Source organism: Centruroides sculpturatus, unplaced genomic scaffold (assembly GCF_000671375.1).
Source record: "Centruroides sculpturatus isolate CEXI.00-Female unplaced genomic scaffold, Cexi_2.0 scaffold195, whole genome shotgun sequence".
Lineage (NCBI taxonomy): Eukaryota > Metazoa > Arthropoda > Arachnida > Scorpiones > Buthidae > Centruroides > Centruroides sculpturatus.
The window spans coordinates 557381-629469 of record NW_019384511.1 but is presented as its reverse complement, the minus strand read 5'-3'; the positions used below and the strand labels follow the sequence as shown (position 1 = coordinate 629469).

At 36.5% G+C, this 72089-nt stretch overlaps 5 protein-coding genes, 2 non-coding genes and 2 pseudogenes across 7 annotated transcripts; 5 read left to right on the top strand and 4 right to left on the bottom strand.

The window, feature by feature from the left end:
- Positions 1-7073: 7073 nt before the first annotated feature.
- LOC111622445 lies at positions 7074-7263 on the top strand. Its single transcript, XR_002756271.1, has one exon. It is a non-coding gene; the product is annotated as a U2 spliceosomal RNA (small nuclear RNA).
- Positions 7264-21771: 14508 nt separating this feature from the next.
- On the top strand, positions 21772-22704 carry LOC111622442. The gene has a single exon (XM_023364817.1). It carries the CDS (start codon positions 21772-21774, stop codon positions 22702-22704), a length of 933 nt encoding a protein of 310 aa, XP_023220585.1.
- A 267-nt stretch (positions 22705-22971) lies between these two features.
- LOC111622446 lies at positions 22972-23161 on the top strand. The gene has a single exon (XR_002756272.1). It is a non-coding gene; the product is annotated as a U2 spliceosomal RNA (small nuclear RNA).
- Positions 23162-32396: 9235 nt separating this feature from the next.
- On the bottom strand, positions 32397-33146 carry LOC111622441. The gene has a single exon (XM_023364816.1). The coding sequence runs from the start codon at positions 33144-33146 to the stop codon at positions 32397-32399; it is 750 nt and encodes a 249-aa protein (XP_023220584.1).
- A 13319-nt stretch (positions 33147-46465) lies between these two features.
- LOC111622440 lies at positions 46466-48381 on the bottom strand. The gene has a single exon (XM_023364815.1). It carries the CDS (start codon positions 47414-47416, stop codon positions 46466-46468), a length of 951 nt encoding a protein of 316 aa, XP_023220583.1. The 5' UTR covers positions 47417-48381.
- Positions 48382-59126: 10745 nt separating this feature from the next.
- LOC111622438 lies at positions 59127-60441 on the top strand. Its single transcript, XM_023364814.1, has 3 exons — positions 59127-59655; positions 59801-59911; positions 60165-60441. Exons 1-3 carry the CDS (start codon positions 59606-59608, stop codon positions 60439-60441), a joined length of 438 nt encoding a protein of 145 aa, XP_023220582.1. The 5' UTR covers positions 59127-59605.
- A 148-nt stretch (positions 60442-60589) lies between these two features.
- On the bottom strand, positions 60590-61551 carry LOC111622426 (annotated as a pseudogene).
- A 261-nt stretch (positions 61552-61812) lies between these two features.
- On the bottom strand, positions 61813-62595 carry LOC111622437 (protein ANTAGONIST OF LIKE HETEROCHROMATIN PROTEIN 1-like). The gene has a single exon (XM_023364813.1). The coding sequence runs from the start codon at positions 62593-62595 to the stop codon at positions 61813-61815; it is 783 nt and encodes a 260-aa protein (XP_023220581.1).
- Positions 62596-65073: 2478 nt separating this feature from the next.
- Positions 65074-66801, top strand: LOC111622425 (annotated as a pseudogene).
- Positions 66802-72089: the final 5288 nt, after the last annotated feature.

Here is a 72089-nt window from a genome sequence, read left to right as displayed (position 1 = left end):
GTAAAATGGAAAATGTTAAATACTATATGGAATGTAATAGTAGTGTGATAACGATAATTCCGATTAAAGGAAAATTTAAACAATTGACGTTGATGCATGTGCCATATGGGATAGGAATGATGAAAGTAAAAGATGCACTTCAGGAGTATGGAAGTGTTAAGAAAGTTGATAGGCGGAAATTTTCACAAAAATTAGATGTGTTTACTGGGACAGTGAAAGTAAATATGGAGATGATTAAAGAAGTACCGAATTATATTACGATTTTGAATAGAAAAATAAGAGTAGAATATCCCGGAGTAAAATGGCTATGTGCAGTTTGTATGCCAGATGCCCATAGGGCAAAAGATTGTCCTCAAGTGACCTGTCATAGATGCGGAAGTAAAGGTCATAGAAAACGGGAATGTGGAAAGAAAAATGTTATAGATGAGGATGAAGAAGAAGAGAGAGAAATTGTAGATAGTGAAGAGAGATTAATACAGTTAGATGAAAAAAAAAGGGAAGATAGGATAGATAGTCTAGAACAAAAAGTGGAAAAAGCAAAGAAAGATTTGGAGGAGATTTGTTCAGAATTGGAGAAAAGTATAGATAAAGAAAAGGAAGAAGATAGAAAAAGGGATAGAGAAAGTAATTCAAGTGATGAATTTGTTAGAAAATCAAAGAGAGTTATGGAAAAGGAAAAAATAAAATCAAGTGGTGTTAATAAGATAAGTGTACAGAAATGGAAAGAGTGGAGGGAGTCGGGTCCGGAGCAGTGGCTGAGGTCTTTTGATCTACGCTGTTCAGGAGTTGTGTACAGAAAGACTGTACAGGAGCTGGTGGATGAGGGCTGGTGCCCTGAGGAATTTTGTTTGTGGAATGCATTTGTACAAGAAAGTAATAAGGAAAAAAAAAATGTATAGGCAGGAATTGGAAAAAAGATTTACAAGATTTAAAAAGGGGACATTTGCTAGTAAAATGTATGCAGGAACAATTGTCAAACCGACTTGAAATTGTTGTAATTATGGCTGAGAAGTGATGTATTGGTTTTATAGTTTTAAGATTTTTGATTGATGTTATTTTGATGTTTCAATTTTATTGATCTGATGTACGCGAATTTTGAGTTATTGTGAACTGTTGTTTAGGTGATTTTGTGATATTAATAAGAAATTAACCTGTGTGTGTTGTTTGTTCTTTACTGATAGCATTTACACGTTTTTTTTGCACGTTGCTTTTGTTTCGTTTTGGTTTTAATGTGATTTTAACGTAGAATTTTGCAAACATTTTGGAAACAATTTGGTTTAATGTTAACTAATAGTTTTAAGATTTGCTTTTTGGTGATTGTTTGTACTAACAATACTGTGGTTATAGTGGGCTTTCAAGATGTAGTTAAGTTTCCCGTTAAGTTTTATGACGATTGCTGCGTCTCTTGAGTCCCCGTGTGCCCATATGTCTGCCACTGTGGGCGGCTTGTTGGGTTGGGGTAAAAGGGCATTAGTGCGAATGTGGGGCCGGGTCAGCTGTGTTTAAGCTGCCCCGGGCTTGCATTCATAAACTTTAAAACCACAGTATCTGCGCCATTTTGGGTAAGTATTTTTCACCTTACATCTATTTAAATGTTCCTATCTACTTCTAACTTCCGTCAAGTGATCTGCCTGCACGGTTGAAATACATCGTGTATTCGCGGATCAACTGACAACACTGTCTCTATCGAGGGGTGAGCAGCCTGCTGCGACCCCCCAACTATTTTTCTCTCCCCCCAAACCCCCCCTAGCCTTTTCTTGGGATCTTCCCCAGAAGGCTTTGTCTTGCTTTCACTTCAACTACCTTTTCCTGCTTCCCTTTCCGATCTTAGCCAGCCGAGACTGTTCGATAATTCATCAAGTGTTAAGCATTAATCTTTAACTTGTGCACTTTCCTGTTATCTCGTGGATTACCAGTGTTAGTGCAGTGTGTGTGCATTCATTCCAGTGATTAGTGGCTAACCGACCATTGGTGTTTTGTCATGGAGAAGGCACAAAACCCCCAGTCTGGTCACCCCGTGGAAGATGGGCTTATGGATATTCCACCGTCTACTTCCCGATCCGATCCGATCCTATCGTGCCTCCTATGGACAATGGCAACAAAACGGCAACAGAAGCTTCATCGTACTATCTGCCGACAGGTGATGAGGAAAATCCCACACAGCAAGAAACTACTGATATGGATCCCTCAACCAAGGACACCAACCAACTAGCCCTAAGTGATGAAGACCTCAGACTAAGATATGCTAGAATGAGAACGATCCGCTTTACGGCTAATGAACCAATGACTATCCCAAATGTAATAGATGCGTGTGAGAAGATCATCGGATCATCAGGAAAAGTCTCACAAGTGTGCTTCAAACCGAAAGGCATAGTGGAGGTTGGCTTTCACACCATCGAAGATAATAAAAAGATGGTAGGACACACTATCCAGGTAGGAGAGTTTTTATACATTTGTGATAGCCTAGACGAGGATACGATCACTGTGACCATAAGAGATGTCCCTCCAGAGGCAGATAAGCTATTAATAGAGAAAATATTAGCCCTATACGGGAAAGTTATTAAAGTTCTAGTTAATACGATCACTCATAATAATTTCAAAGTTAAAACGGGAACTTACCGTGCTATCATTAGAACAAGAAAATTGATACCCAATTTCCTCGAACTATTAGGCAGTGAAATTGAGCTATTTTACGCAGGTATGAAAAAACAATGTAGGAGATGTAGATGTCTGAATCATCTAATTAAGGATTGCGACATTAAACTTTGCCATAGGTGCAAAAGTAATCAACATTTAGTAAAAGACTGCCCACACTGCTACAATTGTATGCAGATCCATAGCAAATCTGAAAGCTGCCCAGAGCCAACTTTTGCGAAATCCTAAAGAGAGGAGTAAGGAAAAGAAATAACGAAAAACGAAGGGAAAAAAGCATAGAAAGAGTTACTAACACAATTGAAGTAAATGAGGAAAGGGTAAAAAGAGGCCAAACAAATAACAACGAAAAAGAAAAGGAGACAGAAACAATACCAGAAGTAATAGAAATTGCCCATAGCGATAATGGTGATAGTGAAAACACTAAAGAAATTAAAAGAGTAAGAACAGAAAAGGCAAGAGAAAACAAGTTAGAGTAGAGAAAGACACCTTAGAGATTCAGGAAAATGTAGATAATAATGACAAGTAACCAGAGAGCTCAGACAGAAATGATAACGAAATGAGAGAAGAGGAGGATAAGGATATATTAAATTTCAGAGACAAAATTCTATCGATAAGTATAGACGCGAGCCTATCTCAAAATGATATCATAGAAGAGGTAGGAAAAGTAATGGAAAAAGTGGAAAAAAAGAAACAGAGAAAAAGTATGAGAGTAATGTCGCAGTCAAAACAATAACATTCGATACGTATACTCTCAATATTAAATCAATTAATATCTCCGGCTTCATAAGTGAAACAAAACAGATATACATCTTGAACCATCTAATTGCAGAGAGAACCGATATTTTAATGATTCAGGATACAAACATGGTAGATTTTCAAGACCTAAGGAAACTCAGAAAACTGTTTTCAGGCTATAACATATATCTCTCCTTTGCGGTAAGGAGAAGCACGGGAACCATCACAAGGGTCAATAAAAAGATAAATGTGAACAACTTTAGGACAGACTCTAAAGGCAGGTTGGTAGCGATAGACATTCAAATTAAAAACAGACTGATAAGAGTAATAAACCTATACGCCCCACCACATGTAGCGAGAAGAAAGGAAATCTTCGAGGAACTACCTCAGTATCTAACGGGCAGGAGAGAAGTTATCATCGCTGGTGATTTCAATTGTGTCACCAGCAGTATGGATAAAAATGGTCCACTAATGTCGGATGGATCCAGACAAAATTTAGAAAAAGTTATACAAAATTATGACTTAAGTGACACTTACCGGTTGCACACCCGCATCACCGTGACTACACCTGGGAAGGGAGAGATGTGAAAGAGCGCCTGGATAGAATCTATTATAACAAATCAATAGGCAAAATAAGCAGTATAACGACCTCACTAATAATGGTGTAAAAATAACCGATCACAAATTAATTAATCTAAGCATAAAAGTAAAGACCAATCTAAAAAGGAAAGACTGCTTCAAATTTTCTAATGAAATTATAAACGCTCCTCAATTCAATAGCAAGGTCAAATCTATCATTGATAAAAACAAACACAATATTACCTGGGACAAATGGATTGAAATAAAGAAAGATATATATAAACATGCCAAAGAAACATGGAAAAAGATGAAAGGTGACAGATTTAACAAGTTAAAGAAGCTACAGAGAAAACTAAGCAACATGATCATAGAAAATAAACAAGAAGAAATCCACAAGATTGAAAAAGAGATCAGCCAAGAAATAGAAAAGAGCATAAAATACAGTTATAATAGTTATAGGATGAGTAAACTGGGCATTCACAGTCAAGCCGACAAAATAATTTTCAAAAGAAAAATCAAACAGGACGGAACCAAAAATGACATAGAAAGCATCACTGTTAATAATAAAATAATAAAAGATAATAATGCAATTTTGAAAGAATTTACCAAGTTCTACAACAATCTCTATAAAGCACCAAAAACTGACTTATATTACTGGAACCAAAAAACAGATGTACTCAAACCAATTAAGAAAAGAGAAGACAACTTTATAAATAAAGAAATCACTAAAGATGAAATAAAAGAAGCAATACAAGCATTACACTTAAAAAAAGCACCAGGAATAGACAACATCCCAGCTGAGTTTTATTTGTTCTTTCGAGAGGACTTTGCCGATCTCTTTCACGTATTATATAACAAACCCTGTTTCCACAAAACGTACTGCGATGGGAAAATGAAACTAATTAACAAAAAAGGCAAGGAGAAGGGAGGGATGGGTGACTACAGACCAATCACCCTTCTCAATATAGACTATAAAATATACAGTATTGTCATAGCAAACAGATTAGACGAACTATTCAGGAAACATATAGGGAGCATGCAGAGTGCTGGGATAAAAGGGAGATCTATTCAGAACAACACAATGTTCCTGAGTCTGCTACAAGAACTATACTTAAAAAGGAAATCTCCACTAGCCATACTATCGATAGACGTCGAAAAGGCCTTCGACACGGTTAATAGGTCTATCCTTTGGAAGGTCTTGGATCAATTTGGACTAAACAAAGAAGAGATCAAGAATATAAACAAACTATACCAAGCTCCAAAAACAAAGATAAGCATTAACAATGAAGACTCAGATTTTATAGAATGCAATGCAGGGGTACGACAGGGATGCCCCTCATCCATGATCCTTTTTACCGTCTACATCGAAGCACTCCTAAAAATGATAGCAAATGACAACCTAATCCCACCGATATATATTCCTGGCATGGAAAAAAAAGTAAAATATATAGCTCATGCGGACGATGTGAACATTATCATCACAGACAATGTAGCCTTTAACAGATCTATACAAAAATTACAAATTTTCAGTGAGATAACAGGAATGAAAATAAACAAAGACAAAAGCAAACTACTAAATATATATAGATCAAGAAGATGTGATAACTACAATATAGAGCCTGTACATTCTGCAAAAATCTTAAAAGTCTGGTATGGCAGAGACAATAAAAAGAACAACATGAAAGACATGAAGAATAAAATTAATAAGGCAATCCAGGGTTGGAAAACTACCTGGTTATATTTACCTGAGAGGGTAATTGTAGCAAATAAATGTATCATTGCTAAGATAATGTACAACCTTTACACAACAAACCTCTCAAAAAAAGATGTAATAGAACTGGAAAAACCAATATTTAAATATATATGGAACAGTATATATGAGCCTATGGGTAGAAATCTGATGAAAAATAATTGCATGAATGGGGGCTGGGGTATATGGGACATTAAGGACCTAGAACAGTCACTACAAATTGCCAACCTGGTCAACGGCCTATCTACCGACTATCATCCCATTTCTGATATTGCCCATTACATCATTGGACCATCAGCCAAGTCACACTCTGCCAATATCAGCAATAGGCCTTTCTCTATCGAGTTCAACAAGGTTCACAAAACCTGGAGGGACATCATTATCAAACTGGTCACTGATGGTCTTACCTCAAACAAAGTAAGGCCATCCACTGTCTACAACGTCATCCATAAACAGATCAACAACGTCAACACAGCGGATACATCCATCAACTGGTCAAAAGTTTGGACGAATGTAGTCCGTATCCCCGCTGAATGGAGAGAAACCACATGGCAGATTCTTAACAACATCATCATGTCCAAGGTATTTCTCCACGTATACCACAGCTACCGGCTCACGAGCAACAAAAACTGCCATAGATGTGGTGCAGAAGAGGACACATACCACATCTTTATAGGATGTGCTATTGCAAATATCACCTGGAACTGGATCAATAAAATATTCAAAATCACGATAAACTGGAAAACCATCTGGTATAACTACAACTTTCCCGTCAGAAATCAGAATGACTACATGATAAACTGGTTTACTGCCCTTACTAAAAGGGTCATTTGGAAAGCCAGATGTGCCTCGCTATTCGATAATATAAAATGGAACATTTCCCTAATCGTAGAAAAAATAAGAGAGGAAGCAATCAGGAAGATTCAATTCGACATAGAAAACTTCACCCATAAAGACTTTGATAAACTATCATGGAACAAAAGATGTTATCTGGAAAACTGTCAATGAGAAAATTGTACTAAATGACCAATGGCAAGAATGATGTAACTGTTATGTTGTTATCAGTAACAAGTATGAATTGTCGGTAATACAGTATGTCACGTGCATCAGTTGTAGCCTATGTCCGAATGATATTTTTGTCTGTAACCACTCACGCGTACAAACTTAATGTTGTAAATGTATATGTTGTAGTCTGTTTACCATTCTGCCTACCATGTACATATTATATTTATTCCCTAGGCACAATGGCTAGTATTACTTGTAATATGCTTTAGAATGATAATGCCTATGTTACTATAAGTGAACAATGTATTCCGTTCCAATTGTCATAATGGATCTGCATATAGCAGCATGTATAATTTTTAGTGAATTAATAAACTTTATTTAAAAGTATCTGTTCTTATCAGCTTGATATCTGATACGGTTTCCATCGGAAACCTTCGATATTAACCTGATTTTTGGAACTGGGCGGGAAAGGGGGCTTGCTCCCTTCCCGCCACAGGTTGCTCTGGCCTGGCACTTATTGCCAGAGAAGCCCACCCCCTTTGGGGGAGAAATATTAATATAAAAGATAGAGAAATTAATTATTGAAGAAAAAAATTTTTTTTCTTTTTCCAGTTGGTTGTCATTCACGGAAGATGCCAGAGGAGCGATTACAGTAATTGCAAGACATTCTCCAAGCAAGGATTAGCAGGAAAAAGAAATGTGGCGAATTGCAGAAGAAAAGGTAAGAGAAAATGCGGATGGCGATAAACCGCCATCGCCGCATACTTCCGGNTGAGTAGAGTATTTTGTAACAGGAAAAAATTTTTTTTTATATTCCCAGTTGGATCTCCTTCACGGAGGATGTCAGAGGAGCGAATATACATATAGGAAGACAATCTGCAAGCATGACAGAGCAGGAAAAAGAGATCGGGCGAATTTCAGAAGATAAAGGTAAGAAACAATGTGGAAACCAAAAAAACCGCCATCGCCGCTTACTTCCGGCTCGCTACGATGAAGACGAGCAGTGCGAAAAATAGCGTCACGTGCATTTGGTAGAAATCGCTATTCGCCGATTCGAACAGAATGAAGGAAAATTATATTTGCAATTTTTTCATAGTGTGACTACTGTGGACTACATGCAAGGCCTGCACGTTCGAACACCAGGAGGAACAGGAAAGGTAAGCCTCACTCTTTATATTGAAGTAATGAATGTGCGCGAAAATTTTTTAAAATAACGGATCAAATCGAATTTTTTGCAAATGTTTGCATGGAAAATAATTTAATATCGAATCGGCAATTATTCTACGTTAATCACATAAATTTCCAACTTACGAAGCAATCGAAAAACTGTTTAGCATCTGAATGCTATCAGTATCTGCACCATGCAACGCTGTTACGGACTACGGCATATTTTCCTCCTGTGATGAATGGTGATGAACTGGAGTTTTATGACGTTGTAAGGCCTTCCTCATGCAATACTCGATAATTCCTTTAGCTTTTTGCATCGTCACCTATCGTTTCCTGAGTTTCTTTCGTGTGTATTAATGGTTGTTCGCCGAATGATGAAACCTGGACACACCACAATTGTTTTGTATGTCTCCACACTTGTCCCGTCGGCACCTTTGATGTGTTTTTTATCGCCTCTCGGCCTTATGGCCAAGACCAAGACTTTTTAAGTCGGTATAGGTATGTGGTCTTGTTAGCCCATTAAGGTCGAGAAAAGGAACTGCTCCGAGAAGCAAGTGAAGATGATGTTCCTGGAAGGTGGTTTTGCCTAATGGGCGATTGTCCTATTGATATGTAGGACGACGTACCTGACAACGTTCCTGGTCCTGGTGTTGTTCCTGTTCGGATCCTGTTCCTGCTGCTGTTCGAGTTCCAGCTTCAGTTCTGTTCCTGTTCCTGGTTCGGCTGAGGATAGTTCCTGGTGGTTGGCTTCCCGCAACGTTTCCCGTGCTCTGGAGACTTTACCGAAGTTTCCCGCTTTTTTGTGGTTCCTGCTCAACAGTTTGGACATAGAAAATTTTTCCTTGGTTCCTTGGATTGGACTTTGAAATCTTCAGATGGTTACTGGAAAGGAAGAAAAAACTTTAATTTCGTGAGATAAAAATTGAATTTTTGTATTTTGCAGTGATACTTCTGGTGTTTTGGCCGCTTTTTTACGACTCCTGAAATTCGTTTTGGACTTGGAAATTCTCCTTAAAAAGACTATTGGACTGGACTTGGTGTTCTTCAGAGATTTCTTTAAAGTGAAAAATAATTTTGATGAATGAAGAAAGTTATAAATGAAATTAAGTGTTTTTTGAGTTACTTTTTGTGTTTTCACTGAAGTTTGGTGAGTTTGAACTTGTTTTTTGATTTTGATGAATATTTTGTTTATTGGAAGTTATAGAGAAATTTAAGATGGAGCGAGATGTTACACCTGGAGTTCGTTCTGTTAGAATTTTAAACAAGGGAGAAAATACATCCGATATAATAAAAGAAATATGGGAGATATTGGATAAGGAAGCGGTAAGACAAGTGAATAATTCTAAAGTAGATTTAAGTGTTAGAGATCGACCCATTAGGATTATTAGTGTATATGCACCGACTCGAATTTACGAAAGAAAAGAATTTTTTAAGGTTTTAAGTGATTTTATAAGGGTGGGAAGAGATGTGATTGTTATGGGGGATTTTAATTGCATTTTAAATGTTTTAGATAAAAATGGTCCTTTGATGTACGACGGATCAAGAAATGTTTTACGTTGTATCATTAATGATTTTAATCTTTATGACGTTTTTAGGAAATTTTATCCATGTTATCCGGGGTATACGTGGGAGGGACGCAAAATAAAGGAGAGACTGGATTGCATTTATGTGTCAGAAAGTATAGACAAAATAAAAAATATAAAATGTTATAGAGTAGAGACAGAGAACAAAAAGTTATCAGATCATAAGATGGTTCAGGTCGAGATAGAAATGAGTAAAAGAGAAGGAAGAGAAAAGAGAATTAAAATAACTAAAGAGATATTAGACGATGAAACTTTTAGGCAAAAAGTAAAAGAGATGTTAGATAAAAATGTAGGAGTAATAAATTGGGAAAGTTGGAATAGTTTAAAGAAAGGTATATTAAAAGAGGTAGAGAAGGCTTGGAAGAGACGTAAAAAGGTGAATTTTATAGGAATAAAAGTTTTACAGAGAGAGTTAACATTAGCTATTTTGCAAAATAAAGAGGAAGAGGTGGAAAAAATTGAAAGGAAAATAATAAGGGAAATTGATGAAAAGAATAAAAATAGTTATATTAGATATAAATTGGATAGATGCAGTATAAAAAGAGAGGCAGAGAGAGCGGTGTTTGAGAAGAAGGTAAAGATGAAGGAAAGTTTAGAGATAGATAGGTTAATTGATGAGTTTGGAAATGAGATAAGAAGTTCTGATCGGATAATACAAAAGTTTCATTCTTATTATACTTATTTATTTCGAGATTTACAAAATGATGAAACCGGAAGTGAGGATATTTTTAATGGAATTCGACCTGTAAAAGAAAAACAAGATAACGTGATAAATAAAGAAATAACGAAGGATGAGATAAGAGAGGCGATCCAGTCTCTCCATTTGCATAAAGCACCGGGAAGGGACAATATTAACGCGGAGTTTTATAGGTTTTTTGCCGATGATTTTATTAATATTTTTTATACTTTATACAAATTTACAGATTTTAATAGCACTTTTTGCTATGGGAAGATGATTTTAATAAATAAAAATGATAACATGGATACGGGGGTTTTAGACTTTAGACCTATTACTCTTTTAAATATTGATTTTAAAATTTATAGTATGATTATAGCAAAAAGAATCGAGTCGGTGTTTAAAAATTTTATAGGTAATACACAGAGTGCAGGTGTAAAAGATAGACGAATACAAAATAATATAGTGTTTTTACGACTTATACAGGATTATTATAAAGAAAGAGATGTACCGTTATCTTTGCTTTCTATTGATGTAAAGCGCGCTTTCGATATGGTAAATAGAGATGTGTTGTGGAAATTTTTGGAATGTTATGGACTGAATAGTGAAGAAATTTGGTATATAAAGCGTTTATATCAGGCCCCCAGAACTTTTATTTATTTAAATAATAAGACTTCAGATGAGATAGATTGTAATATTGGAGTGAGACAAGGTTGTCCAAGTTCAATGACACTATTTGCAATCTACATTGAGACTTTACTACAGAGTATAAATAATGATAAATTAATTGAATCGATATACATCCCCGGAATGATTGAGAGAGTTTTATATGTCACCCATGCTGATGATATTACCTTTTTAGTGGTAAATGGGTACAGTTTAAATAGGATACTGTTGAGACTACAGAATTTTTGTGAATTAACGGGGATGATGATAAATAGAAATAAATGTAAAATATTAGATGTAGTAGGAAATATAGGAATTGTACAGAGTGAAATAGAACGAGTGGACACAATAAGGGTACTGGGGGTCTGGTACGGAAAAAATGCACAGGTAAATAATATGAATGAAATAAAAGACAAGATAAAGACAGAAATAGATGATTGGTCGCAAAATTGGCTTTATATGCCGGAACGGGCACAAGTTATAAATAGAATTGTTATACCTAAAATGATTTATAAAATGTATATAACAAATTTAAGCCAAAATGACATAAAAGAAATAGAAAGATATATCTATAACTATCTTTGGAACAATACATTTGAACCCACAAATAGAAAAATTATGCGCAATGATTTAGAGAATGGGGGATGGGGAATGATTGAATTAAAGGACTTTGAAAACTCCTTACAGTTAAGTCTAATGATAAACATTTTAAGAGAGAAAAATCATCCATGTTTTTATCTTGTACGTTATATAATAGGGCCGATCTCTAAGTATTTTACTCAACTGGAGGCGAATTTCCCTTTCATGATTACAAATAAACGAAAATTTAAAAAATGGAGAGAGTTGTTAAGAAAAATAATTAATGATTTTGCTAATGTAATTAATTTAGACAGAAAAATAAGACCGATGCAGATTTATAGACTAATTCATAGTCAATATCCAAATATAAATATGATTAATAGTGGTCTTGATTGGCCTAAAATATGGAAGAAAATTTATAGCCTACCAGTTGAGTATATTGAAATTTCATGGAGAATACTGTCAAATGTTGTAATGAGTAAAGAATATTTACGTATATACCATAAAGTTAGAGATGAAAAATGTAGGAGATGTGGTGATGTGAAATCTATTGTGCACATTTTCTACGAGAGTCAAATCGCAAAATCAGCATGGTCCTGGGTCTCGAGGATATGGAAAATTAATATTGATTAATGTAAAATTAAGTATCAAACAGATTTAATATTAAGGAATCAGAGTGTATATTTATTAAATTGTTGTATAGCTCTAGTTAAACGTATGTTGTGGAAATGTCGGTATCTTTTGATAATTTGAAAGGAGGGTATGGAATGCTACCCTGTTGATTGTAAAAATTAAACAAGAATTGGGTTATAAAATCCGAAGTGATTTTGAAAAAATGTTGGAAAGAAAAAAAAATAGTTATCATCGAGGCACGGAAGTGATTTTTAAAATTCAGAATGAACAGATTACTTTTAATGATGATTGGTGAATTATTTTAATATACTTACCTTGTTTGTTATATTAACTTCTTTATTGTATGATGTATTTTTTCATGTCTTTGTGGTTGATACCTAAAGGAAAATTTAGGTTGTAAATTCTGCCATTTTGGTATTTTTATAATGTAAAATTTTATATTTACCTGTTATATTCTTACCTGTGTATTTAATGCAGGTTTTTTGTAAACTTCTAGTTATGGTTTTTTTGGCATGTTTTGTTAAATGCTTTATTTAAATGTATTCTTGGTGTTACTAACAAATTGATTTATATTGTCGGGTTGTAAGAATTGTATGTATATTTAACATTTTGTAAGTTTTATGTGGTTTAAAAATAAATGCACATTTCGCGCTTGCCTCTTCTTCTGGACAGCCTGCGGGACTATATCAGGTTGTTTTTCTGCTGCTGCATGCTTGGAGATGTCTTGAAGGAAATCCATTTGGAAATGAAATGTTTTGGAGTATAGTTAGGCAAAATTACAAACTTTAAAACCACAGTATCTGTTCTCTGATCTGGCTGTATTCGTAAGTATCTAGATTTTTGTTTTTTCACTGTTCTATAGCCTTTTCTCTTCGCTGAAAGGTTGGCCTGCACGCTTGAAACACAGCGTGTATTCGCTGACCGGACAGCAAATCTTTCCCCCTTTTGTGGCGGGTTCGCCCCCACACTATCCCCTTACCCTGATGTGGAGCTCACACCAGGTTTTCTTTCCTTCCCCTACCACCTGCCTATGGGTCAGTCGTATTCCCCTTCATACTTCCAGTGCTTCCTTTTGGTCTTAGCGAGTCTGCAGTTTGTATAGTGCAGTGATCGTGTGCTATTTGGATACCATTGGAATACAGTGTGCCCATTGGATTATTGTGCGTTCATTGGATAACAGTGCACCTATTGGATTACAGTGCCTATAGGAATATAGTGTATTGTGTATGTGTGCCCAATTGGATAAAATAAGATACCAAAATGGATAAACCATCTACAAGTAGTGCTTCATGGGGAGAAAGTGAAATCCCCAACGACCACGAAATGTTGAATCAAGATGATTCAATCAGTGTGTGTGAAAAAGACCCAATATTGGATACTCCGATAAGTGAAGAAGAAAAGGACAAAATTAAAAAATACACAACAATTAAATCAGTGAGAATAACAGCCCAACAGAGAATGGACACCATAGAACTCATTAAAGTGTGTGAAAGTCGTCTGCAAAAAGAAGGAGCTGTGAAACAAGTATGCTATCATCCGAAAGGAATAGTAGAAATTAAACTTGATTCAGTTGAAGATAAAGAGCATCTCATAGGAAGGGATATACAGGTAGGAGGAGTTAATTATACAATAGAGAGTTTAGAGACAGAATTAATCTCAATAACGGTAAGATTAGTACCCTACGAGATAGATGAAACATTATTAAAAGAGATATTAGGGAAATACGGCAAAGTCATAAATATATACCCTTTATACTATCCGGGAACCAAAGTAAAGACAGGTAGTTATCGAGTCCCCATAGTTACTAGAAAAAAGATACCTAGCTATTTAGAAATATTTGGAAAAAGAATACAAATTTTATACGTAGGAGTTAGAAAGGAATGTTTGCGTTGCGGCGATCCTGATCACGAAATCAAGGATTGTCCGGTAAAAAAAATGTTATAGATGCAAAAGTATTCAGCATTTAATTAAAAATTGCCCCGCCTGTTATAATTGTGGAAAAGTCCATAATAAGGAACAACAATGTCCTAAACAGACATTTGCGGATATCTGTAAAAAAGGTCCACGTAAACAAAGCCTAGAAAGAAGAGAAAGAAGTTTAGATAAATGGAAAAAGGAGAAACAAACAAAAAATAAGGTAGTAGAGATAGAGGAATTAGAAACTGAGGAAATAGATATAGATCAAAGTAATACAAACACAAAACAAGAAAACAACATAAATGAAAATTCAGAAAATAGTCAAATAGAAAGTATAGAAAACAGTCAAATAGAAAACTTAGAAAACAGTCAAATAGAAAGCGTAGAAAATAGCCAAACAACAAGCATAGAAAGAGGGCAGAAACCCACCAAAGAAATAATCAAACAACCTATAATAGAAATAAGTAGATGCGAGGAAATAACACCAGAAAGAAAGGGAAAAAGAAAAGTTAGTAGAAAAAGAACAATCAAAGAAAGGAATGTGAAAAGACATATACAAATATACAACTTAGAAAAGAGAACAGATTTAACAGAAGCACAGAAAATAGCTGAATTAAATAAACTAGTAGGAAAAATGGCAGAACAATCAGGAATGAGAAAAACTTTATCAGCCACTGACCTGTATAGGCTAGCGAAAGAAACAGATAGCAAAACCAATAATGGGTAGTAAAAATAATATAAATATAAGAACCATAAATATTTCTGGTTTTAGGAGTAAAGAAAAACAAATATATATGTTAAATTTAGTATTAACTCATGATATTGACATCTTGCTATTGCAAGACACAAATATTTATGATTTCAATGACCTCAGAATGTTAAGAAAAATTTTTGTAGAATATAATATATATGCATCATTTGCCACGAGAAGAAGCACTGGGGTCCTAACTTTAATTCATAAAAGGTTAAAAGTTAGTGATTTTAGAACTGATTCAGAAGGTAGGATTATTGTTGTAGACTTTCAGATAAAAAACAGATTAATGAAAATAGTTAATCTATATGCCCCTCCATGTGTGTCCTTGAGAAGAGATTTCTTTCATGAACTGCCCAAATATATCAGCGGAGGGAGAGATATAATAATAGCTGGTGATTTTAATTGCATGTTAAGTGGAAATGACAAGAATGGACCTCTTATGCCAGATGGTACTAGGAAAATTTTAACAAAAATAATAGAAGACTACCACCTTATAGATAGTTATCGTCATAAATATCCAAATTCTCCAGGATACACATGGGAAAGTAGAGGCATAAAAGAAAGGTTAGACCGCATATATATAAATGGTATAATAGGTAACATAAATGATATAAATTTATATAGATTAACTGTTGACGATAGAAACCTATCAGACCACAAATGATAGAAATAAAATTAGATATTGATAATAACAACAAACAAAGGAACAAAATCAAATTAACAAAAGAAATTCTTGATGATATTGAATTTCAAAACAAAATTAAAAATCTATTAGAGAATAATAAAAAAGATATAAATTGGAAAAATTGGAACAATATAAAAAAAGAAATAGAGAATATCACTGAACATACTTGGAGAAAAATAAAAAGAAAAAGATTTGATAAAATAAAATACCTACAAAGGATTCTTAGTATGAAAATAATTGAAAATAAAATTGAGGATATTAAAAGCATTGAAGAAGAGATCAGTATAGAACTAGACAATAGAGTAAAAGACAACTACGTAAGGTATAGGATGAATAAAATTGGAATTAGCAGACAGGCGGAAAAGATAGTTTTCGAAAAAAAGAACAAACATAGAGAAACGCTTGAAATTAATAGCTTGATTATTGATAACAAAATAACAACTAATGAAAACAATATAAAAAATGAATTTGAAAAATTTTACACTCACCTTTATAGCAGACCCACAACTAACTGGAGTTACTGGGATGAAGTAAGCAAATACATTAAACCTATAAAAGATTACAATGATAATATCATTAACAAAGAAATCACCAAAGATGAGATTAGTGAAGCTATTAATGATTTACATATAAGAAAAGCAGCTGGAACTGATAGGATCCCAGCGGAAATATATAAGTTTTTCAATAATGATTTTGAAGAATTATTCTTCAACTTATTTAAAAATGAGACAAGGGAGAAAACTTTTAACCAAGGGAAGATGGTATTAATAAACAAAAAAGACAACATAGGTAAAAAAGTAGGGGACTTTAGACCAATCACCCTTCTAAATTTAGATTACAAAATTTATAGCAACATATTATGTAAAAGACTTGAAAACCTTTTTAGAAACCATATAGGGGCTACACAAAGCGCTGGAATTAAAGACAGATCGATTCAAAACAATATCATGTTTATAAACCTTTTACAAGAATTATACACAAAACGTGGCATACCCCTAGCAATCCTTTCCATAGACGTAGAAAAAGCGTTTGACTCAATAAACAGAGAAGTACTATGGAAAATCTTATACAGTTTTGGTCTAAATGAGAAAGAAATAAACGCAATAAAAACACTCTATCAAGATCCCTTCACTAAAATCCTAATTAATAATAATGAATCCAATGACATTGATTGTAAAGCTGGGGTACGCCAGGGGTGCCCCAGTTCCATGATATTATTTACTATATATTTAGAAGTTTTATTGAAAATGGTCAGTAATGATAACATTGTTACTCCGGTACACATCCCAGGCATGAACAAAAACATTAAATACATAGCGCACGCAGACGATGTCAACTTCTTTATTTTAGACAAACCATCTCTTAATAGAACAATTAGACACATAGAGAACTTCAGAGCACTTACCGGTATGAAAATTAATGAGAAAAAAAGTAAACTTTTCTGTATCAACAGCCAGTTAACTTGTGACATAATGGATATAGAGATAGTTGATGACATAAAAATTTTTGGTGTTTGGTTCGGCAAAAACAATAGACAAAAAAATCTGGAAAATATGATACAAAAGATTGACGAGGGGATTAAAGACTGGAGCACTAATTGGTTCTATTTACCAGAGCGTACAATAATAGCAAACAGAATATTAATAGCTAAAATTATGTACACACTATATGTGACTAGACTATCAAACGAAGATATTAAAGCTATAGAAAAAAAGATATACCAATTTATTTGGCAAAATACATTTGAACCTTTAAGTAGAAAAATTATGAGAAATAATACAACAGAAGGAGGTTGGAAATACTGGGATCTGAAAAACCTAGAAACCTCACTACAAATTGCTAATATGATTAACTCCATGAAAAAACAAGACCACCCTTTGAGTGACATTACGCAGTATATTCTCGGCCCCGTCACAAGGAAGATAACACAATTACAGATTAACAAGCCCTTTATTATTGACAACAATAAGAAATATAAAGAGTGGAGAAAAGTTATTGCTGAAATTACAAACAACAATGACCAAATATGTAACATAGATAGGAAAACCCGCCCCAGTGATATTTATAAGAAAATCCATAAGCAACATATGAGCATAGCAATGCAAAACAGCTACTTAAACTGGAACACAATATGGCAAAACATAGATCAACTTCCAGCTGAATGGAAGGAAACAACATGGAGAATGCTACAAAACATAGTGATGACTAAATCATACCTAAGAATATACATAAACAGTCGTGATGACAAGTGTTCAAGATGTGGTCAAAGTGAAACAATAGAACATCTCTTTTATGAATGCAACATTGCCAAACAAGTATGGGCATGGATAAATAAAATTTGGAAGATAAAAATCAATTGGGACAATATAAAATATCACATGAACTTCACAATAAGAAACCAAAACAGATATATGCTGAATTGGACAATAGGACTTGTTAAAAGAACTTTATGGAAACAGAGATGTGTCCTAACATATGAAAGAAAAAGATGGAATGCAACATTAATAGTGACTAAAATAAGAGAAGAAGCTAAACTGAAAATAAAAATTGACATAGAAAAATTACTTCCACATGACTTCAACAATCTATACAAAGGGACAAAAAATATAATATGGAAAGAGGACAATGACAAAATTTTATTTAACGACGAATGGTGAACACAATTCAACAAACATTGTCGGGTGTCAAACAACAAGTTTGATAATGTAAAAATATAGGGTTATGATATATTGTCGGGCTAAAACTTATGTTCATACTAACAAATATATATGTCGCGTTGTGCTATGTGAACTAACAAACAGACGTTACTAAGTGCAATATAAAAAGTAAAATATTGTCGAATGTTAAACAACAAGTTTGTTAACGTAAAAATATAGTGTTATGATATATTGTCGGGTTTAAAACTTATGTTTATATGTCACAATGTGCTATGTAAATTAACAATTCAAACATGAGTTGATGAGTGCATAGTAAAAAGTTAAATATTGTCGGGTGTTAAACAACAAGTCTGTTAATGTAAAAATATAATGTCGGGTTTAAAAGCTATGTTCATACTAACAAATATATATGTCGCTATGTGCTATGTCAACTAATCAATTACAAACAGATGTCGCTAAGTGCAATGTAAACAGTTAAATTTAATTGTCGGGCACAAGATTTGTATAAAATAATTGTGAATCTCAGTACGCTAAACAGCGATATGTGACTTTCAAACTTTAATAAATGTTTTAGTATCTGTTCTTATCAGCTTGATGGTTCCTCAGTAAAACAAGCTCCAGACCTGGATTTCGAGACACACATTGCTCCCCAGTCCTCTGGGTAAGTATACTTTTATTTTTGGTTTCCTTTCCTAATACTCTTCTCCCTTCCGCCAGAAGAGCGGCCTGCACGGTTTAAACGCACCGTGTATTCGCTGCTTGACTGGCAACACTTTCGTCTATCGCTACCAGCTTAGGTTGGTTGCTTTCCCGGTGCTCCACTTGGACACCCCGTGGCTCTCACTCGTGGGACCCGTGGTGCTTCACCTAGGACACCTCTTCTCTTCCCCTTCCTGCCCCTTCTTGGTTGGCTGCTCTGCACCCCAGGGGGCACTTCACTTGCTATCCTTCTCTCGGTCGATTCACACATTTGATCATTGCCAGTATGACAGAACTGACCGTTCTTGTCCCACTACACCCACCACACGGGTGTCAGTTATGCCTGCCGATACCCCGCGACTATGCGGATCATGCCGGCCTTGTGAAACACCTTAAGCACGTCCATGGCACCACCGTTAGGTTCGAGTGCCGGGCCTGTGGCTATTGTCACGATAAGCTTAAGGTGATCAAGGCCCACCAACTAAAGGCTGATGACTGCCGCACTAGGATAGAGGCATGCTCTCCTCCGTCCCCACTTCCGGCGGATCGTAAAAAGGTCTGTATCCCGACAAGGCCTAGGAAGCCCTACGTTCGTAGGAAGCCCCGGACCCCGGCTTCTCCGACCGACAGCAGCGACTCTTCATGGCAGTCCACGACTCCATCCCCGTCCACCAGGCCGACTACATCCCGCATTAGGAGGACCACGAGATCACTGCGCACCATCCCTGAAGGTGAACAACTGACGCAGAATACCGCTACCCCCAGTGAGTCAGCTGTACCATCGCCTTGCAACCAGACCACCGGCACTACCACACAGTGCATTACCACCGAGGAGCCGCTGCCACTGGCCACCACGACTGAGAAGTCACCCAGGAGACGTAGGCGCTCCAAGCGACTAAACCCGACGACACCCTCGCCCGGCGACCTCAACCATCCTAGTCCAGCCAACTCCGACCATCCGGCAACTCCCAGGCCCAGAAGCGAACCCACGACACCACCAGGTAGGACCTCCCCTGACTCTATCTCTTTTGAAGGCCTACCACCAACCGCAGAAGACCATGCTGCCGCAACAGTGCCACCATGTGTCCCCAGTCCACGTGTGCCACCCCTCGTCCCGCAGCAACCGCCACCTCCATCGCAGCCACCCTCCGATCTAGACAACGGCCCACCACAATGGGTTCTTGCATGGGCAGAACGCTTCAATAGCGCCGTCGACGAAGACATGTTCGAGCACATCCTAATGGAGTTCATACGACTTACGTACGATATCTGTGACATACAAGGCCCGAGACGGGGCCGGAACAACGCACATAGTCACAACCCTCCAAGTCAGCTCGAGGCTAGCATAATCCAGAGACTTTATCGAACCAACAGAAAGCGGGCGTTTGACCGTATCGTTGGTGGAGACTCTCGTTTCTGCCAAATTGACGCAATAAGTATCCACAACCACTTTAGGAACATCAATGAAGCACAGCCACATGTCTGCTCCACGCCTGTTCCTGCTGCACCTGATCCTGCCCCCGCCACCAGGGACCCTATCAACGTCGGATTTACACCTGAGGAAGTCGCCAACCGCATAGCCAAGGGCCACAACACCGCCCCCGGCCCAGACAAGATCCGCTATCTACACTGGAGGAGAGTTGACCCCAGCGGCATCATCCTGTCTGCCATCTTCAATGCGGTCCAACGGATAGGGCATGTCCCGCACGATTGGCGAGAGTCTACTACTGTCCTCATCCATAAGAAGGGCGACCTCACCGACCTACGTAACTGGAGGCCCATATGCCTCTCTAACACCCTGGGGAAATTATATACAGCCTGTCTGGCGGATAGGCTCCTCAAGTGGTGTGAGGCCAACAACAGACTTTCAACAGCGCAGAAGGGCTTCCTGCACTATCAGGGATGCGTCGAACATAATTTTGTCCTTAAATCCATTATTCAAGACGCACGACGCACCCGAAGGGAATGCTTCATTGCTTGGCTTGACATCGCCAATGCTTTTGGTAGCATTCCACATGGCGTTATCTGGGAATCCCTAAAGTGGCATGGGTTGCACCCCGACGCCATTACCACCATTCAACAACTCTACACTGGCTCTACTACTAGGATCCGGACTTGCACCGGGTACACAGAACCGGTTGCAATGCTATCCGGCGTCCATCAGGGGTGCCCCATCAGCCCCCTCCTCTTCATTCTAACTGTCGAACCAGCTCTACGCCGCCTCCGGTCCCTGGGCAAAGGCTACAACTTCCATAATATCACCGTGGATGCTCTCGCTTACGCCGACGATGTCGCCCTTGTGAGCAGCAGTAGCAGCGGACTACAAGAGCAACTGGACTCGATCGAAGAATGGGCAAAATGGGCCGGAATTAAATTCAACAATTCCAAATGTGGAACGCTTTCGGTACTAGGTAAGTCTCATACCTCTGGAAATAACACCTTTTCTCTTTACCAGAAAGACTTACCAAAGTTGGGAAACGATGATGCCTACAGACACCTGGGCGTTCCTACAAGATTCTCAAAATGTGATACCGAAGCGGCAACCACCGATAGCGTAATCAACGACATAACTAAAATCGACTCATCTCATCTGGCGCCGTGGCAGAAGGTAGACGCCTTGAACACCTTTATCATGCCAAGACTCACCTTCTGCCTCACCACGGGTACTGCCCCCAAGAAAACGCTCGACCGCATCGACAGAACCATCACACGCCACGTTAAAAGGTGGCTTAGTGTACCCCAACGAGCCAGCAATGAAATAGTGTTCCTCTCATACAAACAAGGAGGTGCAAATGTCACCCCTTCTAGTCATCTGGCTGACATCGCCCAGATATCCCATGCTGTGCACCTCTTCAGCTCCCGTGACGAGGACATCATCAAAGTAGCTCTAGGTGCCCTGCACGACGTGGTCTCATCCCGCATATAGCGCCAGCCCAGCACCAGCGACATCTGCCAATACCTGAACGGGTCCATGGAGGGAGACCTCGGCAATCCGTCGAAAGATATTACATCGATGTGGACCCGGCTCAGAATGGCAACGAGGAGACTGCGCAAACGGATAGACATCAATTGGATCGAAGGCCCCGACAACACCCCCACCATCGCCTTTGAAAATAACGCCATCCGCTTGAAGGGCTGTCGGCACACACTAGACCGCCTCCTAAAGTTCCACTACCTACAGCGTCTGACTGCAAAACCGGACCAGGGCAAGGCCTTTAAGATTACGGCCAGAAGCGAGGTAAGTAATCATTTCCTGAACAACGGAAACTACACTCGCTTCTCAGACTGGCGCTTTATTCATCGCGCCAGACTGAGCGTCGTTGCCCTACGTGGCCACAAGCGTTTCGGCAACGAAACCAAAGCTTGCCGCCGTTGTGGCTTCGTCCGTGAGACCCTATCGCATGTTCTATGTCACTGTCCGCCTAACTTTAGGCTGATTACACATAGACATAATGCCGTCTTAAACAGACTTGTAAACGCCATCCAGCCGAAAGACGCCACAATCCTTATCAACCAACGCGTCCCAGGCTTTGAGGAGAACTGTCGCCCGGACCTTGTCGTGCTCCACGAGGCCTCCAAATCCGCCACCATCGTGGATGTCACGACACCCTTTGAAAATGGACTACCAGCATTCGAAGCGGCGCGTGAAGAAAAGGAGCGTAAGTACAGCAATCTCGTCAGCCACTTCCGGAACAAGAACTACGATACCTTTTTCGGCACATTCATCATTGGCGCGCTTGGAGGGTACGATCCATCGAACGAAGCCACCCTCCAGCGTTTGGGCATTAGCAGACGCTATGCAGCCATGATGAAACGGCTAATGGTGAGTGATGCGATACGGTGGAGCAACAACATCTACAGGCAACACCTGGGAGACCGGTCGCATCAACCACCACAGCAAGTACAGCTGCAACTACAACGTTCAAACTCCACCTCTGTACCTTCGCGTGGCAGGCACTTTTGAGCCCATGTAACCGCGCTTTACTCTCTTTGTGTTCTCTGGCTGGCAACGCACCCATGTCCGCGATTCACTTTACCTTGTTGTACGTGTCGGCACCTAACACGCCCACGTGTCTCTACTTCTCTAAACATTGTATACTTGACTGGCTGGCAACTGTGCCCATGTTCCTATTCTATACCTGTACATAATATTACTTTTGTCGCGCTACACGTATCGTTGTGTACCTCCACAACGTATATTCATCATCTTTGCCTATATTCAACCTGTAACATATTTTAATTTTTGATATAAATAAAGGCTTTTGAAATCTGATCTTATCAGCTTGATATCTGATACGGTTTCCATCGGAGACCTTCGATATTAACCTGATTTTTGGAACGGGGCGGGAAAGGGGGCTTGCTCCCTCCCCGCCGCGGGTTGCTCTGGCCTGGCACTTATTGCCAGAGATAGCCCACCCCCCTTTGGGGGGAAATAAATAATAAAAGATAGAGAAATTAATTATTGAAGAAAAAAATTTTTTTTCTTTTTCCAGTTGGTTGTCATTCACGGAAGATGCCAGAGGAGCGATTACAGTAATTGCAAGACATTCTCCAAGCAAGGATTAGCAGGAAAAAGAAATGTGGCGAATTGCAGAAGAAAAGGTAAGAGAAAATGCGGATGGCGATAAACCGCCATCGCCGCATACTTCCGGTACGCTACGATGAATCTGAGCGATGCGAGAAAGACGTTCCCGTGCTTTTGGTCAAAATCGCTAATCGGCGATTCGAAGTTATTGAAGAAAAATGAAATGTGCAATTTTTTCAGAGTGTGACTACTGTGGACAACATGCATGGCCTGCACGTAGAAGGCCCAGGCAGCCCAGGAAAGGTAAGCCTCACTCTTTACATAGGAGTATGGAACGAGTGCGACATTTTTCTAAAATAACGGACAAAAGCGAATTGTTTCAAAATTATTGCATGCAATATATTGTAATATCGAATCGGCAAATATTCTACGTTACATACTGAAATTTCTAATGTAGTTTGCTAGCGAAAAAATATTTAGCATCGAAATGCTATGAGTATTCCACCAACGCAACGCGGGTACGGGCTGCGGCATAATTTCCTCCAGTGATGATTGGTGACCAACAGGAGTTTTATGCCGTTGACAGGCAATACCCATGCAATACGTGACATTTCCTGTAGCCTTTTGCATCGTCACCTATCGTTTCCTGATGTTCTTTCGTGTGTTTTAACGGATATTTGCCGATCGACGTAACCTGGACACACCGCAGGTGTTTTGTATGTCTCCACACTTGGCCTGTCGGCACCTTTGATGTGTTTTTTATCGCTTCTCGGCCTTCTTTGGCTAAGATCGGATAGTTGGTTTCTAAGCCTACTAAGTCTGTTTTTGGGTGTTTTTGGGCACCCAAGTCGGCGTATCTGCGGTTAGCCTTTTTGGTTTTGTATAACCAAGGAGGCGCCTTTTGGTAAGGTTTCCTTACTAAAAGAGGAAGTCCAGGTCCCTTTAGCGACTGGGCTTTAACCAAAAGGAGAAAAGTTTTCTTTTTGCACTGGAGGAACCTGCCTGCGCATTCTAGCGTATTCGTGGGGAAATCCAGGCCAATATCCCCACGGTTGGCCCCATCTATACAGTAGGGACTTTTTCACTACTTTTTCTTCTTTACCCATAAAGGGTATTTCTTCGGCCGCTTGGGCGGATAGTGTCCCAATGGAGGACACTACTCCAACCGAGGGTTCAGTCCAAAATATGGTAGTTGAGGCTAGTGTAGCTTCCTCCTCGTTAGTTAAGCCTACTATAGTTAGCGTAGGTAAGGTTAGCCGTAAGCCTAGCCAACCTGCCCCTGGGCCTGTCTCCGGTCACGTTCGTACCGTTGAGCAGCCCACCTTCAAGGGGGTCAGGCTGGTCGGCATGAAGTCTTCCAAAGCTTCTGCCGCTCAGTCTGGGTCGGCGAGTCAGGTGGCTGCTGTCGAAAAGACAGCTAGCCTGGCCCCTAAGGCCAGCTTTAGCAAAGTAGCTAGTGGGACCGCTCCCATTATGTCTGTACCTTCGTCCGCTTCTGGGCCCTCTGTGCCCCAGAAGTCTACTTTTGCTAAAGTAGCAGCACGTTGGGCTCCAGCAGCCACTGTGTCTGCTCACACAAACAAGTTTTTCAACACCGAGCAGTTAAATGCAGGTGTTTTAGCACAGCATAAATGTGCAAAACCTGCCGTCCTCAACGGCAGGATGCGAAGGGTGCTTAGTGCCCATGTCTCCGTCCCTGAAGGTTCAACCGTTAACGAAGTCTTGGACAGCATTGAGCGCACCCTTACGCCTGGGGAAGTTTCCCAATTTGCGCCTATGCGCAAAGACCGGTTTTTTATAGGCTTTCGGTCGACGGAAAGTTGCCGCCTTTTAGTATCCACTGGTTTTGTGGTTCGGGACGTTAGGGTTTTCCCTGTCCCACTTGATGAAGACATCACTACTGTCTTCATCAGGTTCTTGCCCCCCGAAATGGACCTAAAGGCTGTCCGCCTGTTGATGGGCCAATTCGGTGTAGTTAGGTCTGTGTCGATGCTTAAGGTCCCGGGCCGCCCGCACATCGACACAGGAACAGTTAAAATCTGTATTGAGGTTAAAAAAACGATCCCCAATATAGTTTATTATGAGGGTGTGCCCCTGACCCTAGGTTACCGTGGAGTTGAGCGCATCTGTAGGCGCTGCCTAGAGCCGGGTCACGAGCAGCGGGACTGCAAGGCTAGCCTCTGCGAAAACTGTCATAGCAGGTTTCATGGGGCGAAAAATTGTCCGAAGCCGTGCTGAGTCTGCACGGGGGACCATAGTATACTGTCCTGTAGTGCTAAGGGTTCCGTTGAGGAAGCTGCTGCTTCCGACAACATTGAGGTGGAGGTGTCCATGGATACCTCTACCTCCGTCTCTCCTCCCATCGAACTGCCAAAGGCCCAAGCTGCACCCACGGTCGTCGAAGGTACAGCTCCAGTCCCAGCTCCGTCTGTGGAAACTGGTAGTAGTAGTAAGATAGTTGATAAGTTAAAGGAGGATCGCTCCAAGTTAGGAAGTAAGGAGCGGTCAGTAAGTAGCATAAGGACTAGAAGTAAGTCTAGTCGTAAAGGGAGTGAAGGTGAAAGCAGTAGCGACGAGTCCGCTGCTGCGGGATCCGGACCTGGGAGGGAAGGCAGGCCCAGTAAAAGGGCCTGCCGTCGTAGGCGTAAAAATAAGAAGGCCAGGGCTGGAAAGTCCTCCGACCCAAGTACGGAGGAGTACTAACCCCCTAACTTCAACATGTCTTTTAAAATACGTTTAGGCTCCCTTAATTGTAACGGGCTTCGGTCCATCCCCCGCCAACTTTTTGTTGCTTCCCTATTGTCCTCCCTTCAGCTAGATATTCTAGCTTTGCAAGAAACGTATTTTGAAAACATGCGAAGAGTTAGGAATTTTAGGCCAAAAATAAGGGGCTATAATAGTTATCATAGCTTCTCCAGGGGTAGGAGCGGAGGAGTTGCACTCCTCGTCTCCTCCAGTATCACGGTCCAACAGTTCGTCACTGATAGCGACAAACGGATAGTTTCTTTGGATATTGTAAAAAACAAAAAAACTGCTAGGGTTGTTTGTATTTATGGCCCCACGAGGCCTAGCTTACGTTCGGAATTTTTCCAAATTCTTGGTAGCTACTTAGCTACCAATAGGGACATATTTATCATTGGGGATTGGAACGTGATCCTCCGTCCTGAGGATAAGGAAGGTGGTAGCTGGTCCCCTGATTATACTAGGAATAAGCTAGAAGACCTCTTGTGTAATTTTTCCCTTAAAGATGTGCAGCTTGCTGTTTTACCCGGCAACTCTCTCTTTACTTGGTCCAATGCTAACGACTCTATAAAATCAAGGTTGGATAGGATGTACTCTAACATCCCATCTTCTGCTTCAGACTTTTCTGTCATACCTCTCCATTTCCAGGGCAATCGGTTTTCGGACCACTCCCTGGTAATGGCAACTTTCACCCTGTCCTGTTCTTCGAAACGTAACCGTTTCCACCTCACCCCTGAGATCCTTAGGGATGAGGATTTTTTGTCTCAAGTAGACAAGCTACTAACCAGCATGCTTTCACTATCCGCTGTCAGCCTTGAGGATTGGTGTCGGTGCAAGAAGGAGATATTACAACTTGCCCGCTCAACCGATAGGCGCCTTCGCCGCAAGAGACACTGTCGACTGCGGATTCTTCAACGCTTCCTAACTGACTGTCGCTGCTGTAATGACAAATCTGGGTACACTAAAGGTCTCATCGAGCAGGCTTCTGCCAGCATCTCTGCCCTTCTAACCAGTAGATTCGAACACGCCTATGAAGGGTATAAAGTTTCCCAACTGAACACCCCGAGGCGCTTCGACTCGAAATTTTTCGGCCGTTATCGAAANATGACAAATCTGGGTACACTAAAGGTCTCATCGAGCAGGCTTCTGCCAGCATCTCTGCCCTTTTAACCAGTAGATTCGAACACGCCTATGAAGGGTATAAAGTTTCCCAACTGAACACCCCGAGGCGCTTCGACTCGAAATTTTTCGGCCGTTATCAAAATGATAAATCTAAATCTAATGTCTCCTCCATCTTAATGCACGATGGCACTTTAACTTCCGATGACCAAGAGATTACCCAGGTTTTCTTTCGGCACTTTTCCCAGTTCTTCGCTCCTACTCGTGTCGACTCATCCCAATGGGAAGACATGACTAGAGCAATACCTACTGCTTCTCTTCATCCTTTCCCACACCTGTTTTCACAGGATTCAGTGAAATCTGTCATTTCAGCTATGGGTGCTGGCAGATCTCCTGGTCCTGATAACTTGCCAGCCGAGTTTTATAAAGTTTTTTCAGATAAATTGTCCTCCCTCCTCCCAATGGTTTATAACTCTCTATCCCCTTAAGACCCTAGTATTTCAAAATTTAACCTGGGTCAGCTCTCTGTTCTACCCAAGGTTGAAAACTGCACAACTGTTCACGATTTTCAGCCTTTAACGCTTACCAACGTAGACTACAAGGTCTACGCGCGCATTATTTATAACAAAATTGGTTCCGCCCTTACCCCGTGCATTGTTAGTACCCAAACAGGAGGTATTCCTAATAGGTGTATTTTAGATAATCTTAGTTTCATTAGGCTTCTTAGTGAGTACTGCTCAAACAGGAAATGGCCACTGGCTCTGCTTTCGATTGATCAATCGAAAGCATTTGACCGTGTTGATCACGGCTTTGTTTGGCACGTTCTCAAAAAATATGGTGTATCTGACGAGGTACTTTTGGCTATCAAAATTATGTATCACAAGGCTCATTGCCGCATTAGTATCAATGGCCATCTCTCAGACCCCTTTCCGCTTGGGAAGGGTGTCAGACAGGGATGTCCTCTCTCTATGTTCCTCTTCTCCCTTAGTATCAATACCCTTTTGGGTGAGATACAAAGGGACTTCAGTATCTCAGGCTACCCTATGCCTCGGTACTACAAATCGGTTGGTTAGTTGGTTTACTTTTATTGGCACAAAAGCCATGCAGGCTATACTGCGCCACAACACATAATACAATTCGAAATAGAAAATTATTAGGAAGACATATATACACATAAACGAAACATCACAGTTTAACCATTAAACAGCCAATCGAAATATAAATATAAAATCTCAAATATAATGAATAAATAAGAAACAACAGAAATAAATAAATAAGCAACAACAAAAATAAATAAACAAACAACAACAAAATATACATACAATAATTAATATATGCAACTCAACGTAAATAAAACTGTACAATAATTAATTCATCAGATTTCCCTATACATATTAATGACTTTTAGAAAGTCCACTACATTCTCCAGATTTGGCCTCTGGCCCAAAATGTCTCTAAGGCTTGCATTTCCAAAATGCTGTCTACTACTCTGATCAAAAGCTACAGTTGCAAAATATGTGTTTAACACTTACAGCACAGTTGCAGTGCTGACATACTGGTTCGTCATCTCCCTTCAAAAAGTATTGATGAGTCAGTCAAGTGTGTCCAATTCTCAAACGAGTAAAAATAACCTCAGATCTCCTATCATATTGCCTATTATGTGTCCAATTTTCTACCAAAGGTTTGATCTCGTAAAGTTTATTGTGGATTTGTGCATTCCACATGATTTGGCATCTCTCTGCTAGTCGTTTTTTAACAACTAGCTTCAAATCACCTCCTTCAATAAGCATTGTATGCTGTGAAGGGCTTGCTGACTTAGCAGCTGTATCAGCTTCTTCATTACCTCTTATACCCACGTGGCCTGGGACCCAACAAAACTTCACAAATAAATTTCTTGTAGTGAGATGACAGATTAGTTTCTAAATTTTAATAACTAGACAGTGAGAACTAGGTTCATACGAGATCAAAGCCTGAAGTGCACTAACTGAGTCAGTGTAAATCACGCAGCAACGATGACCTTTCCGATTTATATGCTTTAAGGCTAAATAAATAGCCTGCAACTCCGCAGTAAAGATGGAAGAATTCGGTGGTATTTGTTCTGCCACAATTTCATCCTGGCAAACAAAGGCTAAGCCGACATAGTTATCCGGCTTAGATCCATCGGTGTATATAGGAATTAAATTCCTGTTACTATGCTGAATTTCGCAAAGTGCTGTCTATAGACGTAGTCTGGCGTGGTTTCTTTAGGGAACTGCTTTAAGCTTAAATCAACATCGATCGGTGAAGATGACCAAGGTGTAATACTATTAACCTGAACATGTGAGATGTTGCTTGTGTCTAGGTCAATCGTGCTGCTTACATTCTCCATTCTTATGTCGAATGTAAAGACACAACTCGTCCGAGCAACAAACAATCTTTTCAGCTGAGTATCTGGACAATCAGCTGTAATTTTTTTCTGAGATTTTTGTTTAATGTAATAAAAGAGAGACAACTGTTCTCTCCTGAGAGATAGTGAAGGCTCATAGGCATCCACATACAAACTTTGAACAGGGGAAGTTCGAAATGCACCGGTGCACTAACGCAAAGCTTGATGGTGGATTGGATCCAGCATCCGAAGAGTAGATTCTCGCGCAGAGCCATAAACAATGCAACCGTAGTCCAGCTTAGAGCGAACAAGGGCCCTATAAATCCTGAGCATCGAAACTTTGTCTGCTCCCCAGGATGAGCAGCATAGTACCTTTAAAAGGTTTAAAGATTTTAAACATCTACTCTTCAGGTTGCGCAAGTGTGGCAAAAATGTCAGTTTATTATCGAAAGAAACACCCAAAAACTTAGTCTCATTCACCATTGGGATTTTATCCCCGTTTAGGTAAATTTCCGGATCCAAATGCAAACCACGCCTTCGACAAAAGTGGATGCACGAGGTCTTTTCCGTGTTAAAACTAAAACCATTAGTCTTGGACCAATGGTCTATGCGATTTAAGGAGGTTTGTAGTTGTCTCTCGATAAAACTCATGTTGCTAGACTGGCAGGAGATCTGAAAGTCATCCACATACAAAGAGTGTTTCACACTAGGGGGAAGACAGTTAGCTATGCTATTAATTTTAATTAGGAACAGAGTCACACTCAAAATAGAGCCTTGAGGAACACCTTCTTGTTGCGTGAAAGGCCTAGATAAAGTGTTGCCCATCCTGACTTGGAATCTTCGATTCTCTAAGAAGTTTTTTATGAAAATTGGCAAATTACCCCGAAATCCGAAATGGTCCAGATCACGGAGTATCCCATATCGCCAACAGCGATCATAGGCCTTCTCTATATCAAAAAACACAGACACTAAGTGTTGTCGTCTAACAAACGCTTCGCGTATAGATGTTTCAAGGTTTACTAAGTTATCAGTGGTACTTCTGTTCCTACGAAAACCACTCTGATGTGGTGAAAAGTATTCATTTTTCTCTAAGAGATACATCAGACGTCTGTTTACCATCCTCTCAAAGAGTTTACAGAGACAACTTGTCAGAGAGATTGGTCTATAATTTGAGGGATTCTTGTGGTCTTTACCAGGCTTCGGAATGGGAATAATGATCGATAGCCTCCAAGAGTCAGGAAAAGTATGTTCTGTCCATATTCTGTTAAACAGATTTAGAAGATTACAAAGGGAATTGTTTGACAGATTTTTAATCATGCTGTAGTGGATTTTATCCGGGCCTACAGCACTATTCCCCGAGCGAGAGATCGCTGTATGTAGTTCTATGTTAGTGAATGGCACATTATATTCCTCATTAGATGAAGAATGGAAATTTAAATATTGTTTTTCGCTTTGGGCTTTATAAGCCTGAAAATTTCTTGGATACATAATATTACTGGATGAAGACGAAAATGTTTCTCCCAATAAATCGACAATACCCTGTATATCGCTGACTATTGTGCCATTATTTTCTAGCATGGACAGAGAATAAGAAGTATATTTCCCATTGATTTTATGGATTTTATCCCAGACTGCTTTTGAGCTAGTAGATGATGTTATACTAGAAACATACTTCCTCCAAGAATCCCTTTGGCTTTGCCTTCTAACTCTTCTGGCATTTGCCTTTGCTTTTTTAAAAGCAGTCAAATATTCAGCACTAGGGTATCTTCTAAAAATTCCCCATGCTTTCTTTTGTGCTTTAAATGCTGCCTCGCAATTCTGATTCCACCATGGTTTCGGATGCTTTGAATATCTGGTTGATGTTTTCCCCATTGTTTTTTCAGCTGCCTGTATAATACTAGAAGTGACAACTTCAACTGCGTCATTGATATTAGCAGTATTGACCATTTCCTCAGTGATGTTAGCCAAAGAGGAGAATGCAGGCCAATCTGCCGTTTCCAGTTTCCAGCGTGGTGGACAGGCTGTTTCACAGCTTTCTCTGCCTCGATATTTTAGAAATATTGGGAAATGGTCACTAGAGAGTGGATTACATCCAACCTCCCATGTAAATGCTGAAAACAGATTTGGAGTTGCTAATGATAGATCAATGGCAGTGAACGTTCTTGATGGAGCATGGAAGTATGTCACTTCTCCAGTATTAAATAGGTACAGTTGGTGATTACCTATAAATCTCTCGATGGCTCTGCCTCGACGATTGATGTCAAGACTGCCCCACATAGGATTGTGACCATTGAAGTCATCCAGTAAAAAAAATGGTGTTGGTAGCTGTTCAACCAAAGTATCCAATTCATTCTCATTCACTCTGACATCTGGTGGCAAGTATATAGAACAAACTGTGACAGTTACTCCAATAGATATTCTAGCTGCCACGGCTTGCAAATTAGTTGTGGTTTGTACTGGCAAGGTTGGGATGTGATTTGAAACTACAATAGCCACACCTCCACTGGCACGGTTGTGGCTATCATCATCCTTGCGGTAAAGATCGAATCCTTTTAAAGAAATATTTTCTCCAGGTTTTAGATGAGTCTCCTGGAGTGCCACACAGAGAGACAAGGTAGATGACGTCAAGTGTTTAATGTCAGAGAAGTTGTTGCGAAAACCACGACAGTTCCATTGGATTCTTTTATAATCCATTATGTGTTTGAGGCAGCATTCTTTGCATGGGTATCCCTCTTTAATTTAATAGGGGGTTTCTCTTTTGGAGGTGACATTTCTTTTGTAACCTCCTTGTTGGTCTCATCTTCAGAAAAGTCAGAGAACTCACTCATAGATTGAGCCTCTGATTTTTTAGATTTAGAGAGAGCAGCTTTCACTCTGTTTGTTTAGTGGGTTCTTACTAGCCTTTTTAGAACCCAGGTTTCTTGTAATTACCCGTTTTAGGCAGGGGTGTTTTTCCTTTTGTGATCTCCTTTTCTGGTGTTTGTTTAGACAGGAGTATTAAACATTTCGCATGGTGAGTAAGAGATTCGCTTGGGGAGACAGAGATATCAGTTTGAACCCCACATGACTTTGTAGACTTCAAAGAAGCTGCAAAAGTCTTCTGTTTTAAAGGAGCACTTGGACTGACTATGCGTCGAGCCTCTGGATAGGATAGATTGTTTACAGTTTTCACCCACTGAATCTCTTTCTCTCTCTGCCATGCAGGGCATTTCCGAGAGTAGGCAGGATGGGCATCGTTGCAGTTTACACTGCGTGGAGTACTGGTGCACTCAGTACTCTGGTGTCCTTCAATTCCACACTGTGCACATAAGCTTTTACCTCGGCAGGATGTTTGTGAGTGTCCAAACCGCTGGCATTTAAAGCAACACAGTGGGTTTGAAATATATGGGCGAACTGAACAGCGTAAATTGCCTGCCGTAACAAAAGATGGCAATGACGGTTTTCCAAAGGTGAGGATAAGGTGTTTAGTTGGTATCAACTTGCCATCTCGACGGATTGAAATTCGTCGGACAGCAGTGACACGTTGGTCTGAGAGGCCGATCTGAATATCGGATTCGTCCTCAGACATCAAATCGATTTCAGATATCACACCACGTGATGAGTTCAAACTTGTGTGTGGTGCGATGGTGACTTGTATGTCTCCTAGAGATTTCATTTTTAATAGTTTTTCTGACTGTTGAGGGGAGGCTGCTTCTACTAGCAGATCTCCTGACCTTAACTTTTGGATTTTTTTAAGATGCCCAATGGTCGATTCAAAGAGTTTTTGAATCAAAAACGGGGAACGTTTAGATAAAGGAGTTTCTCCTGTGGCATGCACGATGAGATATGATGGTTGGTTGGAACTAACCTCCTTTGATGAAGCATTAGTACTTGTTTGTTTGTTCTTTAATGAATCCATATTTAGAAATAATTATTCAGCTCCTAGTGACCCCACCCACCACGGGGCCCAACAAGGGGATGCCGTCACATGGGAGAGTCCCATAGACCGTCACACCAGGGTTTCCCAGGAGCTATACCCTCACAATGCAGTCAAGAAGAGCACATCTTGTCTGACGTGTCCACCCGGTCTGCATCGATCAGTTGACTCCAAGCCGAGGTCAAGAATGACTCAACGACCAGCCGATTGACTCAAACGGAGCCTGATTTGAGCCTCCCGTTTATCCGAAGCAGGGGCCAAAGCAGTGTGTTGGGGACGTTATGTTGCCCCTCAACTACCAGGATCCCCCTTTCCGGCATACGGGACACCACGCACGGCAAACACGTGGGTGGGCGTTCAGATCCCAGGGATAGTAAAGAGGAGTTTCTAAACCATCTCTGGGAGGTCCCCTCACCACGGACAGGAACCCACATCGAGGGGGATACACAAGATAGAAGAAGGAATCAAGGAATGGAGTACCAACTGGTTCTATCTACCAGAACGAACAATAATTGCAAATAAAATACTAATAGCAAAAATTATGTACACCATGTACTGTACATCACTAGACTCTCAAATGATGACATCAAAGCCATTGAAAAAAGAATATCTCAATTCATCTGGCAAAACACTTTTGAACCCATAAGCAGGAAAATCATGCGAAACAAGACAACAGAAGGTGGTTGGAGGATTTGGAAATTAAAAAATTTAGAAACCTCTCTACAAATAGCCAACATGATAAATTCAATAAAGAAACAAGAACATCCACTAAGCAACATCCTGCAATACATCTTAGGGCCCGTCACAAGAAAAATAACACAAACACAGGAAGTTAAACCATTTTTAATTGATAATACAAAAAAAGTATAAAGAATGGAGAAAACTTTTTGCAGAAATATTAAACAACAATGATCAGATAAGCAATATAGATAGAAAAACTCGCCCTTTTGACATATACAAATATTCACACACAATCATTTGGGAATCGCTAAAATGGCATGGCCTACATCCTGATGCCATCTCCACACTCCAGCAGCTATACGTCGACACAACCACCAAAGTCCGCACATGCACGGGCCTCACCGAGCCAATTGAAATGCTCTCGGGTGTTAGGCAGGGGTGCCCCATCAGCCCCCTCCTATTCATCTTAACAGTGGAGCCAGCACTTCGTCGCATCCAGGCACTCAGGAAAGGATACAACATGTCAGTCGACGCCTCAGCGTATGCCGATGACGTTGCCTTGGTAAAAAACAGCAACAAGGGGCTACAAAAACAACTAGAATCCATCGCATCCTGGGCCCAGTGGGCGAGAATAAGCTTCAATCACACCAAATGTGGTACACTTGCCGTTCTCGAAAAGGACCACACATCAAGCACCAACACCTTCACGCTCAACGACAAAGCTCTCCCGAGACTCAGAAAGGACGACGCATATAAACATCTTGGTGTCCCCACCGGGTTTTCCATATGCGACACAAAAGCCGCCACCACGGACAATGTACTACAGGACATGAACAAGATAGATGCCTCTCGCCTTGGCAAAAAATTGATGCACTTAATACGTTCATCATGCCAAGGCTCACCTTTTGCCTAACAACTGGCACTACACTGAAAAAAGTACTTGACAAAATCAATAGGATCATAAAAAGGCTCGTCAAACGCTGGCACAGCGTACCACAATGAGCCAGCGCCGAGATTGTGTACCTTGCCTACAAACAAGGTGGTGCCAACGTGACCCCCTCCAGTCTGCTAGCAGATATTGCACAGGTAAGTCACGCCGTTCACTTATTTAATTCTAGGGATGATAACATCTCCAAGGTGGCACTGGGAGCCCTAAGTGACGTCGTAACATCAAGAATTAAACGTGAGCCGAACACTGACAACATCTGTCAGTACCTGGACAGATCAATGGAAGCTGATCTTGACAACCCTTCGAAGGATATCACCTCCATGTGGACCCGGCTCAGGATGGCCACTAGACGTCTACAGAAACAAATTAACATCAAGTGGGTCAACGGGCACAACAACATACCTACTATCGCCGCCGCCGACCACATCATCAACATCAAAGGCTGTCAACATACCCTGGACAGACTCCTGAAATACCACCACCTACAAAAGCTTACCACCAAGCCAGACCAGGGTAAAGCCTTAAAAATCACAGCTGGTAACAAAGTGAGCAATCACTTCCTCAACAACGGCCAATATATGAGGTTCTCAGACTGGTGCTTTATTCACCGCACCAGGCTGAGTGTAGTAAAACTACGCGGCCACAAACAGTTTGGCAAGTATAACTCAACGACCAGCCAATTGACTCAAACAGAGCCTGATTTGATCCTCCCGTTTATCCGAAGCAAGGGCCAAAGCAGTGTGTTGGGGACGTTATGTTGCCCCTCAACTACCAAGATCCCCCTTTCCAGCATACGGGACACCACGTACGGCAAACACGTGGGTAAGCGTTAAGATCCCAGGGATGGTGAAGAAAAATTACTAAACCGTCTCTGGGAGGTCCCCTCACCATGGACAGGAACCCACACCGAGGGGACACCTACAACGACAACTTCAATCATGGCAAAATGATAGTAATCAATAAAAAAGCAACGAAGTATGACAGGTTGAGGACTTCAGACCAATAACCCTGCTCAACATGGAGTATAAAATCTACAGCATAATTATCACTAAAAGATTAGAGAATATACTCCAACCCCATATCAGCCCCACCCAAAGTGTGGGCATCAAAGGCAGGGCAATCCAAAATAACATCATGTTCATAAACTTAATAAAAAAGATTTACATCAAAAGAAAAGCCCCTCTCTCCATTCTATCTGTCGACATGAAGAAAGCTTTCGACACTATAAACAGAGAGGTCTTCTGGAAAATCCTAAAAGCCTTTGGCCTGAACAATAATGAAATCAAAAAGATTAAAACTCTATACCAGACACCCAAAACCATAATAAGCACCAACAATCTTACTTCAGACCCAATCAACTGTGACGCTGGGGTAAGACAGGGCTGCCCATGCCTATGATCCTGTTTACTATATATATCGAAGCTCTCCTCATAATGACCAATGAAAACAAACTCATCACACCTCTCTATATTCCTGGCCAGAGCAATAACACTAAATATGTCGCACATGCCAACAATATTAACTTCTTTATTACCGACAGCATCACTCTGAAGAGAATCTTGCAAAAAATAAGCACATTCAGCAATCTCACCGGCATGATTATCAATGAAGAAAAAACTAAAATTCTCGGGATCAATGGCAACATCAAAAATGATGTCCTAGGCTTCAACACAGTGGACAACACAAAGATCTTGGGTGTTTGGTATGACATGGACAGCAGCAAGAAGAACCTCAACAACATGATAAAAAACATAAAAGAAGCAACCCTGGACTGGGCTTTTGGCTGTACCTTCCCGAACGTGTTACTGTAGCAAACAAAGTCCTTATCGCAAGAATAATGTATACTCTTTACACCACCAATCTGAACAAAAGCAAAATCAAAAATCTTGACAAAGTAATATTCAAATATATATGGCACAGTGACTACAAGCCCCTCAAAAGAAAAATAATGAAGAACAACATCAAGCAGGGAGGCTGGAAGATCTGTGACCTTAAAAACCTTGAATGCTCTCCTTAACTCACCAACCTGATCAACTCTGTCATTCTTCGCAATCATCCTCTCTATGATGTCACCTACTACCCCCTGAGCCCAATCATTAAACGCATTGACAAAAATACTGCAAACAGGCCTTTCCTCCTCACGAACTCCAGCAGGCTAATTTGTTGGAGAAAAATCATCAACATGCTCCTTAACCTTGCTGCTGCGACGACTGCGTTATCGCAGGATCACGTGACCACCTATTATTAATGAGATGCTGATACCGCGAAATCGCGATTTTAATAAAAAAAATTTGAATAATTCGCGTTATATTCAAGTTTTCTTGCGATTTTAGCTATGATTCGCTCTTTTGTAGGTCAATTGACTTTGTTTAAGCCAATAAGCGTTTTGTTACCACCCCTGGGCCATAAATATTTCGGGAAACACACTCCCCTACTATTTACAGTAAATCTTCGAAGTTAACTAGACAGTTGTTGAAAACAATCAAAGGGAAACTCCTTCTAAAGTTTTATTGGGTATCTTCTGTCTTTGTTGACATTACTGTAACTAATCAGAGACTTGTGAAAGGAAAAATTGCCGCGAAAAGTCCCGCCTCCAACCTTCGAAGTAAAATGTAAACAATCACAATAAATTCGCTTTTTAAATCGTTTTTTTAGCTCTAATTAACTAATTTAACGTTTTAAGACATTAAATTAGCTAATTCGACAATATTTAATAGTATTAATATGTTTTTAAAACTATCTAGCAAGAGATATTCCCGGGAAGCTCCACCTCTCTATAGTAAGTCTATGGAAGACGTTCTTCCTGTTAATTGGCTTTAAAATTTTTGTTTCTACGCTTATTACGCTCTAATTGGTCATTTATATTATAACTGATTTAACTTTAACGAATGAGAGCTTTTTTCAGAACATGTAGTCTGGATTTTCCCGCGAAGAATCAATCCACGTGATTAAAGTTATTATGTAAACAAACGTTAAAAAATAGCTATATTCATTATTTTAAAGCGTAATTTTTCTAGTTTTCATGTTATTTGACTCTATTTAGACAAGAAGATATTTTATCAAAATCTTCCAGCTGAAAAATTTTCCGGGAAACTCATTACTTCCGGATATTGCGTAATCGCAGGAAAAAATTAACTAATCATTTATTATAGGTTATTATTATATAAAACGTTGAAAAAATATGTAAAAAGTGTCAAATATTCACTCTTATAAAAGTATGTTGATAATCTTTGACCTACAAATACCCGAGCCACTCCCCACTCCCCTCTCCCCGCAGGGTAATTAGAGACGTAGTGTAAATAATGGCAATAACTTCTCCCCCGCTCTAGCTAGAGAGCTGCGGTTTGTTTTGTTTAAAAGAAGACAGATGTGTCTAACGAACAGATGTACAAAGTTCAGCGAATCTCTGTAAATTAATTTTTTTTTCTATTGTTCGTGAACTTCGAAATTTTAATATTATTTTAAATTTGTATTAAACTAAAAATTAAACAATCGTAAACTGCAATATGTTTTTAATCAAACACAAAAAACAGATTAAATATAGCGCGATTTTGAAGCAAAATATCTCGATTTAAAAAATTATCCAAAAATTCAAAAAATGCGCCGCATGACGAATTCCATTCAATTTTTTTCTGTAGATAGTTCGCATGGACTAGGTTAATAATAACCTTATCGGCAAAAAAATAAGACCTAGCACTATCTACAAGAAGATCCACGACCAATGTGATAACGCCAACGTCAACGACTCTTCCATTAACTGGTCTGATACTTCGTATAACATGGGAAGAATTCCTGCAAAATGGCAAAAAATCTCTTGGCGCATCCTAAACAACATCGTGATGACCAAAAACTATCTCCACATGTACTGTCATATGCAAAGCGCCAGATGTCCTCGATGTACCAAAGATGAATCCATCTTCCACACCTTATACAAGTGCACCACGGCTAAACAAGTCTGGTGCTGGATAAACAAAATCTTCAAAACCAACATCTCTTGGCTTTGTGCTAAATTCCTCAACAACATTCCCATAAAAAACCAGAACAAATACTGCCTCAACTGGATGATCGCCTTAACCAAAAGACTAATTTGGAAGGCTAGATGCGCCCTCCTATTCGACGATAAAAAATAGAACGCTACTTTGATTGTAAATAAAATCTGCGATGAGGCCAATCTCAAAATAACCAGCGACAAAAAACTGTTTACCGAGAACGACTTCAACATCCATTATATTGGTGTCATCGATGTCATCTTCAAAAGAAATAAATGGAAAATATGTATTTAATGATTTATGGCATTGTTATAATTAACTCTGTTAAGTTTCTATCACCATTAGAAACTATGTCACTTGAATAAGTGTTTTCCTAGTACTACTGTAATTTCTCATTGTACTTTGTACTCACTCATGTGTAAACTCACTTAATTGTAACTGCTCTCATAATATCTTTCCTGTATATATCCTGTACATATCCCCCCTGTAAATAGTTAAAGGTATTATGATTACATGAGACTATAAAAAAGAACAGTGATCTCTTACAAATGTACGGTATGCTTGTTACTTATGTATTTTTCTACTCAGCACGTTGCTGACATGTAACACATAAGGACTTTAATAAACTTTAATTAAAAAGTATACACTGACACACAAGAAATTATAAAAGTTATAAAATCTTATTCAGATCTATTTAGTAATCCAAGTTCAAATAACTTGGTAAAGGATAACATTCTAAAATAAATCACTCCCATAAAAGATAAAGCAACCAATAAAATCAACAAAGAAATTACTAAAGAAGAAATCAAGAATGCTATACAAGAATTAAACATGCATAAATCTCCAGGAAGAGACACTCTACCAGCAGAATTTTACAAATTCTTCAAGGGAAGTATAAGTGAAATACTACAGGTAATATTTAAATTTAATGACTTCAGTAATTCATTTAGCCAGGGCAAAATTATACTTATACACAAGAAAAATAGCTTAGGGAAAGAGTTAACAGATTTTAGACTTATAACCATTCTTAATACTGACTACAAAATATATAGTATAATCAACTGCATAAAAAATTGAAACGTTATTTAAAGATATCATAACAAGTACTCAGAGTGCAGGCATAAAAGGAAGAATCATACAAAATGATACTACCTTCATTCAATTAATAGAAAATGTTTATAAAAAAAGGAACCCCCTCTCCATATTATCAATAGATGTTAAAAAAGCATTTTATACAGTCAATAGGGAAAAACTGTGGCAAATACTAGAAAAATTTGGTCTTAACAAGAAAGAATTATGGTTTATCCAAAGATTATACAATCTGACTAAGACATGCATCTCAATTAACAACAGCAACTCAAAAAACAAATTGTTACGCAGGAGTTAGACAGGGGTGTCCCAGCTCGATGGTATTATTTGTGATCTATATAGAAGCCTTGCTAAAAAGTATAACACATGACGACTTAATAGAACCAATTCATATTCCTGGAATGAATGATAAAGTAAAATTATTAGCATACGCAGATGACATAAATTTTCTTATAGTCAGCAAATTTAGCCTAGAAAAAGTATTGATAAAATTAAAAAATTTCAGCTTGTTCACTGGAATGAAAATACATGTAAAATTTTAAACATTGCAGGAAACATTTCAAACGAACATATGGCAATTCAAACTGTACACACAATTAAAATATTTGGAATATGGTATGATAGAGAAGCCAGAGAAAGAAATACGTTTGAAATAGAATCAAAAATAAACAAGTCCATCAAACAATGGTCAGAAAACTAGCTCTACCGACCTGAGTGAAACATAATTATTAACAAGGCAATTATAGCAAGAATTATTTATCACCTTTATATAACAAATTTAAACAAAAAGATTAAAAAATTAGAGTCCTATTTACAATTATCTATGGCAGAACACATATGATCCAATGAGCAGGAAAATAATCAAAAACAACCAACAAAATGGAGGATGGAATATTTGGGATATAAAACACTTTGAAAGTGCATAATAAATTGCATCCATAATAAACTCACTTAAACAATGCAATCATCCTGTATACCATGTGATTAGTTATATAATAGGTCTGATCTCTAACAAGATCACTGGGTTAGATGAACATTTACCGTTCTTAAACAACAATAATAGAAAGTTTAAAAGATGGCGAGAAATACTGAATAAAATTGTTAAAGAGTGTAACTTAATAAATAATCATAATAAAACTAGACCTCGCATTTTTTATAATGTGATACATGAACAAGTTCTTAATGAAAATATGGATGATCCTTCTATTAACTGGCCACTAACCTGGAAGAACATACACAAACTCCCGAACAAATGGTTGGAAACCTACTAGCGTATTCTCAATAACATTGTACTAACTAAAGAATTCCTTTATAGATATAGGATAAGTAGAAACTCAAACTGTCCTAGATGTGGCCAAACATAAACTATAGAGCACATCTTTTATATGTGCGACATACTAGATCCATATGGGCATGGATTGCAAAGATCTGGAGAGTAAAAACAACCTGGCAAATAGTTAAATATCAGACAAAGTTTTTGGTCCCTAACTAACATAATTACCTCTTAAACTGGATTATTGCCCTCGCAAAATGGACCCCATGGAAAACTACATGTAAACTAATGTACGAGAAAAAAGGCTAAATGCTTCAATAGTAGTTTGTAAAATAAAACAAGAGGCTGAATTAAAAATTCTTAGTGACTACAAAATGATGACACACAATGAGATTAAAAAAAATTGTATAGAAAAACAGAAAAAGTTATCTGTGTTAAGCAAAACAAAATTATATTCAAGGATCATCTGTAACAAATTGAATGTCTGACTAGTGTTTTTAGTACCCTTATTGTATTGTATAAAATAGTACCTAAAACAATTATAAATGAAGGTTTATAAGTACTTCCTCCTAAGCAATATGGTATGTTTATTCAAACTAATGTAAGAGAAAAAAATTCTCTCAACAAAATAAACAGTTCTGTAACTGAAAGTATGTCTTTGTACACTAGTATGACAAAATTAAATTATTATACCAGACACCAAAAACCGAAATCAACATCAAAGATTCTGATTACAAACGTGAGGCGGGCGTTAGACAAAGATGTCCCTGCTCAATGATTCTATTTACAATTTGTATAGAAGCCCTACTATGCATGATAAGGAACGACAAACTAATAACACCCATCTATATACCAGGAACATGAAATAATATTAAGTACGTTGCCCACGCTGATGACATCAACCGTTTTATAGCAGACAACGTTACTGTGAACAGGATTAACCAGAAATTAAATACCTTCAGCAAAGTCACCGGTCTAAAAATAAATAACAACAAAAGTAAAATACTAAACATATACAGCCAGCTCAACCAGAATAACAATCTGGTATCTAATATCAAAATTCTTGGTGTCTGGTATGGTAAGGATAGCAGGAAAAAAAACATTGAAAACATGACAAACAAAATAAAAGCTGCTATCTCCACTTGGGAGGCAGTTTGGCTATACTTACCAGAAAGGGTCCTCATAGCTAACAAAGCAATCTTTGCTAGGATCGGGTACAATCTATATATCACCGATCTCAACAAGAAAAACCAGAAAATAATAGATAAAATAATATTTAGGTACATATGGCAAAATGATTTTGAGCCTTTAAAAGGGAAAATCATGAAAAACAAAATTAACTAAGCTGGATGGAAGATATGGGATGTCAAAAGTCTGGAAAGTTCCCTTCAAATTGCCAACATTCTCAATGCCATCATAAACCAAAAGCAAACCCTCTATGATATTACTTACTACATCATCGGCCCAATCATCAAACGTATTAATAATACTCAAGAAAATAGACCCCTGTTGATCGACATGGTAAAATTCAAGACCTGGAGGAAAATCATCACGTCCCTTGTCAACAACAATCAGATCCAGAATAGAATTATGCCATCTCTCATTTACAATACCATTGATCAACAGTGGCCCAATAATAATCTCAACGATACTTCCATAAAATGGGAAGACACTTGGTCTAATATATCAAACTTACCTGCAGAATGGAAGGAGACATCCTGAAGAAAAATAAATATCATCATGATGTCTAAACACTACTTACACACATACAAACATAGGAAGAACACCAAGTGTCCCTGCTGTGGTAAAACTAAAAACATATTTCACATATTTTATGAGTATCCAATTGCAAATCAGGTTTAAGCCTGGCTGAATAAAATCTTTAATACTAACTACACATGGCATTGTATTAAGTATCATTACGTGGTTGGTTGGTTGGTTAGTTAGAGTTTATTGGCACAAGGGCCACATAGGCCAAGCTGCGCCATGTCAAACGATATAATTATATACACTAATACATAAATAAATATACTGTATAATAAATTATATTAAATATAGATAAATAATATATAACAAAACAAATAACAAAAATATATAACAATACACATATAAATAATAACAAGATATATATACAGGTAGGCCTCCTACAACGCGGTAGATACGTTCCTTGTAAATACTGCGTTGTGGGAAATCGCGTTATAGGAGACACCAACTCAATACAAAAACTGGAATTCGGTTCTAAAAAGAGAAAAACTTGGCGTTAAGAATGGCATTTTTTGGATTTTTCAAAGCAGCCACGTGTTAGCCACGAATTTAACACTGTTTTCATCAGCTGTCCAGTGGCATAGCGTAGTGAGGGCGGCAGGGGCAGCGCGCCCCGGGCAGCACTTTTAGAGGCGGCAAAATTTCACAATAAATAATAATAATAATATCTTGTAAAAATGTGAACCATTTCATTTCATATTTTTCTTGCACCTACGATTCGGACCGATTGAAATGAGCACGAAATTGTTCATTACTTATTCTGTGACGAAACTGAATTTTAGTCTTTTAAATTGAGATACCTAAATAAGGGGGCAACGAAATTTTCCTCCGCCCCGGGCGGCTGACATCCACACTACGCCACTGCAGCTGACAACTGTCCCATTTGTTTTACATAATAAAATATTTTTAAGGCTTTGTGTTTAAGTGCAGTTTTATTTAAAAGCAACCGTTTCTTGTTCATATCTTCTACCTGTAATATTAGCACTTGTTCCATTTTTTACATTATAGGTGCTCTCTGACTAGCAACATTTCTCGCAAGAATAGATGATCCGGATGCGACCAAATTTCTAATTTTTTTCCCCGATTGCTTAATCGACCGAATAGTCGACTCATTTAAATTAAAATGCCTACTAGTATCAGCTATCCGCTCATGATTTTTAATTCGATCTAAAATTTCTATCTTTGAAGAGTTATAAATTTCCTTTTTAACGACAGTCCTTTCTTTTCATTCGGCATTGTTATGGCTAAAAATTTTTCAATCAGTTTTGTGGACAGTAAAAATCGCAAAAAATAACTTTTCTTCACTATGTTGTTAAAAATATACACTCAATAGAAGTTTATACTGCATTTTGGACCATTTTTGCTGTCCCCACTTATTGAAACAGTATAAATGATGGAAAATTTAGTGATATATTAGAGTGTTTATGGTAAATGATGCACATCTATCTAGAAACCGGTCTTCCCCTGAAACTTTCAAAAAAAGAAATAACAAGCCAACAGTGACAAACAGCTGTTTTCAGGAACATTTAGTTCTGTATGCCAAACTGCAATTCGTATCACGTGATCCGTTGCGATTTTTCTATTATGTGTAAGATAATTCATTTCTAAATACTGTAAACTGCATTGTAAGTAAATTTCCGCATTTTTCCAACCGCGTTGGAGCGAAAACGTGTTGTAAAGGTACCGCATTGTAAGAGGCCTACCTGTATGTGTATATATATATATATATATATATATAAATAAATCAACAAAAATATATATAAGTATAAGCTAATTAAATAATTAAATATGTTTATAAATATTATTCCCTTCCAAAAAGTTCAATAGTTTGTCGAGATTTGGCATCTGGCCCAAAATCTCTCCTAAACTAGCATTTCCGAAATGCTGTCTACGACTTTGATCAAAAGCAATGCAGTTGCAAAGTATGTGTTTAACACTTACACTAACGTTGCAGTACTGACATACTGGTTGATCATCACCCTTCAAACAATATTGATGAGTCAACCGAGTATGTCAAATTCTCAAACGAGTAATAATAACTTCAGATCGCCTGTCATAAAATTTCTTGTGTGTCCAATTTTCTATCGTAAGTTTGATCTCATGCAGTTTATTGTGGATTTGTGCATTCAACATATTTTGCCATCTTTCTGCTAGTTGTTTTTTAACAATTGCCTTCAAATCATCTCCTTCAATACACATTGTATGCTGTGGAAGACTAGCTGACTTTGCAGCTGCGTCAGCTTCTTCATTTCCTTTTATACCTACATGGCCTGGGACCCAACAAAATTTTACGAAGAAATCACTCGCAGTAAGATGGCAAAACGGTTTACAGATTTTAATCACTATGGAGTAAGAACTAGGTTCACACAAGATCAAAGCCTGAAGTGCACTAACTGAGTCAGTGTAAACAACACAGCTACGATGACCTTTTCTAATTACATACTTTAAGGCTAAGTAAATAGACTGAAGTAAAGATGAATGAATTTGATTCAATTTGTTCTGCCACGATTTCATCCTGGCAGACAAACGCTAAGCCAACCTAATCATTTGATTTAGAACCGTCAGTGTAAATGGGAATTAGATTCCTGTCATTGTGTTGGATTTCTGAAAAGTGCTGTCTATAAATGTACTCTGGGGTGGGTTCCTTAGAAAACTGTTTTAAGCAGAAGTCAACATTTATCACAGCAGTTGACCAAGGTGGTATACTATCTATCTCAGCCTGTAAAATGTTGCTTGTGTTCAGGTCAATCGTGCTGCTTACATTCTCCATTCTTATATCGAATGTAGGGACACTACTTGGACAAGCTTGAAATAGCCTTTTCTGCTGAGTATCTGATACTGTACAGTCAACTGAAGATTTAGTACAAGATTTCTGTTTTATATAGTAAAAAAGAGACAACTGTTCTCTCCTGAGAAATTGTGGAGGCTCATAAGCATCAACGTACAAGCTTTGGACAGGAGAATTCAAAATGCACCAGTACATAACGTAATGCTCGATGGTGGATTGAATCCAGCATCCAAAGAGTAGATTCTCGTGCAGATCCATAAACGGTTGGTTGGTTGGTTGGTTTTGGTTTTTTGGCACAAGAGCCATATAGGCTAAGCTGCGCCATAACAAATGGTAAATAATTATAAACATCACAAATAACAAACATATGACAAAAATAAATAAATAAAACAGCAACAAAAAAACAAATATATACATATTAATAACAAACAAGAACGAACAAAAAGCTAAAAGATAAATAAATAGATATATAAATATAAATAAATAATTAAATTTCTTTACACAAATTATTGACTTTTAAAAAGTCTAATATATCATAAAAATTGGGCCTCTGACCCGAATCTGTTTAAAATTTGCATTTCCAAAATGCTGCCTACGCCTGGTCTCAAAAACAGAGCAATCGAGCAGTATGTGTTTTACAGTAAGAGGACAGTTGCAATACTGGCATACTGGCTGCTCGTCACCCTTCAAAAGGTATTGATGAGTCAACCGAGTATGTCCAATTCTCAAACGAGTAATAATAACTTCAGATCTCCTGTTATAAAATTTCTTGTGTGTCCAATTTTCTATCGTAGGTTTGATCTCATGCAGTTTATTGTGGACTTGTGCGTTCCACATATTTTGCCATCTCTCTGCTAGTCGTTTTTTAATGACTAGCTTGAAATCACCTCCTTCAATACGCATTGTGTGCTGTGGAGGACTAGCTGATTTTGCAGCTGCATCTGCTTCTTCATTTCCTCTTATACCAACATGGCCTGGGACCCAACAAAATTTTATAGAGAAATTCCTTGCAAGAAGATGGCTAAACAATTTACGAATTTTAATCACTATACAGTGAGAACAAGGTTCACATGAGATCAAAGCCTGAAGTGCACTAACTGAGTCAGTGTAAATAACACAGCGACAATGACCTTTTCTGATTACATAGTTTAAGGCTAAGTGGATAGCATGCAGCTCTGCAGTAAAAATAGATGAATTCGATGAAATTTGCTCTGCCACAATTTCATCCTGGCAGACAAAGGCTGAGCCATAAACAATGCAGCCATAATCCAGCTTAGAGCAAACAAAGGCCCTATAAATCCTGAGCACAGAACATTTGTCTGCTCTCCAGGATGAGCAGCCTAATACCTTCAGAAGTTTCAGAAATTTTAAACATCTACTCTTCAGGTTGCGCAAGTGTGGCAAGAATGTCAGTTTTTGGTCGAAAGTAACACCCAAAAACTTAGCCTCATTCACCATTGGAATTTTATCCCCCATTTAAATAAATTTTAGGATCCATGTGCAGTCCATGCCTTCAGCAAAAGTGGATGCATGAGATCTTCGTTGCGTTAAATGTAAAGCCATTGGTCTTGGACCAATCGTATATGCGATTTAGGGAGGTTTGCAGTTGTCTCTCAATGAAACTCATGTTACTAGATTGGCAGCAGATCTAAAAGTCATACATGTACAGAGAGTGTTTCACATTGAAAGGAAGACAGTTAGCTATACTGTTGATTTTGATTAGGAACAAAGTCCACTCTAAATAGACCCTTGAGGAACACCTCCTTCGTGTGTGAAAGGCCTAGATAATGTGTTGCCCATCCTGACATGAAATCTTCAATTCTGGAAAAAGTTCTTTATAAATACTGGCAAGTTACCTCGTAATCCAAATTGGTACATATCACAGAGTATCCCGTATTGCAAACAGCAATCATAGGCCTTCTCTATGTCAAAAAACACACACACTAAGTGCTCTAGTCTAACAAATGCTTCGCGTATAAATGTTTCAAGGTTAACCAAATTGTCCGTGGTGCTTCTGTTCCCACAAAATCCACTCTCATGTGGTTAAGTAGTAGTTCTTTTCCTCTAAGAAAAATATTAGGCGTCTGTTTACCATCCTCTCAAAGAGTTTACACAGGCAACTTGTCAGAGAGATTGGTCGGTAAAAAGATTTTTGTGGTCTTTACCTGGCTTGGGAATGAAAATAATGATAGATAGCCTCCAAGAGTCAAGAAAAGTATGTTCTGTCCATATTCTGTTAAACAGACACAGGAGATTAGAAAGGGAATTGTTTGACAGATTTTTAATCATGCTGTAGTGGATTTTATTCAGACCTACAGCACTATTCTCCAAGCGAGAGATCGCTGTGTGTAATTCAATTCTAGTGAATGGCACATTATATTCCTCATTAGATGAAGAATGGAAATTTAAATTTCGTTTTTCACTTTGGGCTTTATAAGCCTGAAAATTCCTTGAATAAATAATGTTACTGGATGAAGCAGAAAATGTTTCACCCAATAAATCAGCAATACCCTGTATGTCGCTGATTATTGTGCCTTTATTTTCCAGCATGGACAGAGTGAGAAGCATGTTTCCCATTAATTTTATGGATTTTATTACAGACTGCTTTTGAACTAGTGGAAGATGTTATACAAGAAACATACTTCCTCCACGAATCCCTTTGGCATTTGCCTTTTGAAAAGCAATCAAATTGTTTGTAGTGGAGTACCTTCTAAAAATCCCCCAAGCTTTCTTTTGTTTTTTAAATGCTGCCTCGCACTTCTGGTCCCACCATGTTTTTGGGTGCTTTGGATATCTAGTTGATGTTTCTCCCATTGATTTTTCAGCTGCCTAAATAATACTGGAAGTGACAACTTCAACTGCATCATTGATATCAGCAGTATTGACCATTTCCTCAGTGATGTCAGCCATAGAGGAGAATGCAGGCCAATCTGCCGTTTCAAGTTTCCAGCGTGGTAAACGGACTGTTTCACAGCTTCCTCTGCCACGGTATTTTAGAAATATTGGGAAGTGGTCGCTAGAGAGTGGATTAGATCCTACCTCCCATGAAAATGGTGAAAACAGGTTTGGGGTTGCTAATGATAGATCAATGGCTGTAAATATTCTTGTTAGGGCATGGAAGTATGTCACTTCACCAGTATTATATAAATACATTTGCTGATTGCGTATGAATCTTTCAATGGCCCTGCCTAAACGGTTAATGTCGGGACTGCCCCACATTGGATTGTGACCATTCAAATCGCCAAGTAACAGGAACGAGGTTGGCAGCTGTTCAACTAATGCGTCCAAATCATCCTCATTGGCTCTGACATTTGGTGGCAAGTATATAAAACAAACTGTGACAGTTACTCCAATAGAAATTCTCACTACCACAGCTCGTAAATCAGTAGTTATTTCTATCGGCAGAGATGGGATATGATTGGAAACCAAAATAGCCACACCGCCACTGGCACGATTGTGGCTATCATCATCCTTGTGGTAAATGCCAAATCCTTTTAAAGAAATTCTTTCTCCAGGTTTTAGATGTGTTTCCTGGAGTGCCACACAGAGAGATGATGTACATGATGTCAAGTGTTTAATGTCAGAGAAGTTGTTGCGGAAACAACGACAGTTCCATTGGATTATTTTATAATCCATTGTGTGTTTGAGGCAGAATTCTTAGAAAAAGTGTCCCTCTTCAATTTTACTGAGGAATTTTAACTTTCGAAGGTGAGGTTGCATGTGTCACCGCGATATTATTCTCTTTGTCAGAGATATCAGAGAATTCACTCATGGATTGACTCTGTTTGAACTCCACATGTCTTAGTAGATTTCAACATGGCAGCAAATGTCTTCTGTTTCAGTTGTGTGCTTGAAGTGACTATGGGACGAGTTTCTCGATATTGTATGTTTTTCACAGTTTTCATCCGTTGAATCTCTTTCTCTTTGCCATGCAGGGCATTTCCGAGAGTAGGCAGGATGGGCATCTTTATAGTTCACACAATGTGGAGTACTTTTGTATTCAGTACTGTCGTGACCTTCAGTTCCACACTGTGCACGTAAGCTTTTGCCTCAGCAGGAGGTCTGGGAATGTCCAAATTGCTGGCATTTGAAGCAATGCAGCAGATTTGAAATATAAGGACGAACTGGGCAGCGCAGATATCCTGCTGTAATGACGGATGGCAATGTTGGCTTGTCAAATGTCACAATTACATGTTTTGTTGGTATTAACTTGCCATCTCAACAAATGGAGATGCGTTGTACAGCAGTAACTCCTTGATCTGAAAGGCCGATCTGAATATCTGATTCATCCTCAGACATCAGATCAATTTCAGATATCACACGACATGATGAGTTCAAACTTGTTTGTGGTGTGATAGTGACTTCAATTTCAGAAGGTTTGCTGACTGTTGAGGGGAGGTTGCTTCTACAACTTGATCTACTGACCTGAATTTTCGAATTTTTTCAAGATTCCCAATGGTCAATTCAAACAATTTTTGAATCAAAAAAGGAGGACATTTAGATAGAGATGTTTCTCCCGCAGCATAAACAATAAGGTAAGCTGGTTGATTGGAAGAAATGACATCCCTCGGTGGTTGGTAATGCATCAGTACACGTTTTAGGTTTTAGTGAGTCCATATTTAGAGATAATTATTCAGCTCCTAGTGACCCCACCCACCATGTGTCCCAAAAAATGAAATGCCATCACATGGGTGACTCCCATAGACTGTCACACCAGGGTTTCCCAGGAGCAATAACATCTTCTCAAGAAGTCGAAGAGAGCACATCTTGTCTGACATGTTCGCCTGATCTGCATTGATCAGTTGACTCCAGGCCGAAGTCACAAATGACTCAACAACCAACAATTGACTCAAATTTTTGAGTCTCCCGTTTATCCGAAGCAAGGGCCAAAGCAGTGTGTTGGGAACTTCATGTTGCCCCTCAACTACCATGCTCCCCTTTCCAGCAAACAGGATACCACGCACGGCAAACACGTGGGTGGGCTTACAGATCCCAGGAATGGTAAACTTTTAAGTGTGTTACTAAACCATCTCTGGGAGGTCCCCTCACCATGGACAAAAACCCACATTGAGGGGAAGAGAAAAATAATTTCATAAACAGTCAAACAACAGTTAATGATATTAAAGAAGCAATTCAAGGGCTACATATACACACAGCTCCAGGTGTTGACAACCTACCTACTGAATTTTATAAATTTCTTAGTAAACACTTATGTTCAATCCTAACAAAATTATTTAACTTAAACTCCTCCAGAGATAATTTTTGTCGTGGACAGATGTTTCTAATAAGTAAAATTACAGAAGAAAGTAACTAAGTGATTACAGACCCATTACTTTATTAAATTTGGATTACTAAATATATTGCTTCATTATTGCAAAGATTTGAGGAAATATTTAGAAATAAAATAATTTCTACTGAAAGTGCTTGATTAAAAAATAAATCAATTCAAAATAACAATGTTTTTAAACTTTATATGTGTATTTTATATTAAAGAAAAAAGCAACCATTCTCTATCTTATCCATAGATGTGCAAAAAGCATTTGATACTGTTAACAGAAATACCCTTTGGAAGATACTCAATTGTTTTGGTTTAAACAACAACGAAAAAAACAAAATAAAATTATATCACATGCCATATACTCAGATAAATATAAATAAAAACCATTTAAGTGATGTGACACGTAATGCAGGAGTTCGACAAGGCTGTCCATCAGCAATGATCCTGTTTATTATTTATATTGAACTCTTATTAAGAATATTCAAAATGAAGATATAATAATACCTATACACTTTCCATAAATAAGAAATAAAATCAAACTAATTACCCATGCTGATGATATGACCTTTCTTCTTGTAAACAAACCAGCTATGTACTGTACAAAACAAGTTTACTAAATTGATTTTCTCCAACAGATATGACTATTAATGAAAACAAAAGTAAAATACAGTAGACCCCCTATAACACAAAGATACGTTCCTCGTTATATGAATTCGCGTTGCAGGAATCCTTGGGCTGTAATTACCTCACGTGTGAAGTTTACGGACTACAGCTGTTTGAAAGGTTTTCTTCCATAAAATTAATCAATTCTAGACTAATTCAACTTAACATTTCCAAAATACGTATATTTTTTTTGGAAATAATCCGTATAAACTACGCTATAAACAAAAAATTGTAGGATTACTTACCAAGTGTGCACCATTCGACATCGCCATTGCTCAAGCTTGTTTTTGTCGTGGAACAGCACAGCACACACACACACAAATCTTTTTTTTAGGTATATAAAACATATACATTTCCAGTACCGCATAGGCATAACTGGATTACCTATATATGTACATATATTATTAACTATATTTAGCAAAAATAAAACAACAAATTATAAATTTTCAATTAAGTTTAGGAATAACATAGAAGTATCATATACGTAAGATGAAGACATTATTAATTTATGATGTGATTTGTGATATTACAATATTATTAATTATTTATGATGTTTCATTTAATAATGATAAATATTAATATATATGTTTGTCATTATTTAAAATTCTTAACTATGTCTTGAAGTATCTAATTAACATATATATGTGAAATAAAACTTGTTATTTAATTAACAATTAACAAAAATTAACACAAGTGTCATAAATGTTATAAGTTCTGTACATGTTAATATCTATAACTTGTGTTCTTACAATATAATCAATTATTTATGATGTTTCATTTCTTAATAAATAATAATATATATATATAGCATCTATTAAGATTTTTAACAATATCTTCAATTGTATTATAAAATCTATATATGAAGTAAGAATTATCAATTATTAACATTTAACATAATTAACACAAGTGTCTTAAATGTTATAAGTTTAATACTAACATGTTTATGTAAGATTATTTATATTCACATATATTAAAAGTAATATTTTATGTAATATGAAAATTGAATAGCAGGAACAGCACAGCAAACCCCAGCCACGATTTCAGATGTTATTTTTCTGCAAAAAATTCGTTGAACTTTTGAGACATCATTAATATAAATAATTTTAACTGCCGTTGAATAAGAAATGTTTCTTTCACAAGAAATGTATAAAATTACAGTACTGTATTAGACTTACGGTACCTAATTTACATATTGTACAGACGATAGCTCGCCTAAACTCTCTGTAGCGTGGCACTAGACGGCAGAAACTATACATATAATTATAATAAAGTTAAAATAAATTAAGTTAATATATAATTATATGTACAGTACCTAATTTATATATAATTTATATATAATACTGTACAGACGATAGTTAAACTCAACTTACCTGCCTAAACTCTCCGTAGCATGGGGCTAAACAACGGAAAATAGTTCGGCTGCTAGTCCGCGACGACGAGTTGGCGATGACGTTTTACGCGTCCCTTTTAGCGTCATTGTACGAATACTGACGCAATTTTTTCGCCGCATCATAGGAATCTATGTTATTGGAACCCGCGTTATAGGGTGGTCTACTGTAATGAAAGTTCATGGTGTTATAAATTGCAATACATTACAAGTTGAATGTGTGGATACAGTTAAAATTCTTAAAATATGATATGGTTTAAATGGATACAAAAAAAATATCAAACTTATAAAAGAAAAAGTAAAAGATGCCATTGATAAATGGAATACAAACTACCTATACTTAGCTGAACATGTCATAATTGCAAACAAACGTATCTATGCACGGTGCATGTATAATTTATATGTGACAAACTTAAAACCTCAAAATGCAAACCAGATATGACAACTTATTTTTAATTACATTTGTCAGAGCTCTTTTGAGCCATTGAATCGTAATATCATAAAAAATAACTAACAATGGTAGGTGGTAAATCTGGGATATAAAAAAACTTTGAAGACTCGTGACAGATTTCAAACATAGTTAACTGCTTAATAAAAAGGTATGTTAATATATTTTTAAGACATTCAGTAGTAGTCGCAAAATGACTGAGGTTTTTTCATCCAATATAACTTATGTTTTCAAAGATAATTGTGTATTTTATGTATTATGACACATACGGTTTAAGAACTATAGGAAAATTTCCATCTATCCATAATTTTGCTATTATTTTTCACAATTATAAATCATTGGAAAATATCTCCTTTTTCCTGTTAATGTTATTGGGTGCATTTTATAAGAAATGGAAACTATAAATTCTTTTGTTGGGTTGTTATGCATGTTTCCTTATCGCTTAGCATCAGAAATACAAAAATAAGTTGTTTTTGTTAAATACATAATCTGGGGTCGATAAGAAGGCAAATATTCTATAAAGAGGTCAACAGAATAAAAAGTTTGGGGACCCCTAGTATAGATAGAATTAGGTTCACACAAGATCAAAGCCTGAAGTGCACTAACTGACCAAGTGTAAATCACACAGTGATGTTGACCTTTCCTATTTACGTATTTTAAAGCTAAATAAATAGCCTGCAACTCCACAGAAAAAAAATCAAAGAATTTGGTGCTATTTGTTCTGCCACAATTTCATTTTGGCAAACAAAGGCTTAGCCAACAAAGTTATCCAATTTAAATTTATCAATGTAAATAGAAATTAAATTCCTGTCATAATGTTGAATTTCTGCAAAGTGCTGTCTGTAGACGTAATCTAGCATGGTTTCTTTGGTGAACTACTTTAAGTTTAAGTCAACATTTATCAGTGAGGTTGACCAAGGTAAAATACTATTAACCACAACCTGTAAGATGTTGCTTGTGATAAAGTCAATCATGCTGTTTACATTCTCCATTCTTATGTCGAATGTAAGGACGCTACTTTTCCAAGCAACAAACAATCTTTTCACCTGAGTATCTAAACAATCAGCTGTAAGTTTATTCTGAGATTTCTGTTTAATGTAGTAAAAAAAAAAAGACAACTGTTCTCTCGAGAGATAACGGAGGCTCGTAAGCATCCACATACAAACTTTGAACAACAGAAGTTCAAAAAGCACCAGTGCACAAATGAAATGCTTAATGGTAGATTGGATCCAGCATCTGAAGAGTAGATTCTCACGCAGAGCCATACACAACGCATCCATAATCCAGCTTAGAGCAGACAAGGGTAAATAAATCCTGAGCATAGAACATTTGTCTGCTCTGCAGGATAAGCAGCATAGTACCTTTAAAAGGTTACAAACTTTAAACATCTACTCTTCAAATTGCACAAGTGTGGCAAGAACGTCAGTTTTTGGTTAAACAAAACACCCAAAAACTTTGCCTTGTTAACCATTGGGACTTTAACCCCATTTAGGTGAATTTTAAGATTCAGGTGCAAATCACATCTTCAGCAAAAGTGGGTGCACAAAATATTCTCCGTGTTAAAAGTAAAACCATTGGACTTGGACCAATTTTCTATGCGATTTAGGGAGGTTTGCAGTTGTCTCTCAATGAAACTCATGTTACTAGACTGGCAAATCTGAAATTCATCCACATACAGTGTGTGTTACACACTTAGAGAATGACAGTAAGCTATGCTATTAATTTTAATTATGAACAGAGTCACACTCAAAATACAACCTTGAATAACGCCTTCTTCTTGGGCAAAAGTCCTAAATAGAGTGTTGCCCATCCTGACTTGGAATCTTTGATTCTGTAGGAACTTTTTTATAAAAATTGGCAAATTACCCCACAAACTGAATTCATGCAAATCACAGAGTAACCCATATCGCCAGCAGCAGTTGTAGGCTTTTTCTATATAAAAGAATACAGACATAAGTGCTGTCATCGAACAAATGCTTCGCATATAGATGTTTCAAGGTTTCTCAAATTATGTATGGTACTTCTTTTCCTACAAAGTACCAAGGATCAGGGGTCTACCATTCTCTCAATGAGTTTACAGACAAAACTCATCAGAGACAGTGGTCTGTAATTACAGTCTTTTCCTGGCTTGGAAATGAAACAGATTCAAAAGTTTAAATCTTCCTTTTCTGTTTGCACTTTATAAACTTGAAAATTTTTTGAATACATTATATTGCTGCATGAAGAGAAAAATGTTTCACCCAACATATCAACAATACCCTGTATATTGCTGGTTATTGTGTCATTATTTTCCAGCATGAGAAGCATCTTTTCCACTAATTTTAGGAATTTTCTCCCAGACTGCTTTTGAGCTACTGGAAGATGTTATACCAGATACATACTTAATCCAAAAATCCCTTTGGTATTGCCTCCTTATTCTAGCATTTGTCTTTTGAAATGCAATTAAATTTCTAGCAGTGGAATAATTTCTGAAAATTCCTCATGCCTTTGTTTTTTGTATGCTGCCTTGCAATTCTGGTTCCTCCATAATTTCAAATGTTTTGAATATCTGATTGATGTTTTTTCCATTGTTTTTTCAGCTGCTTGAATGATACTGAAAGTGACAGCTCAAACTGCATCATTAATATCAATAATATTCACCCTTTCCTCAAAAATGTTGGCCATAGACAAAAATGCAGGTAAATCAGTTGTCTCCAGTTTCCAGTGTGATAGACAAGCTGTTACACAGCTTTCTTTTCCTCAGTATTTTGAAAATATTTGGAAGTGGTCATTGCAAAGTGGATTACATCCATCCTCCTATAACGCTGAGAACAATTTTGGGGTTCCTAATGATAAATCAATTGCAATGAATGTTGTTCTTGGGACAAGGAAGTATTTCATTTCTCCACTACTATATAGGTACAATTCATGATTTCCTACAATAACTTTGCCTGGACAATTGATGTCAATACTGTCACACATCAAATTGTGGTCACAGAAATCACAGTAGAAGGAATGGACTCAAAAGCTGTTCAAGCAAGGTATCTAATTCATCCTTATTGACTCTGACATCTAATAGCAAGTGTATAGAACAAACTATGACAATTATGCCAATTGAGATTCCGACTGCCACTGCTTGAAAGTCTGTAGTTATTTGTACTGGCAAGGATGAAATGTGTTGTGAATCCACACCACCACTGGCATAGTTGGGGGAATCATCGTCCTTACAGTAGAGATTGAATCATTTTAAAGAAATTCTTTCTCCAAATTTTAGATGTGTTTCCTAGAGTGCCTCATGAAATTAGTGCTTTCTGTTGTAAAAATTTCCAAACTCCAGTAAAATATTTTTAAATAAATAAAGAAATAAAATAATAAGTAAAAATATCCCTTAATAAAATTAATTAAAATTAAATTTCATATACAAACCACCATGCAATACGTAAGTTGTCACATCTCTATGGTTGATGCATATAAATTTTTTGTAAGATTTACATATTTCCAGTTTTTCTAGATATTCCATAGTGTCTATATTCAATGTGGGTCTGATGATGGATGCCTGCTCCATGCTTACTTATTTGTCTTGATGTTGCTAATATGCTGCCAGTGTCATATTATTGACATTTTTTTTAATTGTGTATTTACATTCCTTGAGCTGTTGTTGTAAATTACACATAGTGGCAGTGGGTGCCACTATGTGTAATTTACAACAACAGCTCAAGGAATGTAAATACACAATTAAAAAAAATGTATTGACCAGTTTTGATTTGAAATGCAAATTAATTATTAAGGTGGAGTAAATCCCTGTAGTCAAATTACAGTTATATGGTTTCTTATAGTGATGTAATGAATATTCGATTACTATTCGGTATTCAGCCTATTTTTCACTATTCGGCCGAATACCAAATACCTAAAAACAGGAGTAATAAACAACAAAAACACAGTAAATTAATCATTTTGGTATTTAGATTTAATGTTATTGAGTGTGTTGTTTGTTTATATTTATTTATAACTTGTAACATGCACAAAATAAAAAATAAAATAATATTAGTCACATGTATTCACAATTTATAATTACAAAGATCAGCACACATACACACCTATTCGTTCAAGAATCGTCACACATCTGAGGGTCTGACCCTGCCTATCCTTCTTTTTAAGTGCTCGTCTTTGCTCTTCCCTTTCTCTTACCTCTATCTCTCTACTCCATGTATGCCTGTGCATACATCATAATACGCACTCACAATACTTTCAATTTGTCACTTTTCCATCGTAGAGTTCCCATTTTACAATTACGTAACTCAGCCTGGTGATAACGGAGAAAAGAGACAGATAGGACATCGATATAAGTCATATGATTTCACAGATTCGAGACAGCTTGATAGCCCGGTGCACGCTAAGTGACTTTCATTACAAGCATTTAGCTTTCCAAAGTCTATGACAACAATTGTTTGGCATTGACCGGTGCGAATTTTGTGCCAATAAGCTGCCTCGACTTATTCGATTATGTTATCAACTCGATTTCATATTTATTTTCACGTTTTCACTTCGCGGTCCTTCTCTGTTCTTTTTCCGTTATTTACAAGTGTAGGTTATTTGATATCATCATTTATCACATACTTCCATGACACTCTTGTCTGTCGGCTACAACTGCCAAGAATTAACACAATTGGCGAAGCGGAGTGACAGCAGGCAAATAGAGAGCAGGATCCTTGCCATAATGCGGTTTGCGTGCCAATTTTCGTACGTGTGTTAAGCTTAGTTCACACTCGACGTGATTCGCTAGCGAAAGCGAAAAACAGAGAAAATAACACGTCAGACATGACGTCATTTCTGGCAAATTTTACCATTTCGCAAATCGCTTTGAAGTTCGGAACTGTCGAGCTTTTTCGCTAGCGAAAAATTTTCGCCACCAATCAGATTCCCTCTAGTTGTCACGTGGTTCTTGATGTTTTCAACATGGCGACACAAGCTTCTTCTCAGTGTAAAGTAAATATAGAACAACTTTTAGAAGGAATGGAAGATGCTCCATTTTTATATACAAAAATGGATCGGAGATACAAAGACGTCGATTTGAAGGAAAATCGGAGGAAGTTGATTGCAGAGCGTCTTAATTTGACAGGTGAGTAAAGTTTGTTTGTACTTGTAGTTAAGCCTATTTGGAATAAAATGAACAATCAAATTTGAATGTGCATTTGTATATTATTTCTTATTAATAACCTAAATCATTTATTTAAATAAGATTATTTGGGTTTTAAAGATATAAAATTTGCTAAGTTATTTAACTTAGCAAAGTTAGCAAATGACTCAATTCATAGTTAATGTTATGAGAAAAATATCATAACTTGAATATTAACCAAAGAGTTTAAGCAATATTTTGATAGCAATAGATTTAAATACCAAAACATTTAAAAATATTTAACACTTGATAGTTACTAATAACAAATATGATTGTGAAACATTGAGGGGTGGTTTTTTTGTAATTATTAGATGTAAATTAAATTAATCAGCTGCAGTCCCCAAGAATACATTTATAAAAGCCTTTTAAGTAGAATTTAAGACAAATTTAACCACAAGTTTACAAACCTAACATACATAAATCATTAAAAACAAAAAATACCCATTCAAGTACAGAATGGCAAAATACCACTGTATATTGAACGAATGTCTTGTAAGAGTTTAATTGTATTTTATTAAGAAACAATGCTGTTAATTTTAATTGATTATTATTTATAAATATTTTAACATGGAATTTTGTTTTTCTGTTATTATTTTGAAGTTGAAGAAGTAAAGAAGAAATGGAAGAATCTTGTAGATACCTACAGGAAAGAAAAAAAAATTATAGATGAAAAAACTAGAAGTGGTGCTGGTGTGGATGACCTCCACAATTGTAAGTGGAAATGGTTTCCTCAAATGCACCTTCTAATGAATATAGTCAATGGACAGGATGAACAATTTTCACAGTATGTAACAGAAATATATTATTAAATATTATAATGAATAATGATACAAGACAATAAAAAGTCATAGTTTAAAACAAATTTTTTTAAAGTTGAAAAATAATCTAGATAAAACTTCACTTATATATTTTTTTATTTACTTTATTAGAACTTGTAGCAATCTTTCATTAAATGATGGCCTACAAAGTGAAGATATGGAAGAGATGTGTCCTGTGCAGGTGTCTTATCCAGAAAGTCCAAATTTTCAAAGTCCTTCAATGTAATATATTGTTGTGTTCTATCCAAAAGTTAATATATGGTTTATATGTTGTTAGTAAATTAATCATTCCTTATCTCAAGTTATTTAATAATAATGTTAAGTGCTCTACATACATCAAATATTTTTCCTTTAGTTTAAACCTGTATTCTTAAGTCTACATTTATGTTTTAATTTTATTATTTGTAGTTTAATTTTTTCATCTACTATGCATAGCCTATATATATATTTCATTTTATATATTTATAATTTTTAGGGATATTTCAAAAGATGTACCATGCACATCATCATCATCATCTACAGAATTCTCAACATTGCCAAAGCGTCGAAAAAAAAGTAAGGAACAAGATGATGTGCACAATCTAATCCAACTGACGGAGACAATGGTAAACCGTCAACAAAAAGAAGATGAACTATACCATTATTGTGTCAGTTTAGCTGACAGATTAAGAAATCTGAGTCCACAAAAGCGAGCAGAGGCTCGTTTTAAGATAGAGGAAATTATGTATAACATTACAAAAGAACATTTATGAATGTTCTTTTGTAATGTTATACATAATTTGTTGTATACATAATCATGTTGTACATAATAAAATTTTGCAAATAAAACATTCTATCATTAAAAAATATTTTATTTTGACTTTTACATTTTATTATACATTTGTTATTCGATATGATTTACATAATTTCATTGCCATGGTAAAATATTCTTTTCTTGAAAATAAGTAGCAAATTGTTCTCTAATGTCTCTTGCACATTGCGAATAATTATGCTGTTGACATGGTCTTTGAGGAAGAGATGATGATCCACTTCCAATCTCCTTTCTCCACTGTCCTTCTATAATAGTTCCATCAGCAGCCTCTTTATCAATAAAATGAGAGGGACAACAACATTTCATGTCTGAATTAACCTTGCTTTCTTTTGTCATCACAAAATTATGCAAACACACACAAACTTTTATGATACTATCTACAGTTTCTGGAGAAGCTTGAATGCATCTGCATAGAATCCTCCAACGTGCAAAAAGAATACCAAATGTATTTTCTATGACACGTGTAGCTCGGCTAAGTTTGTAGTTAAATATTCTTTTTTTTCGTTGTTAATTGTCTGCCAGGATATGGTCGAAGTAAATAAGTTTTTAATGGAAATGCCTCGTCACTAACCATAAAATATGGTAGGTTACTAGGCATTCCATTTATTGGTGATGATTGTGGCCAATCCAATTTTCCTGTTTCCAGTGATCTGCCAAGACTTAAATGGGAAAATATATCTCCATCACTTCTTCCACCAAATCCACCCATATCAACATATATAAATCTATATTTGGCATCACTTACAGCTAGGAGAACTTTACTAAAGTTGCCTTTATAATTATAATATACAGAGCCTGTATTTGGAGGGCAAACCATTTGTACATGTTTCCCATCTATGGCACCAACACAATGAGGAAAATTCCATCGTTCTTCAAATTCCATAGCAAGATTGGCAAATTCCTAGGACTCTGCTTGGAAACTTCACATATTCTTTTGCCAACACATGCCAAATAGCTTTGCAAGTTTCTTTAATGATAGTGCAAACAGTTGATCTACCCATTCGAAATGCAAAGGCTTGGAAAATTTGATAATCTCCACTAGCTAAATACCTAAAATTATCAAACAAATCATTTATCACTTGCATTTATAATCTATTAATATATTTCCTTATTTGAAAAAAAAATATATATATATATCTATATATATAAAAATGAATGTATGTCTGTGTGTGTGTGTGTCCTATGTCCTTCATGCATTACCACACTGTTTATCCGATTGCCGTGAAACTTTGGGAAGTTGTTTAATATACTCTGGCGAAGGTTTGTGGCATAGTACAATTGCCATAAAACTTTGGAAAGTTTTTTTAATTTTTTAATACACTCCCGCNTTAACTTTGCTTTCTTTTGTCATCACAAAATTATGCAGACACACACAAGCTTTTATGATACTATCTACAGTTTCTGGAGAAGCTTGAATGCATCTGCATAGAATCCTCCAACGTGCAGAAAGAATACCAAATGTATTTTCTATGACACGTCTAGCTCGGCTAAGTCTGTAGTTAAATATTCTTTTTTTCGTTGTTAATTGTCTGCCAGGATATGGTCGAAGTAAATACGTTTTTAATGGAAATGCCTCGTCACCAACCATAAAATATGGTAGGTTACTAGGCATTCCACTTATTGGTGATGATTGTGGCCAATCCAATTTTCCTGTTTCCAGTGATCTGCCAAGACTTGAATGGGAAAATATACCTCCATCACTTCTTCCACCAAATCCTCCTATATCAACATATATAAATCTATATTTGGCATCACTTACAGCTAGGAGAACTTTACTAAAGTTGCCTTTATAATTATAATACAAAGAGCCTGTATTTGGAGGGCAAACCATTTGTACATGTTTGCCATCTATGGCACCAACACAATGAGGAAAATTCCATCGTTCTTCAAATTCCATAGCAAGATTGGCAAATTCCTCTTTGCTTGGAAACTGCACATATTCTTTTGCCAACACATGCCAAATGGCTTCGCAAGTTTCTTTAATGATAGTGCACACAGTTGATCTACCCATTCGAAATGCAAAGGCTTGGGAAATTTGATAATCTCCACTAGCTAAATACCTAAAATTATCAAACAAATCATTTATCACTTGCATTTATAATCTATTATTATATTTCCTTATTTTAAAAAAATATATATAGGCCTATACATTTTATATAAATTTTCAATATGGATATAAAACGAGATCTCGGAATTAAAGGTCTTGTTTAATTTAAAATATAACTATAAACATATAAGTTTTAAATATCAATTTTATATTTAAATCCACTTTTGAACTATTTTTTACGGATTCCTTATTTAATTTCTTATATCTAATCGTAAAAATTATTCTCTGAATCAATGGATAAAAATGTTTTAAACTTATGTTGGTGGCAAAAAATAAATTTTAAACAAACTAGAACTATATTAGAGACACGTATGCTTGCTTGCTTATCGATATAAAATCACAAATTTGTTTTATTTCAATCAATTAATAGTAAATATCGTTTATTAAACTCAAAATGCCATACCTTAAATGTGACTTCTAAACATTCTCTAGGAGATATGGCCTTACGAAAATTCGTGTCTTTTTTTACGTATCAATGGCCCTACTCTACACAGCAATTCGTCGAATAATTCTTTGGTCATTCTAAAACACCTAAAACGTGTTATAATAAATTTTTTGTTAGTCATATATTTTCTTACTAAAGAGAATAAAAATTAGTATAAACAGTCCTACCTAAAACAATTCTCTTTGTCATTCAGTCTCATCTCTCGCACCAAATTAGCATGGTAACCATGTAATTCTCAGTCTTTTAAAATATCTTTCACCCGACATCGCTTTCTTTTTTAGTATCTTTTTCTCTCAATAAATAAACAAACGTGGTTAACAACAAGATATCGGAAGCAGCCATTTTGTTTTTCGAGATGACGTTTCACTTGCTTGCAAATGATTGGCTGCTTAAAATTCGCAATCCGCTTTTCACTTTTGGTTGTAGGGTCAATTTCGCTAAGCGAATAAAAATCGCTTTTCGCCCAGTGTGAACTAAGCTTTAATCAAGCCGAATATTCGGCTATTCAGCCACACTCCTGGCCGAATATACTATTCGTTACAACACTAGTTTCTTACCATTTCTTAGAATTCTGAAGACCGCTGAATTGTGTCAATATACTACCTCTCTACTACATTATTAGCCCTGGTTGCATTCTTATGGTCACTCCTTAAAACTATGATATAATTTAAGACAACCCTTTGTTTCTGGTTCACCAATGCATGTTGATGTTTTGGTGTATGAAAGGTTGCAATTAATTTCCGTATTATTTTTTTTATCAGATAAAAATCGCACAGCAAAACAGTTAAGAGATAATCTATCTCCATTACAATTTCCCAAATACAGGTACAATGGGTAGGTATATGCCCTTCTTATCAAAGGTCTAAAGGCTGTGAATTTGATTTGGTGTGCCAGGGCTCAACCAAGTTGTATGGAATTAAAAGTAATTGAAAACATCATTTCCTGTATACATTTGTCCAAATTTCGCCATACTTACAAAAGAAGGAAATGTCCAAGAAATTTATTGTCGTTTCACTTTTCTGGTCCAATTGTAAGAGTAACCGTTAGGAATTATCATTGATCTGCACTAAAAACCTCTGTAGCTTTGGTTTTTCTGCCACAAGACAAAGATATCAACATGTCCTGTGTATAAGATGATGTATTGGAATTCGGATAGGATTAGTTTTCTAATTGTCACACGACTAGTTCACGAAGTATTGCTAAATTGGGACTGCCTATAGGCACACTGCCTCCTTGTAAGTATACCTTGTTTTCAAATTCAAAAAAATGATGTATAACATATAAGATGCACAAGTTCCAGTATACAGTATGTTTGTGTTGTTTACGTGCATCTTCAACGTTGGAAAACAGAAAAGAGTTTTTCTGTTTTCCAACACACACACAAAACACTTGTATTTTTATAGACGATACATTGATTTGGAGTGTAAGACAGTCATATACTCATTGTCTACCAGCAAAATGGTACCAAGGTATTCTATAAACTGTAGAGAGTTATTAATGAAAAATACATGATAAGTAGCTTTAGAGTTGTGAAATTTCACTAGCTGCTTCTCAATCAAGAATGATAAAAAATTACATTTCTCAATCACCAGACTTAGTTGGTTTCCCAGTTTGTGAGTCTTGGCAAATGTGAAAATTCTTGGTGTTCTTGGAGTGCAGACCATGAAGAAGTGCATATGTAACAGTTGTGCCAGGAAGTGGACATGAATCTTTTAACTCTTTGCTGTAAGGATTCTAAAAATTGATGGGTGCTAGCTGGCATTCCATGGTTGTAATATATTCTCTTAATTTTAATAAATTTTATTAACGGATATTTATTCGTTTATTTTTACTTTATTTTATTTCTTTATTTATTTTTTGTAATTCTTGTTGTTGTTTTTAAATTTTTGTATTCACGTTCTATTTTTCTGTTCTATTTTAACTGAAGGGTCAGTGAAACTGGTTGAAAATATTCTTATTTTGTTAAATTCATTGCTGGGTTCTAAAAATGNAGTTTTTTAAAAAGAAGACTACACCAACAAATGCTTTCCTGACAGTTTTAGGAGAAAGTACAATAAGCAATATTGTATTTCAAAGCAATCTATACAGCCAACAAAAACAAATAAATATTGAGACAATTAGAGATGAAGAAATGTATGGATTTCTAGGACTGCAATTCCTTTTTGGATATCATCGTTTACCCCAAACTCATCATTATTGGTGTAGTGATATAGATTTATGCATTCCCATTGTTCAAGAAGTGATGACAAGAGAAAGGTATAAACAAATTTTATCAAACTTACACGTAAATGATAACTTATCCATTTCTTCAGATAACAAGGACAAACTATATAAGATACGACCACTGATCACTGTAATGAATGAAAACTTCAAAAAATTCCAACTACCAGATCAATTTCAGAGTATAGATGAAAGCATGGTTAAATTCAAAGGCCGTTCATCCCTGAAGCAATACAATCCAATGAAACCTGAGAAGAGAGGTTACAAACTCTGGTGTCATGCTGATATGTCAGGATACATATATGAATTTATAATTTACCAAGGAAAAAAACACAGTGATTCTAGGAAAAAAAATTTGGTCTTGGAGGAAGTGTTGTAGTAAAGTTATCATCATCCCTTCATAATGGAAATTTTATAATTATAATGGATAATTATTTCACATATCTAGAGTTGTTTGAATATTTAAAATCACAGGGTGTTTATGCATGTGGAACTATACGTTCAAATTGAGCAGGAGTTCCGAAACTTGCAAATGACAAGGACTTAGAAAGAGGAAAGTATGATTTCAGAACATCTGATCAGGGTATCATATATTTCAAATGGAAAGACAATCGAAGTGTTCATTTATTGTCCAATTACCACGGAACAGAAGTCGTAAACGTAAAACGCACTCAGAAAGAGGGAACAAAACTAGACGTGCCAGCACCACTGGCTATCAGAAATTACAATACTCATATGGGAGGAGTTGATAAAGCTGACATGTTAAGATCATTGTATGATCGAAATAGAAAATCAAAAAAATAGTGGCATAGATTGTTTTTTGCAATTATAGAAATGGCTCTTGTGAGTGCTTATATAATTTTCACTGATTTGAATGAAAAAGTTTCATTTTTGCAATTCAAAAAGACAAGTAGCTCAGGGTTTATTAACAAAAGGAAAAAAACCATTTTCAAGTAGAGGAAAACCAAAACAAATATCGTTAGATCAAACAACTGATTCATTACCAAAAAGAAAAAAAATAGCATTTTCTGTAAGCAATGATATTAGATTACAAAATCAGGGAGGACATTGGCCTGAATTTGTTTCTAAAAGAGGCCGATGTGAATACTGTGCTACAAAGCATACAGAATCAAGACCACATTCAACATGCACATTATGTAAAGTTTTCTTGTGTGTAAATCAAAAAAAAATTGCTTTCTTGATTTTCACCAAACATAAATTATTAAACCAATGAATTTAATTGCAGGTTTCTTTTTCATTTCATTATTTTTTAAAAATTTTAATTTTATTATATTGTAAAAATTCTCAAATACATAACTATGCATTAAATCTACCAAATTTTCTAATAAAAATTCTTTATATAAACAAAAATGTTTAATTTATGTGATATTTAACAAAAAGGGACTTGTAAGTCCCAATGAGCTCTAAAGCCTGACAAGACTTCTAAATCCCATAATTAAAAAATTGTTATTATACATTTTAATTTTTTTTAATTTACTTATCTGTGAACAAACACCTCTTCTGATGATATAATAAGAAAAAATAAATTTTTTATCAAAAAATGAAAATTCAGGCTATAAAGGGTTAATAATTAATGCAAAACGTTTGTTTCTTCATCCTTTTCACTACACTTTCTGCCATCACAACAATCAAACTTCACGTGACTAATGCACATCACTACACATCACAAATCCTTGAGTTTTTATTGGTTGCACTACAACAAAAGTGCAAAATGATAATGGAAAACTTAAAATTTTTAACTCTGCTTTAAGTCGTGTTTCTGTCCAACTCATTGTCAGTTTGGCTTTCAGTTTTATGATTATGTTGCAGATTCTGGTAATTTGGAGTCCAGACTTCAGTCAGACAAATTATCAAAATCAAGTGCCCTCAAATCAAATGCACTGTTTTTGTGTCTTATTGCATCTAATTGTCCATATACTATGAAACTATAAAGAAATTAACAGTACCAATAAAATAACACTTCTGCTGTTAAACAACAAAAAGCAAAATATTGGATAAAGAACATAAAACAGCAATGTCTTAAAAAGACCAAACATCTGATTAAATCCAAAATTACAAATGAAAAATATTTAAAAATAAAAAGTTTTGCCTTATCAAAAAAAATTTTTGGCCTAAAATAATAGATTGCACAATGTGTTACCTGATTCTTGATGTCCATGTAACTGCTTTTTCCTTCTTGTAAACTTTGTATTATCTAACATTATTCGCATCAGTCATCAGTTTCACAAAAATTTCTGTGCATTTCGTAATCATCGGCTGCACTACATACATTGTTTGCTCAAAAACTCTAATGATAATTTTTCTTCTGCTTTCTTTCTGAGGTTTGAGAAAATCTATAATTAAAAAAATAATGTTAGTCATGCAGCAAAAGTACTCTATCTGGTATTATATATTTAGCACACTGTTATATCACTTTGCAAATATCTAAGAAGCAGAAGAATTAACATCTGCTGCATCTTTATATAATGTCACTCACTGTAATTCTCAATCTAAAACTGTGTGAAAGTTTTCTTCTAAAACTGAAAATAGTCTCACATTGAAACAAAGAAAACTAAGAAATATCTGTAATGTTGTGATGAACACTGCTATCATATATCTCTGTGTAATGTTTACTTGTTAGATGTGAGGCGCTAAGGGATTTAGCTAAACAAAATATTGGGATCAATAGCAGGTAGATCTGGCCTATGACCTCACTGAAAAAATAAAACCCACTTGGCATATGACATGTGCCAGTGATGTCCGAAGGTCTGCCTAAATGCCATCTACCTCATCTGCAGAGTCATAAACATATACTTTGCATGATCCCTATTGGCAGTAACTGTAATCCTGACATAACATTACAAGAAGCATATTTGCTGCTAAATAAATTAGTCATAGAAATTTTGACATTTTGAAGTTGATATTTTGAGCACTTCTATTACAATGTGGTTAACTGTATTCTCCAATAATACAAACTCAAAAGTAAATGACTCTTGTCAAATTTTATTTTACCATTCAGTAGTGTGTAGTAGTTGCCCTAAATTAACCTTACGACCAGGGTACCGATCTGTCAACCCTCCCTATTGTTATGACAATGGACCAGAGTACCGATTCATCATTACCCTGCTAAAATTCGATTTTTCTGAAATTTATTGACAACAGATGCCAACACTTGACGGTAGTGTGTTGTCTACCATCTATTCCACATATTTTTGTCTAGGTGGTGTTTTGTTCATTCGAAAATTTTTATTTAGCAATTTTTTTTTCTTAATTTATATATCTTTCGATAATTTTTAATTTTATTTTTAGCATATTTATGTAATAATATTACTAAAATAAGTTTGTTCAGTTATAATAAATCAATGTATTATAATTATTCAAATTGTGACCTTCAGTTCTGACATTTTATATATATATATTTTTTTTTAATTTAATCTAAAATATCAGCACATAGTAAATGTATTGCTACTGGTTTATATGTTTATTTCAAAAAATTTATATTTTTGTTTGAAATAAAGTGAATAAAGTATATTACTTCCTTATATTAGTTGACAGCAGAATAAAGTTTTGATTTCAAACAAAGGATTTATATAATCTGTGATAATTTTAAAACAAAAAATTGTACATGCATAAATCTTACAGAACAATATTTCAAGTCATTCTGGCTTAGTACCAAGAACAAACTATGTAACCGGAGAATGTTAATTTTAACAAAATGTCACAAATTTTCAGTTAGATGTCATAACTGATATATTATTTTATTGAATTTTTTATTAAAATGTATTTATGAATATCATATTTAAAACTACAGATATTTTAATAAATGTAACATGATTTTTGGTGAATTTTTAAATAATATCACCTGTCTGACCTATATTCCCCTTGGCTGTTTTAGAAAATACAGGTAAACAAGAGGGCGTGGCAAATGATAATAAAAGGGTTAATTAGAAAATGTTTTTCTAATTGTTTTCTTTAAACATTTTCTAATTGTTTTGCTGGAATTAATGAAGATTTTCTAGATTTCTTCTTCACAGGCATTAGACATTAGTGTATGAAAGAGGGGGATCCTCCAGATACCACTCAGAGTTATGACCTGGAAATGGAAAAGATGATAAAAAAGAGAGAGAGCAAAGGAAAGGGGATGAAATCATCTTCACAGGCAGACAACATTTAAAATAAAGTTTCAACAGTAAGTGCATCACATAAATCACTTCAATGTTAGTTAAAGGGTTTGACAGTAAATACAGTAAATCCCCCTATAACGCAGGTTTATATAATGCGGCTTCGTATATCGCAACAAAAAAATTGCAACCATATTCATACAAAAACGCTAAAAGAGACTCGTAAAATGCGGTGAAACATCATCGCCGACTCATGTCACGACAGAATTGATCAAATCTGGACCAATAGTGAATGAGCAGCCAAACTATTAATACTTACTTGCTACAGAGAGTTTAGGCAAGTAAGTTGAGTTTACTATCCTCTGTACAGTATATAGGCCTAAATTAGGTACTGTAAGTCTAATACATTACTGCAATTTTATACATTTCTTGTGAAAAAAACATTTCTTATTCAAGGACCATAAAAATTATTTCTATTAATGATGTCTCCAAAGTTCAACGAATTTTTCGCAGAAAAATAACTTATCAGAAAACGCACCCGCCGTTTGGTGCGCTGCTCCGCAACGAAAACAAGCTTAAGCAATGGCGTGGTCGAACGGTGAATACTCGGTAAGTAATCCTTCAATTTTTTTTTACAGCATAGTTTATACAAATTATTCCGAAAAAATTATACATGGTTTGGAAATGTTCAGTCAAATTAGTCTAGAATCAATTAATTTTGTGAAAGAAAACCTTTCAAACAGCCGTAGTCTGTAAACTGCACATGTGCCAGGCTGTCATTGGCTCATGTATTTAAGGATTCCTACAATGCAAAATTCTTATAAAGTAGAACATATCTACCGCGTTATAGGGGGAAGGGGTCGACTGTAATTTTAATTAACAAATTAAATAGATTTACTTTTTTAACATACAAAAAATCATGCAATGTAGATAAAACAATTAATTACATTTCATATAGCATAGAAAGTATGAAAAAGAATGCTTACATTATAGAATTAAAAAAAACACACATCAGAATGTCGAATATTAAAAATAGAAAATCAGAATTAAAAAATCTAGATAAATTTATACTGAATGATTATCCAACATTAAAATTAATTAAATGGCATAAACCGCATTAACAATACTTAAATAACAGATATAATACTAAATATAAACAATATAAAAGTTATTACTCCTTTCCATATATTAATATCACATTTAAAAAATGCAATAATACTTTTACACAAAATAAAGTATGTTTGGCCCCATCTTCACTAATAAAATATCTCAAAAAGTATGTAAAAAAATTAAAAATAACAATAACAAGATGCAGAGATGATCTTAAGAAAGAATGTATGATATATAAAATTAAATGTAATTGTAGTAGCCGTATATTCTATGTGGGTGAAATGAACTGCTTACTGGAAAAAAGAACTAAAGAACATGAGACAGCAATAAGCCTCAATTATAGCCAATCACTGTGGTATAACCACTCAATTACTAATAATTGCAAAATTAATAGAAATAAAATAAAAATATTGTACACAGAAAAAAATATTTATAAATGAAAAATTTAAAAAACGTGGAAATTATAAAATATCCTGAGGATAAAATTGTAAACATTTCAGATGGCATGACCATCGATGCTAGATGGTATCAAATGATAGTGCACACATCACATTCAATATAATAAGTATGGTACAGGTATACCTTGCGTTATGTCGTTCTCGATTATACTTCATTTGTCAAAAAAATATATGCAAAAATAAAAATCAAGTTCAAGTAATTTTATTCAACTTTACGTCTGTCCGCCACAAATATTGAAGTCGTAATATCACTAGAAAAGCATTAAAAGCACACAAAAATCATATTAAAAATAAATACATTTACAGTGAATGTTAATATATTCATCAAATCCTAGAGAACAAAACATCAATGGCATGCCATCATTGAAAGCGGTGGATACATCGCTTCCCTTCTATATTCTAAAAAATAAATACATATTAATTTTAATTATAAGAAAATAATCGCACAATATTTTATTATAACCACATATCTTATTACAAATTTCTATACTACACATGAAAAAATAAATAAGATTGCTATTGTATATTCAAATATTAATGGCAGAATGGAAGCACTGTGTTGTTAGCATCCAAAACGCCAAATTTGCGCATGCGCTTTACAGAGAACAAACCTCACCCGGTTTAGTTGGTGGAAGCCTAGGACCTCGAGTGGATGCTACACATATACCGCATCCAATTCTATCCAGGACCGATTCTGGGCTGTTAGCTGCCTGCCTGCTAGGTATTTGGCTGCCCTCGCCCAATTATGTGAATCACGAGTAGATCTATAACTTAACCCAACTGATAAGAATTTACGCCGATGACAATCCATTGGCATCCCTATGATTGATACAAGGCACTGTTGAATACAAACTGTATCAATCATAGGGATGCCAACAAATTGTCATCGGCGTGGAAATCCTTCTATGATGAGTTGATGTAGTTTATATAAGCGGCAAAGTTATTTGTGATAGTTTTTTACTGAATGTATATATTTTATTTTCTTTATTTTGTTTTAATTAATTTGTATACTTTCTGCGATTATTTAAGCTTGTTACGTGTTAATGTAAATTTGTGTAACTGCTTTTTTAATTTAGTTTACGTAATTTCAAATTCTTCATTCGATTCAGAATAATATAATAACTGAGG

What these genes read in the sequence shown, in the direction of transcription:
- LOC111622442 (XM_023364817.1), top strand. Translation starts at nt 21,772, where the DNA reads ATGGCAACGAGGAGACTGCGCAAACGGATAGACATCAATTGGATCGAA.
- LOC111622441 (XM_023364816.1), bottom strand. Translation starts at nt 33,146, where the DNA reads ATGAAATCTCTAGGAGACATACAAGTCACCATCGCACCACACACAAGT.
- LOC111622440 (XM_023364815.1), bottom strand. Translation starts at nt 47,416, where the DNA reads ATGGGGGATAAAATTCCAATGGTGAATGAGGCTAAGTTTTTGGGTGTT.
- LOC111622438 (XM_023364814.1), top strand. Translation starts at nt 59,606, where the DNA reads ATGCACCTTCTAATGAATATAGTCAATGGACAGGATGAACAATTTTCA. An exon ending in CAGGATGAACAATTTTCACA is followed by an intron (nt 59,656 to 59,800) that starts GTATGTAACAGA and finishes TTACTTTATTAG; the next exon opens with AACTTGTAGCAATCTTTCAT. An exon ending in AATTTTCAAAGTCCTTCAAT is followed by an intron (nt 59,912 to 60,164) that starts GTAATATATTGT and finishes TATAATTTTTAG; the next exon opens with GGATATTTCAAAAGATGTAC.